Genomic DNA, 72,089 nt, shown 5'->3' on the forward strand with positions numbered 1-72,089 from the left:
CTCTCGAGGCTTGGAGGTCCAAGATCAGGGTGCCAACATATGTGGTGTCTAACGGGACACCACTTCCTGGTTCACAGACAACAATTTTCACTGTGTCCTCTCATGGTGGGAGGAACGAGGAAGCCCTCTAGGGTCTCTCTTTATAAGGACACTAATTTCATTCATGAGGGTTCCACTCTCATGACCTAATCACCTCCCCAAAGCCCCACTTCCAAATAATACCTCATCGGGAATTAGGTTTCAACAAATGTTGAAATGGGGAAACAAAAACATAAAGCCTATGGTAACTTCGAAGTGACATAATAAATTGGGATAGTGTGCATCCTGTTAAATTTGTAGCTCAGTACTCCCCCCAAAAAGGAGACAAGGAGGGAGAAAATTATGCAGAACAGTGATTAAGAATTTTGAAGTCAAACTGATCTGACTTTGATCTCCTTGAAAACCAGCAACTTTGGACAAGATATTTAAACTGTCTAAACTGGATTTTCCTCTAGAAAAGAGAAATAATAACAATACCTACTTCATAGCATTATTCCAAGTATCAAATGTGATAATATATTATATGTCTTTCATCATAGTGCCAAGACATAGCTCTATTACTATTTTAAATGATCTGCAGGAATTTTTATCTCGCTTTTATGGAACTTGATGAATGGGTAGAAATAACTGAACTATGTAGTTTTATTGAGTAAAGCCCATCAGACACTGCTATACCTGTAAGCTACAGTATCTGAACAAAGAGCAAATAGGTCAGAAATGTTTTCAGATACTACCTTACAACTTCTACTTGAGTTTTAAACTTATTATTCATTTAAAACGCTTTCTAAGGTAATGAAAAGCCCTTAGTACAACAAACACCATGATCTTTTTATTGTGATTGTATCAGAATTTCTGGCTCCTTTATGAAGAAAGTGAACCAATTTCCAAACGGATGTTTTGTGTGAGTGTGTATTATGTTTACAAATATATTAGTTATAAAGTAACAAAGCCAGGAAGTCTCTGTGAATAAGCAGGATGGCAGGGTTTATACAGCTAATATAGTCATTAGAGCCACACTAAGAATTGAGAGAGGAACTGGTTGTAGTTAATGTACTGTAAGTGATTTTCATCACACTTCAGTCTCTTTATGCCAGATTCACTCACCTTTTTACTATTTCTATACCAGATGATTTTTACAAATATTTAAACAGAGGAGCCACCTACATCAAGTGCATACCTCAGGATATTTGCAGGACAGCTTTTCTCCCCTTTATCCTTGTTCCCAGCTCCCATATGCTTGGCTCCCTGTACTTCCTTCTCCTGAGTTTCTCTCAACATTTGGACTCTAACTCTTCTAACTGGTTGTTGATTTAATTTAAACTCAAGGTCTCAGGCCCTGGAACCCCTACCTTCACTCAAAATCACACTGACCCAGCTCTCCTCTTCCTTCATAGGAGCATACATAACAGTAAATTCAAGATGACATTATTAAATGTCATATGATAGACATGGACAGGAAGAATGTTGTAAATAATTCCTATGCTGTCATTATCCTCATACAAGCAACTTTTAAAATTTACAGCAAAATACACAGTGTTACAAGGGACATGCCCAAATTTAATCTTAATCCCCTGTCCTACAGGAGTCCACTGTCTTGTTGGGGAGATTAGATGTAAGCACAGACAAGTTGGAAAAAATCCATACAGCATTTAAATAAGGGTTCGAGACAACTGAGAAATTTCTGCTTCTGGCCAGATGTAGACTCCAGCCTGAAACAACAAAAAATGACAAAATATTTTTAGAATTGTTTTCATGATATGGGGTATCACGCAATGAAGGACAATGATCACTGAAAGCCAAAAAAAAAAAAAAATTAAGGTGATACCTATAGTTGCTCCAGCTTATTTCCTTAAGAAAGTTTTAAACCATGGTGCAGGTAGAGGGAATCTAGGCAGAGCACAGTGTACCCTGTAACTTGATGAAACAGAGGTACAAGTCTGAAGAAATTTCTTGGGACAGTGAACCAGGGAAAAGAAAGATGCACAGAGAAAGAATTCCCAAGCTTGCAAAGGGAACACTCAGTGTTCAGCTGAGTAATAACTGGCATATGTATATGAAGAACCTATGTGAAGCTGAGGAAAGAGTTACCCAAAAGGATTAGACGTGACAGTCCCAAACACTCACACAAGGCCAGGAAGAGAGCTTGTTCCCACCAGCCAGAATGAAAACCCTTATGATTCACTGAACTTTGGGCAGACTACACAGAAGGTCTTGTCTTACTAATGGGGAATAATTCTCCTTAGACTGAGAAGTGCTACAGTTACACCCAACCAACCATAAATGCAGGATCTGAAGAAATCAAACTTTTATAAATAACTCAGATATATTTCAGAACAAAATACAGGAATATTTATAGAAATAAAAAATATTTTTCTAAATTAAAAAAAAATTTTTATTTCTATAACTACCAAAGAAGCTAACATTTACAACATATGGAATACAATAACAAATTACTAGACCAGAAAAATGAGATGGAAAATACAATTTAAAATACATTTTAAATGTTATCAATCAAAAATGACTCAGAATTGGTACATATGTTGAAATTAGAAAACAAGGACATTAAAACAGCTATATATCATACATTCAGAAATGTAAGTAGAGAGGAGAAAGAAAGAGAAAAAGAGCAAAATCAAGCCTTTAAATGTGAAAATACAACGTGTGAGATGAAAACAGACTGGATAAGATTAAGAGCAGGTTTGACACTGAAGAAAAAAAGATTAATGAAATTGAATACACAGCAATAAAACTGTCCAAAATGAAATAAAGAGAAGTTTTTTAAATGAACAGTGCATCAATGAAATGTAGGACAAAGTCAAGCAGCCTAATATATGTATAACTAGAGTCTGTGGGTTTGGAGGTGGAAAAATTTTTCAAAAAAAATAATGGTTATATTTGAAAAAAAAAAAACTGGTGAAAACTGTAAATCCATCAGTCTAAGAGGTTAAGAGACTGTAAGCACAAGAAACTAAAAAAAAATATGCCAAGGTATATGATAATCAAACTACTTAAAAATCAGAGATAAAGAAAACATATTAAAAAGTAGCCAGAGAGGGGAAGGGGAGGAGGGTGGGAAGGGATAGACTGGAAATTCAACATTTGTAGATACTAACAGGCATATGAAGAACAGATAAACAAGATTATACTGTATAGCACAGGGAAGTATATACAACATCTTGTGGTAGCTCACAGTGAAAAAAAAATGTGACAATGAATATATGTATGTATATTCATGTATAATTGAAAAATTGTGTTCTACACTGGAATTTGATGCAACACTGTAAAATAACTATAACTCAATAAAAAAATGTAAAAAGAAAAAAAAAAAGTAGCCAGAGAGGGTAAAAGTTGTATTATACACAAAGGGATAAAAAATAAGAATGACAGCTGATTTCTTATCTAGAAACAATGCAAACAAAAACTCAGTGAAACAGAATCTGTCAATCTAAAATTCAATACTTAGGGAAACTTTCCTTCAAAAAAGATAAAACAAAGACTTTGGCAGAAAACTGAAAGAATTCATCACCAGCATCACATTATTACAATAAATGTTAAGGAAAGTCCTTCAGACAGAAAGAAAATGATGGAAATAAAGATTTGCACAAGAAATAAAGAGCACCAAAGACTGGTAATAAAATAGGGAAATATACTGTTCTTATTATTTTCAATCTCTTTTAAAAGATAATTAAATATTTAAATAAAAATAAGAAGATTGAGCAAGGTTTATAACAATTATAAATTAAAATGCATGACAACAAAACCACAAAAGTTAGGAGGGGAGAAAAAGACATATACTGTCGAAAAGTTCATGTAATATTCAAGAAGTAGTAAAATTTTACCTGAAGGTAGAACATGATAAAGTAAAGATGTATAATATAAAACCTAAAGCAACTACTATAATTAATAAAAAGCTATAGCCAATAAGTCAACAATATAGATAAAGTAGAATCATTAAAAAATTAAATTAATCCAACAAAAGGAAGATAATAAGGGAAATAAGGAATAAAAAAAATGAATAAGACAAATAGAAAGAAAATAACAAGATGATCAGTTTAAACCAAGCCATATCTATAAATACAGACTTTTTTTGAAGGCACAACTATATACTGCAACAAGAATGTATGTATTAAAAATAAACAAATTAAATGCATTAAATATAAAGAAACAAGTAGATTAAAAGTAAAAATATGAACATATACCACATTAATATCAATCAAAAGAAAGCAGGAATCTTTGCATTAATATCAAAGTATATTTCAGAGCAAAGGTAACTAGTAGGGATAAAGAGGATCATTTCACAATTATAAGTGAGTATTAATCAACAGGCATGACATTCCTAAAAATGTATGCACCCAATAACAGAGCTTCAAAATATGCAAAGCAAAAATTGATTGAGCTTCCAAGAGAAATAGAAAACCCCACAATTACAGCTGGATAGTTCAACCTCACTCCCAATAATTTATAGAATATACACAAAATAAGTTAGGATTTAGAAGATTTGAATAACACTATGAGCCAGCTTGACCTAACTGACTTTTATAGAACACTTCACCAAACAACAGCAGAATATACATTCAACAGCACACAGAATATTTACCTATATTGACCATATTCTAGAGCACAAAATAAGTCACAATAACGTATAGGATCCAATTCATACAAAGTATGTTGTTTAATCACGATATTAAATTAGAAATCAGTAACAGATTAATAAAGATCAATAAAGAGCTCTAGAAAATCCCAATGTATTTGAGAACTAAAAAACATACTTCCAAATACCCTAGGGATCAAAAAAGCAATCAAAGACTCTATTAGAACGTATTTTAAATGGGATGAAAATGAAAACACAACATATCAACATCTCAAAATTTGTGGTACATTCCTTAGTAGGAAATTCATGGCACTAAATATTTATTTTAGAAAAGATGAATGGAATCAAATTATTGACTTCAAGTTCCACCTTAAGCATCTAGAAAAACAAGAACTAATTAAACCCAAAGTAATTACAAAGAAAGCACTAATAAATATCAAAGTGAAAATTAGTAAAAATAGAAAAATGAAATTGAACCAAATTCTGGTTCTTTGAGAAGATCAATTCAATTGGTAAACCTCTACTCAAACATATTGGGGGGGGAAAAAGACAAATTAGTAGCATCTGGAATGAAAGAACTGACATTACTATAAATTCTACAGATACTAAAGAACAATAAGGAAATATGAAAAACTTTATGCCATGAAATACACAAACTACTAAATCTCACACAAGAAGAAACAAGTAACCCTAGTATCCACATACCTACTAAAGAAACTGCATTTGTAGTTAAAACCTTTCAATAAAATAAACTTCAAGCTCAGACGATTCAATGGTTATATCTACCAGGTTTTTAAGAAAGAAACAATATCAATTCTATAAACACTCTTCCATAAAACTGAAGAAGAGGGGATACAGTCCAACTCATTCTATGAGGCCACTGTCAGTCTGATACCAAGAAATAACAAAGTCGTAACAATAAAAGAAAACTAATGACTAATATCCTTCATGAATATTGGTGCAAATATTCTAAATAAAAATTTAACTAATAGAATATATAGAATATACAGAAAGGATAATATATCATGGCCAAATGGGGTTTACCCCAAGGATGAAAGGTTAGTTTGACAATCAAAAAATGAATCAATATAAAAAACATTTCTAAGAATCAATAAAATTCATTATTTTAATAAACTATATATATATATATATATAAAATTTTTATAGATGTAGAAAAAGCATTTCCTAAAATTCAACACTCATTCCTGATTTGAAAAAAACTCTCAGCCAAAATGCAATAGGAGTTGACTTCCTGAATCCAAATAAAGGAATCTAGCAAAAACTTAAAGCTAATATAATTAATGGTGATAAAATATACTCCTTTTCAAAGATTAAGAAAAATACAAAGATGACCACTCTCAGCACTTCTATTATACATTGTACTGAAGGTTCTATTTACTATCATAAGGCAAGAAAAAGAAGCAAAAGGAATGCATATTGGAAAGGAAGAAGTAAAACCCAGTACCTGTGACTGTGACCTCTTTTGGAAATAGGGCCTTTGCAGATGTAAATCAAGCCTGGATGAGGTCAAACTGGATTAGGGTGGGCCCTCATTCAATGACTGTCACCCTTATAATAGGAGGGAAGTTAGGACACAGACACACAGGGAAGGAGGATATGTGAAATGCAGGCAGAAATCAGAGTAATGCAACTACAAGCTAAAGAACACCAACGATTGCCAGCAACTTCTACCTGTGTGGGGCACAATTTCTGTAGTTATTGAAGGGCAAATCCAAAATATAAAAAGCAGAAAATCAATAGGGATTTATTGATATTCACTATATGCCAGGCACTTTACACACTATTACCATTTAATTTTCTTAATGATCCAATAAAGTGATATAATCATCTCCATTTTACAGATGAGGAAACTAAACTTCAAAGGAATTAAATTATTTACATAAATGAGAAGCATAATTTAGATCCAAACCCACCTGTTTGACTCTAGACTATCCTTTTTTACTCAGCAAAACACTATACTGAATTTTCTGACTCGTGCATATCCATTTAAATATACCTGTCCACTTTGAGAGACTAGGAGAAGTGGCAAAGGATAAGCTGCTCAATTAAATGTTCACTGGTTCTTAACTTCATTTATGACAGAAGTTTGATCGGACAACTATTTATAAACCCCAGGCAAAGTGCCTGGCACTTTGCAATACGTATTTTTCTTAGAAATACATGTTTATTATAAAGCTAAAGACATAGAGTTTTTGAGTTGTGAGGAACTATATCCATCTTTAGTACAATGATTTATTTTATACCTAAGGGGTAGAAAGCCCCCAGACAGATAAAATGACCTGCCCAAACTCAGAGACAGTAGCTCAACCCTCTTTACTCTTGCTCTACAGTGAATTCATAAATGGACAGTTGGCAGAACTCTGGAAAAGAAAGAGTCCAAAGGTATGCAAAACATTTTCATCATTCTACAACCCCCATATACATAAAAGGAAAATAAATAAATAATAAAAATATTACAAGGTAGAAAATTAAGAATAAAAATCTTCAAGAAGGATAAAAAATTAGAATTACTAGCTTCCAGGAGGATGTATGAAGTCTTTCGTAGTCCTGTTTTGTATTCATTTTTGCATTCAGCAAGTACACAGCATGATATATGCAAAGCAGGGGTTCTTAGTGTATTCATTCAACATAGACATAGTTATGCTATAGATACTGCTTTTCCACTGATACCTCTACTAAAAACCACCACAAAATAGATTAAAGACTTAAACATAAGACTTGAAACCATAAAACTTCTGAAAGAAAACAGAAAAAATACTTTTTGACATTGAACTTGGCAATGAATTCTTAGATATAACACCAAAAGCACAAGCAACAAAAGTAAAAATAGGTAAGTAGAATTACATCAAAGTGAAAAGCTTCTCAACCACAAAGGAAACAATCAACAAAATAAATAGATAACCTATGGAATGGGAGAAAATATTCACAAGCCAGGTATCTGATAAAAGATTATTATCCAAAATTTGCAAGGAACCCCCGCAACTCAACAGCAAAAAACTTTAAAAAATTTTAAAATAAACCAATCTAAAAAAGGGCAAAGCACCTGAAAAGATATGCCTCCGAAGAAGATATACAGATAGCCAACAGGTATATGAAAAGGTATTCATCATCACTATCATCAGGGAAATGCAAATCAAACCCATAATGAGAAATCACCTCACACTTGTTAAAAGTGTATTGTCCACAAAACAAAATAAAAGATAAATGTTAGTGAAGTTATGGAGAAAAGGAAACTCTCATATACTATTGAGAAGAATGTAAATTGGTACAGTCACTGTGGAAAAGAGTATGGAGGGTCCTCAAAAAATTCAAGAGACCTTACTATGTGATCCAGAGATCTCACTTCTAGGAACATGTTCAAAGATCTTGAAATCAAGATCTTGAAAAGATATCTGCATTCCCACGTTAGTTTGCAGCATTATTCAGAATAGCCAAGACTTGGAAGCAAACTGAATGTACATTGATAGATAACAGGGTAAAGAAAATGTGCTACACATACAGTGGAATATTAGCCTTTAAAAAGATGGCTAATAATAAAAGAAATCATGCTGTTTGCAAAAACATGAATGAACCTGGAGGACATTACACTAAGTGAAATAAGCCAGACACAGAAGGACAAATACTACAGGATCCCACTTACATGAGAAATCTAAAATAGCCAAACTCATAGAAACACAGAGTAGAGTGGTGGTTGCCAGAAGCTAGGGGGAAGGGCAAGCCAGGAGTTCAAGGGTTACAAAGCTTCAGTTATGCAAGATGAGTCAATCTTAGAGATCTACGATACAGACTACAGTTAATAACATCTATAGTTAACAATACTGTATTGTGTACTTAAAATTTTGCAAAAGAGGTAGATCTTAAGTTAAGCATTCGTATAAAAAATGATGGTAACAATAAAGGTGGGGAGGGAACTTCTGAAGGTGATGTATATATTTACGGCATAGATTGTGATGATGGTTTTACAGCTATAGTTTTATCTCCAAACTCATTATGTAAAGCTTTCTAGAAGCTAATTATACTTCAGCAAAGTGTTTTTTAATAATAGTAAGTATAAACTAGTATGCTAAATAGTAACAGAAAAAAAATGAACCTTTCTGTCTTACTCTTTCTCCTGCCTCAAAGTATTTCTCTTTCAAAAAATAATACAAAAATAAATTTTCTCTTGTTACAAAAGTAGTCATTATGAAAGGAAAAACCACTTGGCTGGGGTCAGAATACCCAGATGGTCGACCTGGATGCATCGATACATCTTTTGCTTTGGGAAAATCTCTCAAACTGTTCTGCATCTCTTTCCTGAGGAACTAACATAAATGTTATGGGTCAATTATACTTCGAAACAAACAAATTCATAGAGAGATTAGATTTGTATCTACCAGAGGCAGGGGAGGAGGGAGAAGGGAAATTGGGTGAAAGCAGTCAAAAGGTACAAACTTTCAGTTATAAGATAAATAAGTAATAGGGATATAGTATACAACATGATAAATACAATTAACACTGCTATATGTTATATATGAAAGTTGTTAAAGGGTAAATTCTAAGCGTTCTCATAACAAGAAAAACATTTTTTCTATTTCTTTAATTTGGCATCTATATGAGATGACAGATGTTCACTAAATTTATTGTGGTAATCACTTCATGATGTATACAAGTCAAACCACTGTGTCGTACACTTTAAACTTGTAGACTGCTATATGTCAATTATATCTCAATGAAACTGAAAGAAAAAAATCATGGTGGTCAATCCATAGATTAATGGGTCTCTGTGGTGTTTTCTGGCTCTAAAATTCTATTATTCTATGAAATACTCTATGTTCCCCTCTGGCAAAAACAAAGAAGCTAACATTACGTTGCAATAGTTCATTAATCGTACACATGTACGTATGCATGCACACATGCACATGCACACGCGCACACATGCACATGCACACGCGCACACATGCACATGCACACGCACACACACACCATGGGAATACACTGGCACTCCTCTTCTGAGCAACAGTAAAGAAATAACCCTGTATCCCAGGCCCAGGGATAGAGAGGTGCTGTTTGAGATGAAGACAATTGCTTCTTATATGAAATTTCAGCCCCAAAACACTACCTGAGCACCTGAGTATATTCCCCTGTCCACTGATGACAATAACTGGAGGGAAAACAGTTAACCCCTACCTAAGCTCCATCAGTACCTCTTCAATCACTAATACTAGAAGTGTTCAGGTTGCTAACAGAGAAAGGGCAGCTCTCCACCCAAGTTCTGCAAAAGGAATTAAGCAGAGCCATACAAAGGCATCCAAAGCAAGGACTGGACCCATGAGGTCATCTCACCAAAAGCCCTGTCTCTAATTCCCCTTTTTGGTATCACATCAATTTTCTGAACTCGTAAGACTGTGTAGCCATGAAAGAAATGGAGTATATGCAGAGTTCCACATAGGCAGCCTAGCAGCTGAGCCCTTACCTGCACGTAACACTCACAGCCCCATTGCCATCACAAGTGTCTTTTGGTTAAAATTAACAAAACTCCTTTTATCTAAAAGGATCTCACATTCTGCAAGATTTTCCTTCCAAATCTATGTGGATGAGGCTGCCAGGATGCATAAAAGAAAACCACTGTACCATTCCTAATTGGCACAACAGAAAAAATGAATGTGGATAAAAGCTTGCTGGAAAAGAGCAGGATTCTAATAATCTCCTATTATTCAGGGATGCCTTGCCAGCTGGCAGAAAATCCAGGCATATTCTCAGCTAGTTCTCATCTTTGGGATGCAGTGAGGTGAAAACAAAGGGATCAACCAGGATTTCAGATTCATTCAAACGTGCAGTTCATGTTCAGTGCCTCCAGCCCTGCCATGGGCCCCACTGGTTCACAGACCTAGTCTAGTGTCTGCAAACCGAAAGGGAAGCTGGGCTGAGGTAGGAGACTAACGTGCTGCCAGAATTAAAATACTCAAAATCAGAGTAGAAATGTTTGAAGATCTGACCTATAAAAAATGTACACATATGAAAAATATTATGCAAAAGATATTTAGTGCAACATTAATATTTAAAAATTATGAACATTAATGTCTCAAAATGATGGTTAATTAACTATGTAATATCTGTCTAACAGAATACTATGAAGCCCTTCAAACTATTTACATTGAGTTTATAACAATATACAAAATTTGTGACTGAAAAAGAGCTATTAAATTGTAAATATATAACAGTATGCCAAGTAAATAAAAGAATAAATATATTGCAAAGTTAAAAACAAAGTCTAGAAAGAAAAAAATATCAAATGCTAGCATTAACAGTGGATTTCTTTGGTTAGTAGGACTCTGACTTTTTTCCTTTGTTTCACTTTCCTTTATTTTCTAAGTGTTTAATAACATATCTGTTGTCTCTATAATGGGAAAGAAATAAAAAGACAATTAAATTTCCAACCAAGTTCTAAGGTAAAAACTAATGAGGCTTTATATTTTTGTATGTATTTGGAGCTGGCCTACAAATTACCAAGATGCCTGACACTGGGATGATTTCTAGGACTACAGCTCCACCCTCAGCCACCTTCACCCTACCCTCAACAACTCTGGAGAAGTTAAACAAGTTTAGGTCACTCGTCAAGGAACCAAGAGAACACTCAATTGCCTGAGGATACTTTAACCTTGCTGGTAACCCTTGGATTACAGACTGTGAGCGCTACAGAAGTAACCCTATTGGTGAGATGTGCTTTTTGATCAAACTGTTTTTAAGAAGATCAGCCAATGTGTGGGCTACAAGCATAGATAACCACAGCAGAACTGGAGGGAAAGATCAGCAAGCTGTGTGAATCCAGATGTACCTGACTGCAGCTCATGGGGCTGACTTAATGAGCAACTGCAAATCCAAGTGAATAAACCTCTCAGTTGCTTTTAATTTTGCACTATTGTATTACATTGACCAGCCAGTAAGTGCCTGATACTTAAACCAGATCTATCTGGTAATTGAGCTAGCTAATAAAAGTCTATTTGAATTCATATGGTGACTCTACAGTTGAAAAAAATCCCACAGGACATGAAAGAGTAATCTAATCCAATTTTTCTGAATTCTTTTTTTACCTGGGTGGACTTGTAATCTGTGATTGCATACAAGGTATGAGACGGCTTATTACAGTTGCAAATAAAAGAAACCTATTTCAGTAAATTAGGTGAATTTATTATAAGGTTATAAAGATACCTCATGGAAATGAGAGGCAACCAGTTCTCAGGAACAAACTGGAAGAATAAACTAGAATCTATAAGGAAGCTAGAAGGTCTTTCTCCTCATTTAGCTCTGCATCTCTCTATTCTTCTGCCCCCATTTAATTTTTTTTATCTCTGCTTTTCCCATTTACTGGCTACAAACCTGGGCATCAACAGCCTTATACAGGTCCAGCCACCCAGAGAAAGCTTGCACGCGCTCCCTCTCTTTCTCTCTCTCTCACTCTCTTTCTCGCCCTGTCCCTCTATCATCTCCCCCACCACACAAACCAAATGTCTATAGATGAGTCTCTGATTGACTGAACTTGGGTCTGGTGCCTACTCTGAACCATTCATCTGTGCTCAAGGGATGTATACTCACTTTGCAGAAACAAGGCTTCTAAAAACCCTACCCCCATAACCAGGCAGACAGCAAGAGGCAGGAAGTGGTACAAAAACAAGAAGAAAAAGTACCCACCCAATTCATCATTCATGTTTTCTCAGTTGTATTTCAACACAAGTCTGTGTTCAAAAAGGTAAATATCAAGTGTGATAATACATTAATAACAGCAAGAACATGAAGAATATTGTTCCCATGAGGTCTTCTGAATGAATTTCCTAGAGACCCACAAAAGGATGACAGGCAAGAAAGTGGCAAAAGGAGTATCAGTGAGCATTACATCTATGTAACTGTAGGACTAAGACTAAAACAACTGTGGAGTTCTGACAGAAAAGGATATTACAACTCTTAACAGTGTATAAGCAAAATGTCAGGAAGGAAGGTGAAATAAGGTTGGCAAATAATGTAAAGATGCTGAGTTAACAATTGGGGGTCAGTTAAAACTGAAAAATCAGTAATACAGGAAGAAGCTTATTTGATAAAAACAAAAGTACTAAGAAACATCACAGAGTTTACTAAAATGAGGTGGAGGAGAGGCAGGAAACAAAAAATAAAAAATCATTAATCTCATCATTAATCATAATAAAAAATTAATACTGTATTTAGAAAGAATTAAGCCTATCATATAAATTATAGTTTTATAGGAAACAACCAAAACAAAAATTAAACTATTCTAATTACCAGAAGGAACACAAACATAAAACAGAGAAAGCAGAGCAAGCCATGAAATATTTTAAAAGCTATAAAAATATAAAGCATAAAATAAAATATGTCAAAACTAAGACTAAATATATTTGCCATTTCAGTAAGAATAAAAAAAACTAACCTCATTTACTAAAAGAAGAAATCTTCCATATTTGACCACAAAGCAAAAGCAAGTAAGTGCTGTAAATTTAAGTCAAAACTAAAACAGTAACTTAGAAAATTTAAAAATGAATTATTTTCCTACAACAAAAACAAGTCAAAAACCATAATCTGAGTAGCACACTGACTGAATAAATGCAAAAAAGCATAACATAAAAAAGAAAGTGTTAACGGTAAAGGGTACAATTCTCAATAAAACTATAATAGTGGAAATATCTACAAATTATAAAAGACAGTATCAATATTCATAAATAAAAACTAGTGAATATTCAAGAAGGAAGGAGAAACATACTGAAAGCAGAAAATAACTAAAGATACAGATATTATGCTTTCTTTCACATATCCATAAAAAATTCACAAAGTTACTAGGCTACAAAAGAATTCAACGAATTCTGCAGAAATAGTCCAAATTCTCTGGCCATAATAAAATAAAATTAGAAATAGAAATAAAATAAAAACAGAAAGTTTGTACTATCTGAAAATGAAAGGAAAAAAAACCCTCTCTTTGAACAACTGTGTCAAAGAGAAAATCAAAACAAATTGCAGAATATCTGCATAGACTGCTTATAAAAATACCCAATGTCTGTAAACTACATCTAAATCCATTCTTAGAGAAATATTAATAGGCTTATGTCTATATATCAATTTCCTATAAAATAAATATATATCAAATTACCGTAAATAAACATGCAAGTACATAACAAGATATACAGAAACTCTACACAAAAAAACCAAAATATCAAATTAAAGACCCAAATAAATGGACAATGTTCATGAATTGAGAGACTAAATGTTATAACCATGTCAATTCTCCCCACGTTTATTATACAGTTTCAATGTGTTCCCCAAAACATCTGAAAAAGTTTCTTACTTTCACTCTGTGTATAATTTGACAAGTTGACTTAAAAATTCATATGGAAAAAAGTCAAAAATAACCAAAACAATTTTAAAGCAAAATAACACAACTGGAAGATTTACTTTACCAAAAATCAAGCTATAATAATTAAGACAGAGTGGTCTTAGTTTAAGAATAGACAAAGTAATGGAACAGAAACAGAGTCCAGAAATATATCCTCAAATATATGCTCAACTACATAATTTATGACAAAAGGTAATACACTGTAGTGTGATGGAAAAATAAAAATCTCTTTAATAATGATACCTGGTATGTGATATCCATATGGGAAAAAAAAATATCCTTCCCTACCTTACACTATACACCCCTTCAAAAAAATCAATTCTAGATGAATTGCAGACCTAAATGTGAAAGGTATAATTTTAAAGCTTCTGGAAGACAACACACAAAAATTATCTTCATGACTTTGGGTAAGGATTCTATGAACAGCTCTTAAAAAACAATAAAAATAAAGAAAAACATCAATTAATTGTACACAAAAAATTAAGAACATCTGTATATCAAAAGGCCTCATTATAACTCTAACGGCAGACCACGGAGTGTGTAAAGATATTTGCTTTGATATGGGACTACTGTGCAGAATTGTAAACAATTCCTGGGACAGAGTGTGTAAAGATATTTGCTATGATAAAGGACTACTGTGCAGAATTGTAAACAATTCCTGTTTAATAAAAGAAAATAATAGAAAATGGATGTAAAATCTTGCTGCAATTCTCAAAGAAGGATATCCAAATGGACAGTAAGTATATGAAAAGATATATCACTAATCATCAGGAATATGCAAATCAAAACCACAATGAGGTATGACACCTGTCAAAATGGCTATCATCAAAAAGAAGACAAATAACAAATGTTCGTGAGAATGTGGAGAGAAGGGAACCTTCATACACTGTTGGTAGGAATGTAAATTGGTACAGCCACTGTAGAAAACAGTATGGAGGTTTCTTAAAAAACTAAAAATAGAACTATCATATGACCCTGCAATTCAACTCCTGGGTATATATATCCAAAAATACACAAATTTTGAATAAAGCATTAATTCAAAAAGATATATGCACCTCAATGTTTACAGCAGCATTATTTGCATTTACCAAGATATAGAAGCAACTTCAATGTCCATCAACAAATGAATGGATAAAGATGTAAATAAATGTGTGTGTGTGTGTGTGTGTATGATGGGAGTATGTACACACACACACACACACACACACACACACACACACACACACACACAGGACTACTATGCAGCCATAAAAAAGAATGGTGAACTTAAAGGACATACGCTAAGTACAGTAAGTCAGGCAGAGACAGACAAATACTGCATGATATCCCCTATATGTAGTAGCTAAAAAATAAAACAAGCTAGTAAGTATAACAATAAAGAAGCAGACTCACAGAAATAGAGAACAAACTAGTAGTTACCAGTGGGGAAAGGGGAAGGGGAGGGGCAGTATAGGAGTATGGGATTAAGAATTACAAACTGTTAGGTATAAAATAAGCTACAAGGATATATTGTACAACATGGGGGATATAGCCAATATTTTATAATAACTATACGTGGAGAATAAACCTAAAAATTGTGAATCACTATATTGCACACATGTAATTTACATAATATTGTACAGCAACTATACTTCAGTTAAAAATGTGATAAAATTACATTACGTAGAAAGAGACACTAAACATCATTAGTCATCAGGGGAAGTAAATTAAGACCACAATGAAGTACACTTTATATGTAACTGATGGGAGTGTAAATTGGTACAGTTATTTTGTAATACTCTTCGACAATGTCATATGTATACCTAAGACTCAGCAATTCCATTCCTGGATATATACCTAAAAGAAATGCATACACATATACACCAAAAGACCTATGAAAGAATAAACTCAAAATGGATTAAAGACCTAAATATAAAGACAAAAAATTATAAAACTTCTAGAAGAGGACACAGGCAGAACTCTGACAAAAAGCATAGGAATATTTTTGGCCCTATCTCCTAAGGCAGAAGAAATAAAATTAAAAATAAACAAATGGGACCAAATTAAACTTAAAAGCTTTTGCACAGGAAACCACTGACAAAACAAAGAGACAACTTACAGAATGGGAGAAAATATTTTCAAATGATGCAGTGAACAAGGAGTTAATATCCAAAATATATAAATCACTCTTACAACTCAATATCAAAAAACACCCAATCAAAAGATGGGCAGAAGACCTGAATAGACATGTTTCCAAAGAAGACATACATATGGCTAATACGCACATTAAAAGATGCACAACATTACTAATTATTAAAGAAATGCTAATCAAAACCACAATGAGATATCACCTCACACCTGTTAGAATGGCTATCATCAAAAAGTACAGGTAACAAATGTTGGTGTGGATATGGAGAAAAGGGAACCCTCATACACTGTTGATGGGAATGTAAATTGGTGCAGCCACTGTGGAAAACAGTGTGGAGGTTCCTCAAAAAACTAAAAGTAGAATTACCATATGATCTGCAATTCCACTCCTCAGTATATATCTGAAGAAAACAAAAAGACTATTTTGAAAAGATATATGCATGCCAGTGTCCATAGCAGTAGGTAACCTAAGTGTCCATTAACAAATGAATATACAAAGAAGACGTAGTAATAGAATGGAATATTACTCAGCCATAAAAATAATGAAATTCTGCCTTTTGCAACAATGTGGATGGACTTAGACACTATTATGCTTAATGAAACAAGTCTGACAGAGAAAGACAAATACTCTGTTATTACTTATATGTGAAGTCTAAAAAATAAAACAAATGAATGCATATAACAAAACAGAAACAAACTCAGATACAGAGAACAAACCATTGGTTACAAGTGGGGAGAGGGAAGGCAAGAAGGGCAAGATAGGGGTACAGGATTAAGAGATATAAACTCCTATGTATAAAGTAGATAAGCAACAAGGATATATTGTAGCACACAGGGAAATATAACCATTATTTTGTAATAGCTTCATTATTCTGTAATAACTTTAAATGGATTATAATCTGTAAGCATACTGAATCACTATGCAATACACAGGAAACTAATATTGTTAATCAACTGTACTTCAATAAAATTTTTTTGAACAACTTTGATAACACTCAGTGTTTGTTAGGAAATGCAGGAACAATCTCACATATTGTTGGTGCAAGTGCAAATCCCATGCAGCCTTCGTGGAGGGTAATCAGGCAGTACCTATTTTTTAAAATGCAACAATTCCACATCTAAGAATTTATTTCACACTTACACTTGCGCAGATTATTCACTGTAGCACTGCTAACGACAGCAAAAGATTGGAAACAATCTTAGCATCAATTAAAATGTATTGGTTAAATAAACTTCAGTACAGCCCTACAATGGAATAAGATGTATGCATAAAAAAAGAAAGACAAAGCTTTAAATTCTGGTATGAGAAAAAGCTTTGAGATGCATTAAGTGAGAAAAGGCAAGACATCAAACCATATGTACAGCATTCTACCATTTGTGTAAAAAAGGGGGAAATAATATTTATATGTAAAACTATCAACAATAAAATAGTCTCCTTGCTTTTCTCAGTCATTACTTCAGAAGTTGGGTAAAGTCAGAGCCCCTCCTGAAGGCCTTCCGAAGCATTCATCCATATGGAATTTCATCTGTGGCTCTTACGTCATTCCAATACTACCTAAAATTTAATTAAATGTGTAGAAGCATGTTTCTGAAAGGGCTCAACTCAATAGGATGAATCTAGAAAATGCTCTGGGTACCCATCACTGATTGCAAACACTCTCTTCTGGCTCTCCCTTCTTGGACCTCATGGAACATCTTGGGCAAATCATATTGCTTTCCAGGTCACCTTCAAATATTAGAAAAGTTTCTTCTTTTTTTTCTCCCTGCCCTACATCTTCCCCCCACCATTCTGCAGCTAGTCAGCCATCCAGACATAAGGACAGGAGAAAGATGATTCAATCATTATCTTCATTGATGACTGTTGTACCTTAACGGTCCTCTGCGGTGCAGGTGCACAATGCTGGTTCTTGTGGGGGAGAGCACATTTATGGCTTCTTTGGAGTCACTTCCGCTAGGAATCTTGACATGTCTTATGCCCTCTCTGCCTAATGTCTTTTGGCAGCCATCCAACTGCAACGTTCAACTATATTCTCTACACACCTTCTTCTACTCAAGTCCCCTCCCTGCAGGCAGCACTTTGGGTAGGGTCCCACACCGCTTCTATCCTAAGCGTTCACCCCACCCATGGAAATTCACCCCCTCTTATCCACTAAATCTTGTGAATATGGCCTGCTGACTCAGGAGGCATACCTCCCCTCTTGCCTTACAGAAAGATGTTCCAGCCAGTTCCTAACTTCAGATGTCTTCAGGCCAGACTCCAGTGCCAGCTGCTCTCCCCACAAAACTAAAAAGGACAATGTCAGGTTCTCCCAGGAAATGCATTATATTCCCTTCTCCCTACAGTATCCTAAATTTCATGGCTTTTCCATGTGTTATTTTTCCATTTGTCCTTGCTTTAAACTGTCCACTTCAGTAGAGCATAAATCCATTCAGTTCCACCACACAAAATACTTTTATTATAGTTTGGCAAACATCTAGGAGGTTTTGTATGCCACATTTCACTCCTGGAAAACAATCCCTAAACTCTCAGACAGATTCTCTTGCTTCCCACTGACATTTATTATTGATTCTTTCCCCCAGCTAGATTCTGTCCCCTAGATGAGGTGATTGGGTCACAAACCTCCTCAATTCCATGGAATTTCGGCAAAGAATCTCCTGTCAGGGGAATCTCTAGACTTCTGTTATAGCTCTGAGTAAAAGATGAGAGCTGAAAGTTGACTGTCCTGTTTGGCTGAATATTTTAAAATCTTATGAAAGCTTGGCAAGTACCTGTCTTTTAGAACTTTAGCATACTTGTCACATGATACCCTCAGCTGTGAGAATATCCAACAAAAAGGTATGCCCCATTCTTCACCCTGTTACATTGCTTATGTTGTCTCCTATAGTTCCATGTATGTTAGCTCTGCCCGCCCCTTACTGAATGTAAGCTATTTCATTCCAGAGAACAGGCCTTATAATTCTTCTGCATCCCCAATACACTCAGAGCAACTATCAGAGACCTGAGTAAAAATCACTTGATTAATGAATATGTAATCATCGTATTATGGATTCACAGCTTGTAGGGTTTATAGATTACTTAATTAATAAATTACTTGACTAACAAATTATTTGAGTAATAAACATGTAATTATTTATCATATTGTAGATTCACAGCTGAAGGTTGATGAAAGCTGACTGAATTCATCCCTATAGTGCCCCATCTGTATTCCTAGATACCAATCCTTTCCTAACTTAGGTTTCGAGAAGGACCAGATATGCTCTGGTATAACTCTGGACTATTCTACCATCTGAGGTCCTGTTTTTGCTTCAGCGGTACTTCTGAGAGACAAGTGGCCCTTTAATACCTCAAGAAGGTCTCTGTGGACATCTATACTCTCAACTGCACCTGCTACTAGCAGTTAGAAACGATTCCTTGAGTCAAGTTCAGTTGATAGGCAGGTATTGAAGACTTTCTATATGCCTGTCTCTGAATCCATAAGATTAAGAAGATGCGGAATCTGAACAAAGGAGCTTGAATTACAGGAAATAGAGATATGTGAGGAAATCAGTGCTCTGTATTTTAGTGGAAACAGAATATTGCACAGATGGAGATATAATCAATTGGTGGGTGGGTGGTTGGAGAGGCTTCACAGGGAAAGTAATATCCAAAGTGGACCTCCAATTAGCCCAAAAGATAAAAGGGATCCTCCCAAATAAGACGAAGGAATGTGCAAAATCCCAAAGACAGGACTCACCACTCTAATTTATGGCCCCCAATTTTCTCTCAAACTAATAAAGTTAAACCCGAGGCTCCCAATACAGAAGCTACCCATGTGAAAAGATGACATAAAATCTGTTTTCTCTGTGTGTGTGTGTGTGTATGTAAGTATGTATGTATGTGTGTGTGTGTGTGTGTGTGTGTGTGTATGTATATATACACATATATATATATAGTCTTTCTGCCTATGTTTTAATCAGGTCCAGCTTTTCTTTTAAAATAACACCCAAATGTTAACAAGGAAGCATAGATTTAGGTTTTGCCAATTCTATAAATTTGGGAGGAAACATACAGCATTTCTCTAAGAACTATGTATTTTAGAATTGAAAAATTGCCAAATTCTTTTACTCATAGTAAATAAAAAATCAAGACATTTACCAAAATAAATGTGAAGTATATTATATTTTAGTGTCTCTGAAAACATCTTAGTCTGCCTTTTTCAGAAGCAATCCGAGTTGACAGTGTTTTCAATTACTTAAAACAGCAAGATGCCGGGAATATTTCGCAGTTAAGCGCGAAGTTAAAACATGTCAAGATTCTTCCCAAATCCAGAAAATCACTTTGGGATTTGCACAGACAAATCCATTTAATCCTCTTGATTTTTAATCTACCAAAATCGGTAGTTGACCAAGAAGTGCCTTTGCTTCTGTATCTTTCAGCAATAGCTAAGTCTTCTGACCAGTAATTCTTAACCACTGTCACTGAGGAACCCCAGGCTGCAGAAATGAATGGATGCACACTTTCAGGCTCCAGAGCTATAGTCTAAACCCTCACCCTACACTCTCAGGGCAGCATATTTCTTTGAATATCTCTCTATGTAAAGAATTCAGAAGAATGTTTTTATACTCCATATAAAAATAATAAAATGTAATAAATGTCAACAAAATAAACACTTCAGGATGACATCTTACATGTATTTTGTGACTCCTAGTACCCTCTGGCACACCTCTACCTACTCTCAGTTGTATCAATTTGAGAAACTGAACTTAAGATTATAAAGAGATTTAAAAGCTCTCATAATAATGACTAACTGGAATCAGTGTTTCCTACGTCAAAATGAGCACCTCATTTAATTCTCACAACTACCCTATGAAAGAGGTACTATCATTTACTATTATTAATATACTCCTATGACAGGTAAGGAAGCAGAGGCTCAAACACACACAAATATTTTCCCAAGTTAACCACTAGTAGTAAAGCTATCAAGACTTTTTCCAAAGTGTATGACATTCACCATGTTTAATGTCCTACAACCTTTCTCATAGGCCTGGTTTATATATTTTCAATTTAACATATAAATTTAAATTTTTGAGGCTCTTTTTTAGCTAGTAATATATACATAATGTTATACAAATAAACATCTATCATAAATTTTGTTCCCCCCATACCTGCTCCCCTCAATAAATACTTTGGTATTCATTAGTCATCATGATAAATAAAATGGGTATGGTATTTCCACATGAGTTTATACTGATACTAAAAATAAAATTTTAAGTATCACTTTTCTTCTTCAGAGGACGCTATGGAATCAATTCACTATTTGAAAAACTGATAGCTAATGAGATGGAGTCATGCAATTTTTCTGCCTTGATTTTATGAACTGTATTCAGGGTAGCCAAATATTTGATGGAAAGAAGGAATGAAAGAAATAGAGATCTAGGTAAAGATCTTCAATGGCTGCTAACATTACACAAACAAAAAAGAAACAATTAGGCACATTCTGTACATTCTTATGAAAGTAAACAATAACATCTTTTAAGTAGTCTGACTGAAAATATCAAACAAATTTGATCGAGTCTCTAGGTCTAACCAACAATTTACATAAGATATAGGAATTAGAGCAACACGTAAACAACACCTCAGGGATGTAAATCAACAAAATCTACCCTGTATACAAACAGCCCAGGTCCTACAACAATCAAAAACCAAAGAAAAATGCAAGAAAGTGAAGCAGAAAGGAATCCTATATATTAAAAGGGACCTGAGAGACACAGTCATCAATTGCAATATACAGACATTACTTCAAGTCCATTAGAGTCATATAAACCATTAAAAAAGTAAGATAAATAAAAATTTGACCACCACACATTTTATTATATTAAGAAATTATTAGCTATTTATGGTATGACAAATATGATATAGCACTTTTTAGTATGACAATGGGGTTGTAGATATATTTTAAAAGACTATTATTTAAAGATGTATATTGAAATATAACAAATGATATGATATAATGCCTGTATTTGCTGTAAAATAATCTGGGGGATGAGAGGGGCCAGGAGTTCGTAGGGAAATTAATTTTTGAGGCTGAACAGATAGTTCATTATACTAGTCTCTCCGCTACTATATATGTATATGAGATAAATTTTCCAATATTTAAAGTTAAAGAGAATAGACCAAGAAGCCCTAGAGACGTAATTCATTTTATCTGACAAGTTTGTGAAATGAATATAAGGAATTTTTAGCTTCCTATGTGTGATTAAATAATCTTTTCTCTGAAATCTCCACTCTAATTGCCCTGTCCTTATAAGAAACTAATTGGGCTTGTACAACACTTAGCAAAGCAGCATTCTCAAACAAGAGAAGCCAAAACAATTCTAGGAATTAAAGCCTGGCACAGTCACAGATCTGTGTTTTATATTAACCACTTCAACACTTTCTCTCTTTCACTCATTTCCCTACTTAGGTGACCTAGGTTTTCCATCAACACCCCATTAAAGCAAACACCTGCAGTGGCATTTTCTCTGCTCATTTCAGTGTGCTCATTAACCATCTCTAACTCAGACCTCTCTCCAAAGATAATCAATGTGAAAACCTTAAGCCAGAGTCATATAACCACATCCTCAATATTTAAACTTCTATGTGGTATCAAAATATTTTATTTATGCATTTTCTAATAGAAAACTGTCAATGCATCCCTTTTCTTCTGCAGAAATATCAGTGGAGCTTCAAGGAATAAAAGAAGTAAAATCAAGATGACCAGCTTCACCTTTTCTCAAAGGGCAGAGAAATAAAGTTTATACTTTAAATGACAATATAATTCATGTAAGAGCATCACATATTTTGGTGATTCAGATCCCAAAGAGGGTTAGTCGCCTCTTTGAAGTGCTTCTTCAGCTGTAACGTGCAGGGGAGCACTGGATGTAGTCACTTGATTGCAACACTGGGGATGCACTCTCTGAAGTTTAATGGGGCAGCTGTTCAAAGGTCAGTCCAAGTTAACCACTCATTCTGGTCCTCCTATCTTTTGCTTGGGACACAAGTATGTAAGAACAAAGGAGAGAGAGGTATTTTCTTTTTAAATGTGCTCTAACAAATTTAAAACAAGATTTTAAACTTCTTTAATCACTTTGCTTAATGTTGTCCTTTAAGCTATTTAGGTATTTGGCCTCATCTTTTTGTCCCAGAGCTTGCTTTTGTCAAGGCTGCATTTTTTTTCAGTCGATGCATTTTTCTTCCTAGTTACATAGATCATATTTCTCTTACTGAGGGAAAAATTCTGAGAAAAAAGAGAAAGGTACAAGGTGTCCATCTCTCTCGTATTTTCTGCACTTAAAAGGCCTCCCCAATCTTTATCATCCTATACTATGCCAAAGAAGCATAAACTCTTGTGCTTTTATTTATGGAAATTTTTTATACTGAACTCTCTAGGAAGGGAGGGAAAAAATCTATCCTTATGTTTATTAAACTAAGAATTGCTAGATTGCCCTGATTACAGTTTTTATGGGATTACATGGCTGAGAACCAATAGTATTTTTTTGTCTTCCTTAAAGGAATCAGATAACACTCATTTTAAACCAATGGTTCCTAGGCATTTGGATTTTGCCATGGGTTCTATTGAAAATACTTACCAGCCGTCAGAAAGTATCCTGATGAACCCAGCTGTGATAAGCATTAACTCTTTGGATATTTACTTTCAAGTATCTTGGGTCTGGGGTCCCAGGAAAGGAAACTGAGTGGCCAGAGTTGAGGGGGGAGGCAAGCACTCAGGGCAATAATAGTTATAAACTTACTTCAGTATTTTCACAGCCAATACAGCTGTATGATGCTAAATATAAACCAGTCCTAAAATTTACTAATTAGGGAATTTTACAAAATGAGGACCAACATATGGTATCAAATGTTCTTTTGCCAAAAAAGAAAGTTAAAAAGATAAAAACCTAAGTCCTATCATCACTATCATTTCCTAAAAGGGAAATTTAAAACCACATAGTAAATAAGAAATAATCCCAGAATAAAGAGGCAGTTTTTTGATAGACTGTTCACCTTTATGAAATATAACATTAATTTTATTTTTTGTAATTTATTTACTGACTCAAGAAAATTTAATCACTGACCTAATCCAGTCCACAGAGAAAATTTTATCTGATACTTTTTTAAGTGGTCAGTTTAAAAGTGAATAAGGATCTTCCTCTAGAGGACGATACATGGACAGCAAATTTGAACAGGTCAATAACCAGAAGATGAATTTGTTTCATCACAAACTTATTAAACATTTACCACTGTTTGCTAAAGAAATGCCACATATGGCCCAACTGTTACTTTTTGCTCACAAATCTAGTGTCAAATTAAGGATTTATACTCCCTTTCACTTCAACCAAAACATGTTTATACATTTGTTTTTATTGCTGATTCTTTGTAGTGTTTAATCAATGTTTTTCATGGTACAAGTACAAAACTATCAGCTCTTCCAGAAATGCCACTTCAGCACATACACGAATCCATGATAGTACAAGATTAATAGTTTTACTCTGGAAAGTTATATACAACATAAACCGATGTGCTCAGAACAAAATTTAGTAGATGGTAGGTGTATGCTTTCTGTCTAGCCAGATAAATTATTTGATTTCAAAATATAAGCATTTCCAAAAACAGAAAAATCTAAAAGATCTCACATGTTTAATTTAAAAGCAGTTTCTTGACATTCAAACTCAGGTTAAGACTTTCTCAGTATTTTGAAACCCTACTAGAAGACCATTTTTACATTAAATAATTTGAAAGTATAAATACATTTGTGTGGAGAAGCTTAGCATCCTCATTCTTAAATAGAAGTGAATACACATAATTAAAGAAAGTGAATTTCATATGATACCCACAATTATACGCATGATGGCTAATCTCATATTGCATTATCAGAAGCACATGCTCCTCCTTCTCACTGAATTAATAAGACTCAGACTTTTCCTATTCTGTAACTGAATCTGTTCTCAACCAGAAAAACTTAAAACTATTTCCCCCAAGTTAATATTCTATTGTAGAGTGTCTAAAATATATTTTGGTATTCCCTAAATCTTAACTCAAAAATAGCTTTTACTTGACCATCACCCATTACCATTTCTATTTCTCCCGAAAACTTGATCTTTCTCTTCCTTCTCCTTTGGATAGAAGTGTTTCAAAGAGAACTGTGGCAGTTCTCTTAATGTTTAGTGCAATTAGCAAAGATTCAAGAAAATGTCTCCCAATAGAATAACTGTATAATTCAAGAGTATAATTCTTGGCTAGCTTAGTCATCCTACAACTATTTCCACAGCTTTGGTATTTAATCCACATAAATGTGCAGAAGCTGCCTCTACTATTCTCTTTTATCTGTAAGAACTGGATCAAAGTTCTGGATTGGGCATATACCATATGCCTTTTCTAAAAGTTCATAGCAACCACACAGTGAAGGCATGTTGCTATGTACCCATGAACTAAATCAAAAGTTGGGGGCAGTGATTAGGTCATAGTCTCTTTCTCCAATCTCTGTCTTGATTGGTATCTTCCGATGATATTTTCCAGAACTATACCTTCCCAATAGAGTTGTCTGTTTCACTTGGAGGAGAGGGTGGTGGATAATCAGTATCTTTCCTATTAACTGTGCCCAGAATCAGACTCACTGTTATTTTGCTCCACTTCCATAGCCAAACCATCCCCAAAAGTGAATGTTTCTAATAAATGTTTTTTCCCCTATAGTCATCAATTTCTCTCATTGGACTTCTTAATTTTATAACTGTCATTCTGATTATCATTGTCAACAATTCCTCTACTGCAAATGAGAAAGCCTGAATCTTTCACTTATTTGGCAATATTTCTTTAAATTAATTTAAACAAATAAATGTCCTATTGCTTAAAATAGTTGAATTGAATTAGCCCTCATTACTACTGTGATCTTATAACTAGTAGCATGTCCAGACATACAGTCCTGGCTGAAATAACGTTCTACACAAGTTGCTGATATCCTGGTGCGCCCTTTCCAGTCTCCAGAATACTGACTACAATGATCTGGTAACATCCTCACAGCCTAGATATCTAACCATAGTGATATTCTGAAAGCTTCTTTAATTAGATACTCTATAAAAAGCACTAAAAGTTTTATTTTTGTTGTTGTTGTTTTGGAAAAGACTGACTCCACATGTGGAATAAGAGCAATGTAAGGTTTATTATGAGGTTCATGTGGGCAAGAGGTATATACAACAAATTTTAAACAATATTCAAACAGATTCTCTTTTAGAAGAGTCTTCTCTGTGATCCGTATTGTACTAAATTCAACAGTGAACAGTTATTAATGTCCAGTTTCTCTTCTGATTTTAATCTTCTTTCTTCCTTTAATTAACAACTAAAAGAAATCTGCAGTTAATCATTATTTTTTTCTTTTTCTTGCCTTGACTCTTGCATCTTACTGATGACTTTCTATTGGTTTTCCTTTCTCATTCCAGTCCACTCTGAGATTTCCCTTCTTTGTATTTAAGTATCTTATTTCTCTTTAAATAAAATGTTATCTCTAAATCTCTAAAAGCGTATTTTGGAGAATGTATCTTCCTGAAGCGATTGTCTTACACATCACAATTTTCAATCATCTCAACATTCCTACAAGGTAGGTATTATGATTCTCACTTTAGAGATAAGAAAAGTAAGACGTATAGACATAGCATTGTACGTCTAATGAGTGGCACAGTCAGAATTCACATGCTGTTTGACTTCAAAGCCACCACTCTGCTTCACTCCTCCCACTGTAGGTTAGTACCTACATTTCATCAACAATATCCCCAAAGAAGTTTGCTTCTTCCAATAAGGACTTGTTATTAATTACCCTAGGGCTGGGATAGTTATGTGGTTTTACTCGGACTATTTCTATGCTTTAATTAATTTTAAAAGTTAATATCCATCCCTTTTCTTTTACAGTCAGTGTTCTAAGACTGTGTGTGTGTGAAGATCCAAATTTAATAAATTGTATAAGGTTCACTAGATCAAACATCGAGAGGAGAATTCATGTGCAGGCAATTTATGAAGGAAATGCTCCCAAGAGTAACCAGTAATGGAATGAGGAAAGCAGGACGAAGAAGTCATGCAAGGGTCTGATTCCATGTGAAGTCCTAGCCCCACTTTCACCATCAGTCTCAGCCTCAGCCTGTTGGAGCTAAAAGCTCTACAGTATAAATTACACATCACAGTTTATCCAGACTGGAGGCAAAGAAGCTAGGCTTTAATCAGTCATTTGCCAAGGGCCACTCCAGAAGGATGTGAATTTGCAGGTACTTCCAGTTCTGTGTAAACTGTTAATGCAGATTTAGTAGCCAGAGACAATTCTCCAAGAGAATCCTTATATAAACCACTGGAAGAAAGTCCACACAACTTGGGAGGATAAGTTGAAGGATCTGAGGCAATGTGGACAGAGCACAAATAATTAGTGAAAGGGTAAAGGGAATTACAGTTAGAAAGCTAAAAAGCCCAAAGAATAGATAGATAGATATAAGGTATGAGGTATATAATAGAAATGGAAACTTTCAAGCCTATAGTTACTGGGAAATGCAAATTAATATCTACCTAGGCTCCTGCAGTTATTGTATTTTTATAATTAAATTTGTATTTGAGTTTCCTGATAGTCATGGCAAAATAATCAAAGAAGGAAAAGGTAGAAAAGGAGGAGAGAGGAAGAGCAAAAAGCCACTGTCAAATTTTTAGGATAGAGAAATATTTATAAATCTAAACTTTAAAATCCCTGTTTTCACCTGGATACTTACACAGGGAAAGGTGAGCAATCAAATAACCATCAAATTCAGCAGTCACCTTTGTAAGAAACAGAAGTGCTCATCACATGACCAGTCCTCCTATGGATCCTCTATATCATTAAAAGGAATCCATGAACAGGTATTTCTTTGGCAAGAGTAGAGTAACAGTTCAGAAATACAGTTTTCTATTATCAGCCTTACTGAGGACAAGGGCACTAAGACTTATTCCATTATACGAAGACAGGTTTTTTTGTCTGTTCTTTTTTTGACATACAAAACGCTATCCATAGTGTATGCAACTTAATGAGTCTAAAGGTAAATATACACCCATGAAACCATCAGCACAATTTATGCCCAAAACCTATCCATCACCTCCAAAAGTTTCCTTCCTTCTTATTTATATTATTTTGTTATAAGAACACTTAATATAAGATCTATCCTCTTAGCAAATTTGTTAACATACAATACAGTATTGACTATATGCACTATGGTATATAGATTTCTAGGACTCAGTCATCTTGTATAACTGAAATTTTATTTTCTTTGACTAATACCTCCCCATTTCCCTCTCTCCCCATCACCTGGAAACAACCATTCCTTTCAACGCTTCTATGAGTCTGACTAGATTCCTCAGGTAAGTGGGATCCTGGAGTATTTGTCCTTCTGTGTTTGGCTTTTTTCACTTTGTATAATGCCCTCTAGGTTTATCCATGCTGTTGCAAATGGCAAGATTTCCTTTAAGACTAAATAATATTCCCTTGTATGTATACCATATTTTTTACCCATTCTTTCATTGATGGACACTTACATTGCTTCTTTGTCTTGGTGTTTGTCAATAATGCTGCATGAATATGGAGCAGATGATCATTATAATGAATATGGGGGTACAGGTATTTCTTCAAGATACTAACTTCAATTCCTTTGAATATATACCTAAGTGTAGGACTGCTGAGTCACATAGCAGTTCTATTTTTAGTTTTCTGAGGAACTTCCATGTTTTTCACAGTGGCTGTACCAATTTACATTCCCACCAACAGGATACAATGAAACCAAGTTCTCCACATTTATTATTATTTTTTTTAATCCATTCTAACAGGTGTGAGGTGATTGATACCTCTTTGTGATTATGATTTGAATTTCCTTAATGATCAATGATATTAAGCATCTTTTTATATACCTGTTGGCCATTTGTATGTTACCACTGTGGGAAAAAAAATCTATTCAAATCCTTTGCCCATCTTTTAATCAGATTATTTGGCTTTCCCATTGAGTTGTAGGAATTCATTGTATATTTTGGAGATTAACCCCTTATCAGACATGTGGTTTGTCAATAGTTTCTTCACAGGTTTCACTCCATAGGTTACCTTTTTGCTCTGTATTCTCCGCTGTACAGAGGCTTCTTAGATTAATGTAGTCCACTTATCTCTTTTTACTTTTGTTGCCTGTGTTTTGGTGTCATATCCAAGAAGTCATTGCCAAGACCAGTATCATGAAGCTTTTCCCCTATATTTTCTTCTAGGAGTTTTAGGTCTTATGTTCAAGTCTTTAAACCATTTTGAGTTGATTTTTGTGTATGGTATAAGATAAGGACCTAATTTCATTTTTTTGCAAGGGAGCATTGAGTTTTCCCATTAAAGAGATAATCCTTTCCCCATTGTGTATGCTTGGCACCTTTGTCGAAGATCATTTGACCATACATGTAAAGGTTTATTTCTGGGCTCTCTATTCTGTTCCATTGGTTTATATGTCTATTTTTATGTCAGTACTATACTCTTTAAATTACTGTAGCTTTGTAATATATTATGAAATCAGGAGGGGTGATGCCTCCAGCTTCATTCTTTCACAAAGTTGTTTTGGCTATTTGGGGCCCTTGGCAGTTCCATATGAATTATAGAATTTTTTTCTATGTCTATAAAAATGTCATTGGGATTTTGACAGGGATTGCATTGAATCTGTTGATCACCCTTTGAATAATGTGGACATTTTAACAGTATTAAATCTTACCGCCCAGGAACACAAGATGTCTTTCCATTCATTTGTGTCTGTTTTGATTTCTTTCATCAGTATTTTATAGTTTTCAGTACACACATCTCTCATGTTCTTGGTTAAATTTATTTTCTCAGTATCTTATTCTTTGTAATGCCACAGTAAATGAGATTGTTTTCTTAATTCCTCACTTTGATTGTTCATTGTTAGTGTATAGAAATGCAACTGACTTTTGCATGTTGATTTTGTATCCCTCAACTCTGATGAATTTATGTTTTAACAGCTTTTTTGGTGGAGTCTTTAGGGATTTCTAAATATAAGTCATGTCATCTGCAAACAGAGATAATTTTACTTCTTTTCCAATCTGGATGTCTTTTATTTCTTTTTTCTTGCCCGACTGTTCTGTCTAGGATTTCCAGTACTACATGCGATAGAAGTGGTGACAGTCACCATCACTGTCATGTTCACATCTTAGAGGAAAAGACAGAGAGGTGAAATTTAAATCAGAGTTGTGGTTTTGCCAAGTGAGACCATGTAGGTAAAGCATTCAGTAAAAGGTCAGTGTTAACATAGCCTTACGAGGCCCTATGCAGTCTGCATCTGCCAGCCTCTCAAATCTCATCTGGCTCTTCTCTCCCAACAGATCCTTTGCTCCAGCCCCTCTGCTGATCTTCTCTGTCTTGAAACTAAAGCTCTCCCACTCTAACACCTTGGTACTTATTTCCCTTATTTCAATATGCCGTTTTGGGACTGGCTCTTTCTTCACACTGAATTCTAGCACTAAAGTTCCATTCTCCGAAAGGCTTTCTTGGATGACCCTCATTCCTTGTTACCTGCTTCATTTACTATTCAGCACTTGTGAGTATCTGAAGTATATTCAGTCCTTCATTTGCTTATTATCTGTCTCTCCCCCAACACTAGAATATAAACTCCTTGAAAGCAAGAACCACGATTATATACCTAGAACAATGCCTGAAATCTAGCAGATTTGAGATAAATGTTTGTTTAATGGATACATTATTATTCTCTCTAGTCTCAAAGATATTATGATCTGAAGGGAGAACAGAGATTAATACAACTGAAGTAAGATTTCTAAAGCTTCATGGCCCACCAGGGGATTCTTATATGGTGCTGAAAAGCAGGGTCTGATTGGGAAATGCATTTTTTTCACCAATCCTTGGGATCCAAGACAATGTGTCCCAAATCTGTTTTATGCAATTTTCTACAAGAGAATTCTAATATCTATATACCTACAGCACCTGCATCTAGATATGCTAACTTCTGCCCTGTTACCATGGTGCCCCTGTCCATATAGATAAAAAATAAATGTTAGGGCAGCTATATTCAATATGCAGAATTCAGATTCTTCCTGCTCCAAGGCAAGTTAAATGCAATATATTATTTTTAATTTTTAAAAACTTATTTCATTTCAGAATATTATTCCTATCGATTATTTTTAATGCCTTTACTTAGCCATTTTCCTGTTCTCAGCTTTCCTGCTCAAAATCCCGTTATTTCCCTGATGTGCTAATTTTAGCTGCAAACGCCTAATCAGAATTTTAAGCATAATTAGTAGGTTGGCTAACGTTCAGGAAGAAATATTATTGGTGTTTTCAACAGGCCAGCAGGATATCTCTAATTATAAAGATAGAGGAAATAAAATCAACAGGATGGTAAAATCCATTGAGGGACAGATTGCATTTTATAGGAAAAGATGTAACTTCATTTAGTTTTGGTCTTTATGTCTTGCAAGTGTGCTTAGCACTCCTACATCCCATGGGTCTCAGTGTCAATATTTATGTGCTGGAATATTTCACTGCCTCATAAACCAAGAAGTAACCAAGTGTTTTTACTCTGGGAAAAAAATATGTTATACCAAGTAGTTTCAGGCAGCTCCACTTCTCACTTACACTTTTATGCATCGACTCACAGGAAGATACAAAACTAGACAAACAAGAAGGTTTGATCTTTTTCCTCTTGCTCCATGTATTATATATCAACCATGTCTAATTTTTAGATAAATGTGATTCAATTCCAACCAAAATTTCAATCATGGAAACCCAAGGATAAGGATTTGATGTTTTACTTGTTTCAAAAATCTTTACGCGAGGGAAATGCTAGTACTTTAAATACCAACTTCAGATTGAAAGCTGACATTCCTCCAAAAAGGAATAAAAGGACTTCTAAAAAAAACAAAAGAGGCTCAAAAATAAATAAATAAATAACCCCCCACACATTATGAACATGCATTACTTTCAATATTCAGAAACAGTATTTCTCCGGGGAGAGGATGTTTACTGTATGACCATTCTCACATGGAGTTTCAGATTACAAACCTCCTTCCCCAATTCCACAGAAGGTTCCGAGTCCTTAAATATTTTCTATTCCAGTTTCCTGAACGTCCACCTTTGGTTTCTACTCTAAAGCCCTTCAATCAATATCTTCTATCTGTATTATGTGGAGAGCGGAATCTAGGCCCTGGCCAGGGTGAACTCAGTTATCTGATAGACGATCATGTATTCTACCAACTAAGCCCCAGATCTCACAACAAATGAGCTGTTTCCCAAATTGTATTCTATGGGATTCTCTCTCTCCCTCTTTCACACACACACACAAGGAATATGTAGTGAAATAAGTTTGAAAGATGAAGTTTTAAAACAAAATCTACCTATTAGAAAATATGTCAAAGCATTTACTATGTTATTATGCATTATGAATCTCAAAAAATGACAGAAGATGTGCTTTCCAAATATAATTGACTACAAATCATTTTTTAATGAACATCCTTTATTGCCACAATTATTTATCTCCTACTGTATGCCTTGTGTTGGTTTTAATGAATGCAGAGAAAGATGAATAATCAGATTTCCTGTCTTAAAGAAGCTTATAATTCAGGGAACAGATCATATTCTCTATAACTGCTCTCCAATAAGGCAGCCAATGGCCACATATGGCTATTTAAGTTTGGTTAAATAAACTTAAATAACATTCAAAATTTTCAATTCCTTAGTCTCACTAATCATATTTCAATCTTTTAGCAGACACACACTGGCTAATGTCTGACGTATTGGTGGTGCAGGTACAGAATATTTCTATCATTGCAGAATAGTTTATTGGCCAGAACTGCTCTAGAACATTACACTATTTTTATTAATTATATTCTAATAATTATCATCTTTCACTTTTTATGTAACTTTTCTTCTAAAGACTACAAATGTTATCAGATCTAATCAACCACAAGGAATTCTCTTATTGGAGTTAAGAAATTTCACTCACACTTGGTAGAAATTATTCCTACTCCTGTTATTACTTTACTTTCTTAATGAATTGCTTCTCAATCCATTGACTTACCTAAACTCAAGAGCACTGACAGATTAACAATCAGGTCATATTAGACCAACCACACAGTGACCCTAGAATCAGATTTTCAAATCTGGAAAATCTGCTAATGATGATTTATTCCAATTTCCTCAGTTTTAAAACTTACAAATTGGAGCTCAGGGGCATAGGAACTTGGCACTGGTCACACAGATTTTAAATGTCAAAGTTGCTTAAACCTACCTAAGTCCATCATGGTGTTTGTACACAACTCCCTGGGTCTTAAATAATGTCCTTCAGAAAGGAAAGTCATAGCATAGCACACTACTGGCTAATAAGTGCAGCTACACAAAGCAGGGATTTTCCTATTGATATTCTTATGCTAACAGTGTAAAACAGAGCTCTTCTCCATGAAATTATCATCAGTGACATTAAATTTAACTTTTACTGAAAGTCAGCATGCATTGTAAACAGCAAGCACTGTAAAGAAATAGTGACACTATCTAAATGTATATGTCCATGTGTCTGCATACATATGTACAGAGCCAGGAAAGACAAGGTAGATGTTTGTTTCTTGATATTCAATTACATCATAATAAATACTTCACACTTTCATAGCACGTGACAGTTCCAGTGGACTTTACACACATTATCTTATTAATCTCATAGCATCCTGTGAAGTAGATATTTTTTTAAGCATGAGAAAACTGAGATTCAGAGAGATTACAAATCATTCAGTCCTGAGTCACATGACTATGCAGGGACTAGACCTCATATTCAGTTTTGGGGGATTTTTTGCCTCTAAAGCTGATGCACTTACTATCACATCATAGCTGCCTCCCTTAAAAAATACAGTAAAAATCCCTGTGCACTGTTGGTAGAAATGTAAAATGGTATAGCTTCTATGGGGAACAGTATGACAGTTCCTCAAAAAAGTATAAATGGAATTATCATATGATTCTGCAATTCTACTCTTGGGTACATACCCAAAAGAACTGAAAGCAAGATCTTGAAGAGATATTTGTAAACACATGTTCACAGCAGCATTAATCACAACAGCTAAAACAGGGAAGCAACCCAAGTATCTATCAACAGATGAATCAACAGCAAAATGTGATGTGTGGGTGTGTGTACATACACAAACATATATATTACATATTGTGTGTGTGTATATATAATATATATACAATGGAATATTATTCAGCCTTAAAAAAGAAGGAAAGTCACGCATATGTTACAACATGGATAAAACTTGAGGACATTATGAAAAGTGAAAGAAGTCAATCAAAAAAACTGCAAAAAGACAAATAACTGTATGAATTCACTTATATGAAGTATCTAAAGTAGTCAAATTCACAGAGACAGAAAGTGGAATGGTGGCTGCCAGGGGGTGAGGGAAGAGGGGAATGGGGAGTTATTGTTAAATAGATACAAAATTTCAGTTTTATAAGATGAAAAGAGCTATGGAGATTTATGGAGGTGACAGCTGCACAACATTATGAATGTGTTTAACATGACTGAACTATACACTTAAAAAAGGTTAAGATGGTAAATTTTATGTTGTATATATTTTACTACAACAAAAAAAATAGCAAAACCACTCTCATTGAGTACATCATTTATACTCCCCCAAAACTATTTTTATAGTAAAATAAAGCATGCAATTACCAGGTACCTAAACCATGTTCAGTATGTCATTGGTACATTAGTAATTCTGGAAGCATCTCATAATGGTCAGACCTTATCATGAAATGTGGGTTATTTCCTTTTCTCTGTGAGTCCACAAACTTCCTATCTGCAATTGATTTTGTCTTCAGTGAACACAAATATCATAGAAAAATCCCATCTTGCATTAAAGAGTAAGACCACTGGAGTTGCAATCATTATATCCCAGGATAACTCTGAATTAAAGAACTGAGGGAAAGCTTTTTTCTACCTGTAAAACTCACGAAAATTGCAGTTCTCTTGGATAAGTATGTTTTTAAAAGAATCCAAACATCAGCAGTCTTGCCTCAAATTGGGGGAAGAAAGTGTCTGGACATTTTTTGGATAGAGAGCATCTTTCATTTTAGCTATACCATGTAAATGTAATATATTCTCTGGATAGCTCAAAGTATATGTTCTGTTCATAAGGATTATAAAATGGCTGTCCAGAAAAACAGCAAAAGTCAAAAGAGCCTCAAGGGGCACATCTGAAAACTGAGTTGCATGCATTGAAAAAGACAGACATATCTCTGGGGACTTGAAAATGGAACATTAACAATTACTTTGACTATATTTTTTAAGTCAAAGCAGATATATATGCAGTTTTTTACACAAAACTAGAAGTTGTGGGCTAACAAATACAATGATAAACAAACATAACTTTTCAGCTTCTTTGATCCAGAAGAAAGGAGTGAAAGACCCCTCCCACATAACAGGGCTATAGATTACATTAGAGAGTTTTAAAAACCACCTTCCTTTAAAAATACAAACATTGCAGCTCCAAGATAAAAACAGCTGCTGATTTTGGACTGTGTGCCTATCTGTGTTCCTTGAATCTCCCAGGGCAAGAATAGATCTCCAAGTCATCTAAAGAGGAAGCTCTGCTCTCACATTTCAAAAGAGGAAGCTCTGCTCTCACATTTCAGTTTAAAGCCGGATAAAAAAAGAGATGAGGACATTTGGGGGGAAAATCTGGAAAATCATAGGAAACATTCAAATAAAAATTTCATTGCTATCAGCAGTTTCATACAACATTGCATTTGAATAGTAGTTTATTTGGTAGAATTCTAGAGTTAGACAATGCTATTAAATGACTAAATGTTTGTGTCTCTCCCAAAATTTGTATGTTGTAACTTAATCCTCAATGTGATGATATCTGGAGGTGGGGTCTTTAGGGGTGATGAGATCATGACAGTTGAGCCCTCATGAATGGGAGTAGTGCCCTCACAGACAAGACTCAAGAAAGTCCCCTTGCCCCTTCTCCCATGTGAGAACACAGCAAAAAGAAAAACCACAAACCAGGAAGCAGGCTTTCACCAGACATCAAATCTGCTGGTACCCTGATCTTAAGACTCCCAGCCTCCAGAACTGTGAGAAATAAATTTTCATTGTTCATAAGCCACCCAGTCTATAATATTCTGGCACAGCAGCCTAAATAGACTAACGCAAGTAATTTCAAGATCAGAAGAGATAATGAAAAAAAGTGGTTATTAAGAGCATGGGCTCAGGAGTCAGACAGTTTGTTCTCTATTTCCTGATTCTGAGATTGCTCTATCTCTCTTTCATGTAAATGAAGCCCATGGAATTGAAGAAGAATGGCCCACAGAGAAATCTCTTATGAACTTCTTCATGCTCTTTGCCCACTTCTGAGTGGAATGGATATGACTGCAGCAGCCATGGGCATGGTATGCTGTGTTGACGGAATCCCTATCTGCCTACAACCCCAAAAGACAGCGAAGCCTCCATCAACATGTGCTCCTAAATGACCACAAAAAGGAGAGCAGCACTGCTCACATGTACATCTGCCAGGAGCTACTACATGTGCAAGAGACAAACTCCTAGAGTTGCAAGCCACTTTATATGTGGGTCTATTTCTAGTCACCAATTACCCTAACAAATACAGAAATTTACACATGTCATTAAGTCAGGGAGAATACTTTCCAAGCTTTCTAAGACTGTGACCTTCTTATTCTTGAAGGTATTCTCCAATTCCTCATTTAAGTTTCACAATGCCTGAAAAAGTAAAGTATTCTTTTACCTGTAATGTGTTATGGGGAACAATAAAGAGTGTAGGATCAGAGCATGACTAGAATTTTATTGGTGACTCAAGGCAAAATAAAATTCAGCCTGCTCTTTTGCAGCAATATTAGATCTGCTGCTCTTTCAGCAGTAAAATCCTGTTTTGTCAGCAGCTACTGAGAGCAGATATGACCCAGAGGACACATAAAAGCATACATGTAAGGTAACTAGCTATTATATTTAGAAAACCATTTTTTGCAACTTAAGTGCACTCTAACATTTCATATTTTAAATAATCTAAATTACGTTTAGAATGCAGAATCTCAACGGCACTCTGCTCTTCTATTTCTGCCCTAATTGGATGAGACAGAAAAAAGGTACAAAAGGTATACAAAGACATGCAGAGAATCACAAATTTTAGATAACAAAGGGAACTTGAACATCACTAAGCATGACAGAGGAGGAAAGCAAGGCCTGAAGACTGAACTGTGCAATATAATTCCAACAGAGTTAGGAGTAAAATTCACTTCTCAGTGTTTTGCTTTTTAGAAAACATTCATTTTTCAGGTAGAGCAATTCTCATGTCTTAGAATTGTAGAATCTTGTTTGTTTTTGTGACATTACTGTTCAACTTTTTTTCAAAGAGCGGTTTTATATAATGATGTATTTTATAATATTTCCATTTGTAAGAGTAACAATTCTGAGACCTTCCAGCATCTGATACACAGGTGCACTCAATAAATATTGATTGGTTGAGGTTATACCCATCAAGACTTACGGCCTAAGACAAAGTTTGGGGTTTTTTTTAATTTCTTCTGCTTATTTATTTATTTACTGTAGGGGTAGTTAACTAGGTTTTATTTATTTTTGTTTTATTTTATTTTATTTTATTTTATTTTATTTTATTTTAATGGAAGTACTGGGGATTGAACCCAGGACCTTGTGCTTGCTAGGCATGTGCTCTGCCACTGAGCTATACCTACCCCTCCTGCCCTAAGATTTTTTTTTTTTTTTTTTTTGCTATGGCCTCATAGTCCAACTGTCTAGGATTCCTCTTAAAAAAGAAAAGTTTAGAAAAGACAGTGAGAAAGAGCTTAATTACAAAGCATAATATTTACTCTTAAATATTAAACATTTCTCTGAACCCAAACATGACTTTTTATAATTATAACATGTACTAATCACTACTTATGTTTTGAACATATACAAAAGTCTTCTGGCTTGGCCATGACAGAATAACAGGAATAGGACTTACTCTCACTGTAAAAAAAAGAAATATACAACTAAAGAAAATATACAAAGCAACTGTTTTTAGGCATTAGACAACTACATAGACTGTATTCCCGAGAGAAGAGAAATTCATGAGGTGAGCTGTGCATTTGCTTCAGTATTCTCCCTTTCAAAGTTGCAGCTATGGACCAAAGACTTAATTTTCAGGCAGAGGGAATAGAGCACAGAGATGCAACTAACCTGAAAACAACAGAATAATATCTTTAAGGAATTACAAAACAAAACTGTTAGCCTAGAATTCTGTGTCCCATGAAAATACTGTTCAAAAATGAAGGATAAATAAGTAGATTTTCAAACAAACAAAAATGAAATTTGTCATTAGTAAACCTGCACCACAAGAAATGTTATAAGATGGCCTTCAGGTTGAGGCTTAATGATTCTAGATGTCAACATGGATCTATAGCAGGGGTTGGCAAATTACAGACAAGCCAAATCAAGCCAGCTACCTGGTTTTGGATGGTCTCTGAACTAAGATGATTTGCACATCTCTAAGTGGTTGGAAAAAAACAGAAGAATAATATGTTGAAAGATACATGAAATTCAAATGTTAGTATTAATAAATAAAGTTTCCTGGAACACAGCCATAATCATTAGCTTACAAATTGTCCATGGCTGCTTTCACTCTACACTGGCAGAGTTAAGTAGTTGTGACAGAGAATGTACTGCCCACAAAGCCTTAAATATTTACTCTCTGGCCCTTTACAGAAAAAGTATGCAGACCTCAGATCAATCGAAAAGAATGAAGATCTGAAAATAGTAAATATGTGGGCAAATATAAAAATCACCTTTCCTCTTTTTGTACTTTATTTTAGAAACCACTTAGAGCAAAAGTAATAGATACACATCATAAGCTTTAAACATATGCAGTAGTACAAGTCATGGTAGCAATAGGAGAAATAATATGAGAGGAGTAAAGAGAAGTATAGCAGTGTAAGGTTCTTACATTATACATAAAGGGGTATGCTTTAGTCAGATCAGGACGCTAAATACATCAGACCGGGTGGCTTAAACAACCAGTTTTTCTCACAGTTCTGGAGGCTGAGAAGTCCAAGATCAAGGTGCTGCCAGTTCTGTTTCTGATGAGAGCCCTATTCCTGGTTTGCAGATGACAATCTCTTGCTGTAACGCCACATGGTGGAGAGACAAATTCTCTCTCTCTCATGTCACATCTTATAAGGTCACTAATCCCATCATGATGGTTCCACCCTCATGATCTAATTACTTCTCAAAAGCCTCACCTCCAAATACCAACATATGGAGGATTAGGGTTCAGCATATGAATTTTGGGGGGACACAAACATTACTCCATAGCATGGTATAATATTAATTCAAGTTAGTTTGTGATAAGTTAAAATGCACATGTTAATTTCTAAAGCAACATCTAAAATAACAAAATAGGAGATACAAAGAAAAATAAAATAGAATACTAAAAATATTCAATTAATCAAAAAGAAAAAAGAAAAGGAGGGAATAAACAAAGAACAGGGTGAAGAACTAGAAAACCAAAAGATGATATGATAGCCTTAAACCTAACCATATCACAATTATATTATATGTAAATGGACTAAACGTTCCTATTAAAAGGCAAAGACTGTTAGGCTGGGAAAACAAAATTAAATTCAAATATATGCTCTCCATAAGAGATGCATTTAAGTATAAATGCACAGAAAGATTAGAAATAAAATGATGATAAAATGTGTAACATATAAATTAAACACATAAACATGAACTGACTGTATTAAAATCAAAGAATGCTTCAAGAAAAGGAATAATAATAATAAAGATAATGAAGGACATGTCTTAATGATACAAAAATCAAAGAATATTGAAGATTTGAAACACATTATCAAATAATTTAAAAACACTAGTTGAAATCAGTTAACTGGGATTTGCAGAACACTACACAAAGCAACTGCAGAATTCACATTCATTTATAGTACACATGGAACATTCACAAGATAGACCATGTGCTGAGCCAAAAAACAGGCCTTAATTTCAAAGGATTGAAAACATACAAAATACATTTTCAAACTGATTTAGAATTATATTAAAAATCAAAAGAAAAAGATACCTGAAATGTCCCCAAATATTTGGAAATTAAGAATTATAATTCTGAATAAAACATGAATCAAAGAAAAAAATCACAAAAGAAAGAAAATATTTTGACCTCCATGATAATGGAAACACAACATATTAAACTTCATAGGTTGTGATTAAGGCAGTCTTTAAAAGGAAATTTCTATGTTTAGATGCTTATATTGGAGAAGAAACATTTAAAATCAATGACCTAAGATTCACTATAAAGAGCAAAAATAAAAAGATCAAAATAAACTCAGAGTAAGTAAAGAGAAGGAAGAATAATGTAAATGTGGAAATCATTGGTATATAAAGTGAACAAATAATAGAGAAAAACAACAAAACAGAAACTCACTGGCAATTATCACCAAACATTTCAGAAAAGAGTAACCACAAGCCTCCAATCTTAAATCAATGTTTTCCTAAGATATAAATGGCCTAAAACTTCCAATAAAAAGGCAGACATTATCAGAGTGGATGAAAATGTAAGACCCAATTAAATACTACCTTTAAAAAAAAAGCTTCAAATATAGAGATATAGATATGTTTAAAGAAAAGCCATGGAAAAAAAACATGCTCTGCTAATATTAATCATAAAGCTAGTGTCTCAGTGTGTTCAGGCTGCTATAACAGATACTATAGACTGGGTGACTTATAAACAACAGAAATTTATCTCGCAGTCTTAAGACTATAAAGTCCAAGATTAAGGTGCCAGCAGATTTCATGTCTGGTAAGGGCCTACTTCCTTTGTTACAGAAGGCTGCTTCTCACTATGTCCTCCCATGGCAGAAGGGGCAAGGAAGCTCTCTTGGATCTCTGCATTAAGGGCACTAATATAGTAATCTTTTATAAGAGTGGAGCCCCATGACCTAATCACCTCTCACAGGTCCCCACCTCCAAACACTGTCACATTAGATGTTATGTTTCAGCCTATCAATTTGGGGGACACAAATATTCAGTACCTAGCACCTAAAATAGCTGTATTAACATTAAACAAAGTAAACTTTAAAATAAGAAACATAACCTAAGATAAAAGAGTCCTAATGATAAAAATATCAGTTCATCAAGAAGGCAAAACAACCCTAAATGTGTATGTACCCAAGATTAGAACTGAAATGAAGCAACAATTGACAATTTAAAAAGAAATAAATAAATAGTTGAATATTTCAAAACTCCTTTCTCAGTAATTGATAAAACAATTGGACAGAAAATCAGTAAGGACACAGAAGACTGAATAACTATATATTGATATTCATAAAATATTCCAATGACAGAAAAATATACATTCTACACAAGGCATATTCACCAAGATAGACTATATACTAATTGAGAAGTCATGTTGTAATAATTTTAAAGGATTCAATATATAAAGCTTATATTGATTTTCCTGCTTTTCTAAGAAGAAAACATTTTTGAAAAAAGTCTCTTAATATGCTTAAAGAAGCCTATCTCACACCACTTGATGACAAAATCCAACTAAAAATGATGTTGTAAGTTGGGTTTTAAGAATTAGTATTCTACTTTCTCTTCCAGGTTATCTTACAGAGCAAGGAATGTCCCACAATGTACAAAAGAAAGGCTCTCAAGGAAGAAAATGTTTTAAACCAATAAATCAAAAGATAAATAATCAAAACTCAAATATTCTGTAAATCAATTGCAAGCACTGTGTTCATGGTATATCAAAAGCAATAAATAATGAAATATCCTAGAATATTCTTTCAAATAATTGAAAAATTTTAAGGAAATTTTGTGAGCTATCTCAGAGAAGAGTATTGATAAGCCAAATTCTAATTCAAACAGGATATGAATATAACTCAAGATCATCATGTTGATCACAGAGTTCTACAAAAAGTATTTCTATTTAAGGTAGATAATTCGTTAAAATAAAACTGGCCAAGCTATGGCATGCATACATATAAGGCCATATAGGTATACAGCCTGATTTTTTTCCACTAACCCAGCAGTGGAATAGTGCTATATATGTTTTTCTATATGTATATATGGTTCGGTTAGTTTTAATATAGAAGGCTTCTGGTGTTGACATCTAGTCTTGGATTGAGATAAGAAAGAATAAAGGGAGTCTTGGATGTCCATGATCAAAGTCAGAAGTACTGAAGAGGTACTGATATATAGTTATTAAGAAGCCTGGAGAACCAGAAAAAAAAAAAATGCTGGAGAAGTAAAGGAATCAAGACACTGGCAGAGAGGTTAGGGAATGATTTGGGAGCAATGATTAAAGAAAGGCTGAATCAAAGCCCAGAGAACCTAAAAGAATGGATGAGAGAGGTTTTTCAATCACTATAGAAGTCAAAGAAAGTAAAAAGCAAGTCAAGAAAACTAATTGTGCAGACCAAGCTCCATGCCCACAATTTGCACAGAATCAGAGATCAAAAATAGAAAGTAGGTTCCAGATATTCAGGGAAGAACCTACAGTAACAGGTGAGAAACTAGATTCAGAATTAAATAAGCATCAAAGTCAAAAATCCATCTAAATAAACTATATTTTGGCAAGCAAAACTAAAGCAAAATAGTTTAGCCAGGACCCTAAAGAATGAAATTATTAAGATCCAACCTTGGAAATGTAAATATAACCATTAAGCAACTAAGTATACACAGTTGCTATGTATGAAACACTTCACCTGGATCTACATACGGTCAGCCTAGTTAACAGGAGAAAGAGCAACGAGTTAGGCTTGAAGCTGGCCCAAGATCCTCTGAAATATGCAACCTGCCCAGAAGCAGAACTGAGACCTGGAAAAAACACAGTAATCGGTGGAGTGGAGAGCCTCACTTACTAGGAGCAAAAGCGGGTCAAGAAAGTAACAGAGCATTTCCACCACAGAGACTGGGTTTTTCAATGAGATTTAAAGGGACGTTAAATTTTAGATAACTTTTTTTATGATTCAGCTCTTTATAAATATCAATAGTGCTAAAATTCCAATGTCATAAAACGCTGAAACTATACCAAAGATAAAAACCCTCGGCTGAAAGTCTGATACTCCTGTAAGTGCAACCTTAAATACATCAAAGGCCATGTCAACTGCTATAACAGTACCGTATTAGTAAAAGGTATTTATTTAATGGAATGTTATTGTCTATTTTCCTCTGCAACAAAAGCAGTTAAAAGAATATTGACTATATCCAGATTTTATAAAGAATTTGTTTTCACAGAAATCTCCAAATTGAAAATCTCTGAAGAATGAGCGAGCACTGTCATACCCAACAGACCATGTGAAGGCAGTCAGGGATCAAGCACAACTGTTAAATATGGACTACACTGGAGTGACAGGGGTGGGCTGGGTCATTGCCCTTAACCCTGCTTTTGTTATCTCTATAAAGTTAACTTCACTGAGGATTCACACATCCTGAGCCCAAACAGAGGAAGTACATGCTTTAAACTGCTTAACTGCTTTCTCTCTCCTTTCACATTGCCTATCTTTTACCCCCAAGACTTCTGGGCTCCTCTCTAGCTTTCTCTTCCTGAGTTCTTAAAAAACACTTATTCTTAGTCATCTAGACCTTCTCCTGAGGATATAGGTGTCTCTTGCTAGAGCTTCTCCCAAGAGTTGAATACAGGCCTCAAACTCAGGGTTTAGTTTTGCAGTTTGGTATAGATTTCTATTTGCTGCCTGCTTAAAGACAAATACTAAACGTTGTCTAGAGTGCCTCAGCATTTCCTCACGAAACAGAAACACTGGTATTGACTATTGCTTCCTATACACATGCATCTCCACCTCATCACTAGTATTAGCCACATAATCAACTACTCCGTGGTCTACCTTAGTATCTACAGAACAGCCACCCAGCCTTTTTTTTTTAAACAGAGGAGGCCCCTCTAGAATAATTTTGCTTCCATTCTTTCTGAGGTGAGTGTACACACCCCTAACTTAATCTCTTAATAAGGGTAACAATATAACATGGAGCAGCTCCTAGTACGGAGGTCCAAAGCTGAAGCCTACATGAAAAGAAAGTTACTAAGACAACTGACTGATTCCCTGATCTCCCCAGATATGTTTGTTAGGAAAACAGAGACTATAAAAGAGAGGCTGGGAATAATTTTGTCCCCTCTACAAACCACTGAGCAAGCATTTCTGAGTGTACAAAGGAGAGCTGAGCTCATTACAGAGTGAAACAGAAACTACCTACAGCTAACGGTAAAACTAATCAATTATGAAGTCACTTCCTCATCATTTCCTTCAGGTATAAAGTGAGGAAGTTGGGCTATGTCATCTCTGAGGCCTCCTTAAGCTTTAAAAATCTATGATCTGTAAAGAGTGCCTCCATTTAAACTGACATTTAATGTTAAACATACAAAAACTTATTGACAATAGAATGTACTTTCTTTGAGTACCAATATAGAATCAGTATGGCTAAAACATGAGATTTTAAAGAAAGGTAGAAAGCAGATGCTTAAGAATTGAGAAGCTATAACTTAAACTTAATAATGTGTGAAGTACCCATAAGTTCTGAATAATAAGGCACTTGAATTCACAAAGGATTCCACAAATTCACATTTATAACCATTGGTCTATCAGTCTATTACCAGAGCCCCAAGTGTGGTAAAGGTTGTAAATGCAGTATTATATAGGAATGTACTATTTATTATCATTTAGGAAATGATACCATGAATAAAAAATTTTAAGAAATGTATTTCATCATTTAAAAATCTACAGTCATAAAGGCAAGTAGGCAATGCCAGCAGGATGGGAGGAACACAATGCTCCATCTCTCCAGTCACAACTGAATGGCCCCAATTTCCAGTCATTCATGTTTTCAGGAACATAGGATCTCCATTTCAAAATGTCTTAATAGTTATGAATGACTTGTTTTCAATATAAATACTAATGTGTTTTTCTATCAGATTAGTTCATTATGGAATAATTTCATGCATAATTTGCACTTTTATAGCTAAAACATGAAGAAGTAACATTATCATTGAATGCTGATTCATGAAGTAAAAAAAAAATCACTTTTAATTCAAGCTCAGGCCCATGTTTATCACGCCAGCAAGAACTGAGGATTCTGCAGAGATAACACACTGCTTCCCCAAGAGGGTCTTATCTTCCCAATATCACTCTACTCCTGTCTGTTGGCTGCAGAATTTCTAGGCTTAGAAGGCTGTTCCTTTCCTTGTAAGAACAGAACTTTCACTCTAAAACAGAGGTCAGAAAACCATGACTAGTGGGCCATATGCACCTCCTGACTCTTCTGGTACAGCTGTAGAACTAAGAATGATTATTCTGTTTTTAAATGGTTGTAAAAAGAAAGTAGAAAAATATTTCAGGAAATATGAAAATTATATGAAATACAAATTTCAGCATCCAATAGAAGAAATTTAAAAGTACAACCTATGGCTGTTTTCCTACTATAATGTAAAGTCAAAATGTTGCATCAGAAACCATATAGCCCACAAGCCATACTTACTATCTGGCCCTTTAGAGAAAAAGTTTGCTGACCCCTGCCCTGGAATACCTAGGAAACTGCCTTATTGTCCCATAGACAAAGCATATTCCACCCAGCAAATGCAGATGTGTTCTATTTCCCACACCTAATGCAAAGCGAAATATCAAAGTCATCACTTTGCTTTAACACAGAAGCCCTCTACAAAAATACCTCCGTTTTTCTTTCTAAAACTTCTGACACAGTTCTTCAGAGTCAGTCACTTGCTTAAGAACAATGTCTCTATTTTTCTCCCTGTTTCCTTCTTTGCATGGAACCCACCACCATGATTATCCTATTTAATCTACTCTATTCATCTCTGTCCTCAAACCCAAAGATTTCCTAACAACAGTTACTGCAGTGAGGATTTAGTTTCTACTTTTCTGTCTCTCCCACTAGAGAGTACACTCAACAAGGCTGGAGGCAATACATATTGTTCACCTTCACTATCATAGTACCCTTTTTACAAGTATTTGATATTACTATATGTAACATAAATAAACAACAAGGACCTACTGTATAATGCAGAGAATTAAATTCAATTTCTTGTAATGAGTTATAATTGAAAAGAGTGAAAATATATGCATAACTGAATCACTTAGCCATACACTTGAAATTAATACTGTAAATCGACTAATTTCAGTCAAAAATAAGAATTAAAAAATAAATAATAAAATAAAAAGGTATTTAGTGATTGGTAATAGCATCAAGGCAGCATCAGATGGTTCCTTTGTCTCTTCCTTTCAATCTACAAGTAGTAAAATATCCATAACTCAACAAAGGATCCTCTGCCTAACACACCAAAATGCCAGAGGGATCCACACATCCACATACCTGAAGATGGGTGATTTGGAACACATGAAGGAAGCAGAACCAGAGGAACAGTGAAGGCAGTAGCTGTGATCCCAATCCCTAAGCCCCAGTAGCTGAGCCCACAGCCCCAGAGGACCCAGCAGCTGCAGGCAGGCAGTGTACACAACTCCAGATTCCCAGCTACAGAGGTGCCAGTGGCCACAGCACACTTGGAAGCAGCAGTTGCAGGGTGACAACGTGATCCCTCCAGCCACAGAGGTGCCCATGACTCCAACCCCACTGCCTGTAGCAGTGACACCCATGAACCCTACAATGCTAGACATGGCAGAGTCACCCAGCTCCCCACACACACTTCCCCTCCCTTGCCATGGCAGCAGTAACCACAACCCAGTCAACCCTGGATATGGTGGGGGCCCTCACCACACTAGTGATCCTGGAAGCAATATCAGTGACACCAGCAACACAGGTAGCAGCAAGGCACCAGCCATCCCAGAGGCACAGTGATGATGATCAGGGCACCAGCATAATGGCAGGCAGAGGTGGTAAAGGATAGAAAATATAGCCAGAGGTAGCTCTGGTAAAAGAAACCAAAAACTTGAGCTATGACACCACCCACTGAAAAACAAAAGAAAAGCCTGTAATTACCAATCTTTAAATTGTTAGAATCAAAGTTCTAAAAGCTTTACCTAAATTAGTGTTAGCTACTTCAAATGTGCCATCAGAGGAACAACTCATCAAGCACCAGGAAAAACCACAATAACACAGTATCACAAAAAGAAAATGACAGTTGTCCAAATCCAAGCTTAAAGTCATGGAAGTTTGTGATCTAACTGACAGAGAATTCAAAACAGCTGTCATGAAGAAACCCAAAGAGCTACAAGAAAACTCAAAAAGGCACTTCAAGGAGTCTAGGAATAAAATTAATGAACAGAGGAGTACTTTACCAAAGAGACTGAAACTCTAAAAAAGAACTAAACAGGAATTCTAGAACTAAAGAATTCAATAAATGAGATGAATTATGCAATAAGAAAGCACTAGCAATAGGGTAGACCACATGGAAGAATTAGTGAGCATGAAGACAGAAATAAAGAAATGATTCAGGTAAAAGAGGAGAGAGAACTAAGAGGTTTTTTTTTTTTAATGAAGAAAACTATAATAATTAACCAACTCTATCAGGAAAGACAACATAAGGATAATGAGTATCCCAAAAGGAGACGAAAAGAAGGAAGCAAAGAGTTTATTTAAAAATAGTAACAGCTGAGAGCTTCCCAAACCTGGAGAAGGAATTGGGTATATACAAGTCCACAAAGCTAAGAGAACACCTAATTATCTCAACGCAAAAAGACCTTCTTCAAGACAAGTTATATTCAAACTGTCAAAAGTCAATGATAAAGAAAGTATTATAAAGGGTAAAAAAGATAGTAACCTACAATGGAACCCCCATTAGACTGTCAAAAGATTTCTCAGCATAAACATTACAGCCCAGGAGAGGCTCAAAATATTCAAAGATTAAAAACTATCAGCCAAGAATATCTATCCAGCAAAGTTATCCTTCAGATAGGAAGGAGAAAGACTTTCGCAGACTGAAGGAGCTGGTCACCACTAGCCGGGCCTTACAAGAAATGCTGAAAGGAGATCTTCTACCTGAAATGAAAAGGCAAAAGTACACAAAACTCTGAGTAAGGTGATAGACGGTATCAGAAATTTTCAACTCTATATCAGAATATGTTGCTGAGCACTGATTATATAGTAAAAAGTTTAACAAGGAGGGAAAGGTAGCAAAAATAATGACAGCTACTTCAATTAGGTAACAAACTCACAACATAAAGAAGGATCACTTGAGATAATAACATAAAAGAGGAGAAGGACAAAACTCAAATATGCAAATGAAGATAAGATGCTATCATCAGAAAAAGGATTATATTATCTTTGAGACATTTTATGCAAACCTCATGGTAACCACAAAAACAAATCTAGAGCAAAGACACAAAACATTTAGCGGAAAAAGAAACTGAATAAAATATTATAGAAAAAAACATCAAACTAAAATGGCAAACAGAAACACAAGTGAAAATGACTGAACTATAGAGCAACCAGAAAACAAGATAAAGTGGCAGTATTAAGTCCTCACCTATCAATGAACACCATAAACATAAATGAATTGAATTCACCAATCAAAAGACTGAATGGATTTAAAAAAAATCCATTGGCTAATTTGATTTAAAAAAAAAACAAACAAGACTTATATACTGCTTCCAGGAGACTCAGCTCTGAAGACAAACATAGGCTCAAAGTGAAGGGGTGAAAGATGATACTCCAAGCCAATGGCAGCCAAAGAAAGTAGAGATAGTCATACGCATATCAGACAAAACTAACTTCAAGCCAAAAAAGGTAACAAAAGACAAAGACAGACATTATAATGAAAAGAGAACAATTCACTTATTAATACATATGTACTTATCACAGAAATACCAAAATACATAAAGCAATTATTAACAGCCCTTAAAGGAGAAACTGACAACAATACAATGATAGGGGACTTTAACCCTCCACATAAATCAGTGGGTAGATTATTCAAACACAAGAAATAGACCTTAAATGTAACGTGAGACCAGATGGCCTTAATAGATTTACAGAAAACATTCTGTCCAAATGGAGCAGAATACGCATTCTTTTGAAGTCCACATGGAGCATTCTCAAGGATAAACCATATGGGGGAACACAAAACAAGTCTCAATAAATTTTAAAAGACTGGAGTCATATCAAGCATCTTTTCTAACCACAGTGATATGAAACTAGAAATTAATTACAAAAAAACTGGAAAAAAATCACAAATATGTGGAGACTAAACAACATGCTACTGAACAACCATTTAGTCAAGAAATAAATCAAAGAGGAAATTAAAAAATACATGAAGACAAATGGAATATGACATACCAAAATCTATGGGATACAGCAAAAGTGGGATAAAAAGAGAAGTTTATAGCAGTGTAGACCTACCTCAAGAAACTAGAGAACTCTCAAATAAACAATCTAACCTTATACCTTAAGGAACTAGAAAAAGAACAAATAAAGTCCAAAGACATCAGAAGGAAGAAAATAATAAAAATCAGAGTAAAGATAAATGAAAAAGAAACTAAGAAGACAACAGAACGTATCAAAAAAACTAACAGCTGTTCTTTGAAAATAGAAACAAAAATGACACTTTTAATTATACTCGCTAAGAAAAGAGTGAGAATTCTCAGATAAATAAAATCAGAAACAAAATGGGAAATTACAATGGATACAACAGAGATACAAGGGGTTTTAAGAGAATACTATGAACACCTATATGCCAAGGAATTGGACAACCTAGAGGAAATGCATAAAAGACAAATACATATGGTTTCATTCATATGTGCAATATAAAAAAATGATCAAACAAAACCAAACCAAACACACAGATACAGAGAAGAGACTGGTGGTTACCAGAGGGGAAGGGGATGGGGGGAGGGCAAAATTGGGAAAGGGGGTTAACCATACAGTGATGGATGAAAGCTAGACTTTTGGTGGTGAGCACACTGTAATGTATTCAGAATTTGAATTACAACGTACATATAAAACTTATATAATGTTATAAATTAATGTCACCTCAATTAAAAAAAATTTAGTACACTTAGCACTAAATATCCTAACACAGAGAGGTTGCTTAATAAATATCAAATGACTGAATGAATGAATGAATGAATTGCAAGCAAGTAAATTAAGGTCATAAGAATCAGGGAGGAAGAGTAAAGAAAGGATTTTTGCAAGCACATTTTTTTCTCCTAAAAAAGGTCTCCTTTATTTGAAAACACCGACCATATATGGAACACTGACCATGTACCAGACACTATGCTTGTTTACTTCCTGTGACTGCTGTAACAAATTACCACAAAAAGAGTGGCTTAAAAACAAGAGAAATGTATCCTCTCACAGTTCTGGAGGCCAGAGGTCTGAAATCAAGGTGTCAATAGGGCCACACTCCTTCCAAATCCTCTATAGGAGATTCTGTTCCTGTCTCTTTCAGTTTCTAGTGGCTGCTGGCATTCCTTAGCTTGTGTCTGCATCCCTTCAAACTCTGCTTCTGTCTCCCTGGTCTCCTCTTCTGTGTGTCTGTCTTTTCCTCTTCTCTCGTATAAGGATACTTGTCTTCGGATTTAGGACCCATTGGGTTAATCTAGGATGGTCTCACCTCAAGACCTTAACCTAGTTACATCTACAAAGACCCTTTTTGCAAATGAGGTCCTAGTCAAAGGTTCTACGGATTAGGAAACAGACATATCTTTTGGAGGCTACTATTCAACCATCACATTTAGCATCTGGATACTAGTGCATGTATGATTTCACTAAGCCCTGACAGTTACTGTCATTTCTCAGATAAAAAACTTTAATAATAAACATAAAATGCTAGCATTTGAAACTCTGTCAGGATTTAAAACTATGCCCTCAACATGGGCTTTCATAGTCCACAAGGCAGACAGGGCCACTTTCTAAATTGCCCAACCTTGCAAGCTGAATATACCAGAGTTCTGAGACACCACAAAATCCCTGGTTTCCCTTTGCCTGCTTACATAGCCATATGGTCCACCTCGAGTACAAAAACAGAGGCTATTTCACAATAGCCCCAATTATCCTCTGGGCTACCTGACACTATTAGCTACCTTCTCTAATTAAGTTCCTATTTCTCTTAGTAAGTTTTGCTTGATGCTTCACAGTGTTCATGGCAAATTAAATTAACTACATATCCACGAAAAGCAGCATATAAGAAATTCTAAAAACTGTTTTATCTTTACTGTAGCAATCTTACAAAAGTAAAGATTATTTTTTTCTTACTCGAATGTAAACGACATTGGAGTATCTCAAATGGAGACAAGGAAGTAGGACATAATGAAGGAATTCTCTGACCACTTAAACAGGCCAGTGAACTTCTAGTGAATATAAACTGTCAATTTCTTTACCCCACTTCAAACTGCATGGCTAAAAATTTATATAGTCAGTTCCTTTGAAAATCCCCCTCCTAGTGGCATGAGAGAATTAATGTACTTCCATAAGTAAATAATTTGCTCTTTTCTGCAGCTGGATCAGAACTATTATACATCATGACAACCAAAAGGAAAAATATGGTCAAGGAAATGGAGAGGTCAAAAGCCAACCACCTGGAAATAGATGTCAGTTTTTATGCTTAGGCTCCTTCACCACAAACAAATATCACACTTTAATACTGCTGCACAACAAAGGAAAACCTTTGACTTGTGGGCTGTGGAAAAGGCAGAATGAAAAAGCAGCATTCATGTCAAAACCTATCCTGTACTTTGGTGAGGAATAAAAAAGCTTTTGTGCTATGCCTTTTACCTCTGCTGGAGCTGGGGCTTATGCTGACTCAATGGACAAGGAATAGACAATGATTGGGCAACTTCTGCTTACCTGATTGTTTCATAGTTTTTTTTTTTATAATTTAATCCTCACAATCAACCTTGAAAGTAGGCAAAATGCCCTCATTTTAGAGATGAGGAAACTAAGGCTAAAAAACCTGATGACTTACCAAAGGTCATGCAGTTAATTAGCAGTGTTGTAGGGTAAGCCAGAGATTTCACAAAAGTCAAGCTTACCTGTATCAACCTTTTTTCCCCTGTTCCTGCCAGCACATCTAAATATATGCTTACAAAATAATGACATGCTAAATTTTGCAATCAAGTTCTTATAGCATTCTGGTAAGAATGCAAGTGACATGCTGTTTTCCCTCAAGATGGAAGGATCTGACATTGCTTCCTCCTATTATACCCAGCCAGCAGACTGCAAATACCAACCACTGTGATCTGTTTACAAAGTTCAGCTGCTTGAATGCTACGAATAATTGGATGCCATTAATAATGGTCAGCTCCAGAATATAGGAAGGTGGTCAAGCGTGGAAACTGTATTTTGATTTCCAGCAGATTATTTCCTAGGGAGCAGGAAGACAACCACCATGTGGGATACAGTTTCTGTAAGTACAACAGATATAATCACTTCCCTAGAGGTGAAGGGAACAAGCCAAGGGCTCCCTTAATAACACATGTGTCCAACACTATAAAGAAACATGAAGGTCAAGGTTTTGCAAGATATGCCAGGTAACAGAAGGCCTGATCATTACTAAACGTCTTCAGTAGTTAACTTTCTCATTCTCTTGTTCAGATTAACACTAGAGCTTTATGGGGGTGGGGGATCACTAAATTTGAAAGCATCAGTGAAGTCAGATCAATGACTAAATAGGAAACTTAACCCAGTTGCTATTCATCTGAAAAGGTCAAGCATAAATCTTTTGTTTGCTTAATGTGTATTACATGTCCACAATATATTAAGGGCTGTAAATAGTGCAGAATAATTATACAGAACAACATTATTATCTTTTTTTAAAAGCCTTGTCAAAGAATGAGGGCTTTTAAAATATCGTCTAGAACATAATAAACATGAGAAACTAATGAGATTGGGAAAAGGCACATTTAATAACCATGGAAAAGGAGAAACTGAAAATAACAGTTCCAGACCTGAATGTTAACTATTTCTTAAATTGGCCAGCAATGTGATACAATAAATTAAACTTAAAACTTATCACAGCCAAGAAATAAGTAAAGGAAACACACATGGAATCATGATACAACTGCTTAAAACAATATTCAGCATGTACTACAATTCTTATCAACTTTTCCACTATTTGGAGCTACTAGGAATTGGGTCATTTTGACCATTTTTTTCCCAAAGGATATTATTTAGTGTTTAGATCAACTCTGAGATGAAAGGACAAACAAATGGATCATAGACATATTATAAAAGCTAAAACTCTAACACTGTCATAAGAAAACATAAAGAGTAAGTCCTCATGACCTTGAGTTATGCAACGGATTTTTAGAAATGACACCAAAAGATGGATAACAAAAGAAAAAATTTGTAAATTGACTACAACAAAAATAAAAACTTTCTGCTGTAAATGATACCAAGAAAGTGAAAAGACAACTCACAGAATGGGAGAAAATATTTGCAAATCATACATGTGATAAAGGATTTGTATCTCAATACAAACAGTCAAAGAGAAACAACTCAAATGAGTCAAACAACTCAACTGATGAATGGATAAAATGTGACATAACCATACAAAGGAATATTAATTCAGCCGTAAAAAGAAATGAAGTTCTAACACATACTACAATGTTTAACACTTGAAAACATTATGCTATGTGAAAGAAACCAGTCACAAAAGGCCACATATTGTACAAATCCATTTACAAAAACTGTCCAGAAAAAGAAAATGTATAAACAGTAGATTACTGCTGCTTAGAGCTAGGGGAAGAAGACAGGAGGGAAACGTGGATTTAATGCTACTAGGTACAGGATTTCTTTCAGGGGGGATGGAAGTGTTTTAAAATTAGTTTATGGTGACGGTTGCAAAGCCCTCTGAATATAATAAAGTATATTTAAAGTTTAAGCATAAATAATATAAATATATAAGTATATTTAAACTACACTTTAAATACATGAATTATAGGCATGTGAATTATATCACAAATTCAAAGCTGTTTTTAAAAATAATCAAAAGGGGCTGTACAAAGCAGACTAGATAATGCAGAGGAACGAACAAGTGACCTAGAAGACAGGATAACAGAAAGCACCCAATCAGAACAGCTGAGAGAAAAACAAATAAAAACAAATGAAAACAACATAAGGAATCTATGGGATAATATAAAGCATAATAGGGGTTCCAGAAGGGGAAGAAAGATTAAAGGGGATTAAAAAGGTACTGGAAGAAATCATGACTGAAAACTTCCCAAACTTAAAGACATCAGATATCCAAGTACAGGAATCTCAGAGGGTCCCAAACAGGAAGAACACAAACAGACCCAAACCAAGACATATCATAATCAAGATGGCCAGAGTGAAGGATAAAGAAATGATCCTAAAGGCAGCAAGAGAAAAACAAAGAGTAAGTTACAAGGGAACCCCCATAAGGCTCTCAGCTGATTTCTCTACACAAACACTACAGGCCAGAAGAGAGTGGCAAGATATATTCAAAGTCCTGAATGAAAAAAAGATGCAGCCTAGGATATTTATACAGCAAGGCTATCTTTTAGGATAGAAGAAGAGATAAAGAAATTCACAGACAGCCAAAAACTAAAAGAGTTTAGCAACACTAAACCCATGCTAAAAGAAATACTGAAAGGTCTACTCTAAATAGAAAAGAAGCAGGATTCTACAGAAATGAGAAACTCATAACTGATAAGGTGATAACTCATGAATTACAAAAAGACTAAACACAAAATTGTAAAAGAAGACATCTAAATCATTAAGAGTGGGAAAGGGAAGGAAGAAAATATAGAGTATTTTTTTCTTTCATTTTAAATTTTTTTCTCGGTAGGGTGGGTTTGAGATTATATTACTATCAGTTTAATAAAAACAGTTATAGTAATGGGCTAATAAATTTACAAAAAAAAGGTAACCACAAGTCAAAAATTTACAAGGGAGTCACAAAAATTAAATAAAATCCATGATAATACAAAGGAAAATTACCAAATCACAAAAGGAAGAAGAAAAGAACAAAGAGGATATACCAATTCCACTGCAAAGATACGTTCAAAATGGCAATAAACACACATCTATCATTAATTACTGTAAAGGTTAATGGTCTAAATGCTCCAGTCAAAAGACATGGGGTGGCAGACTGGATAATAAAGCAAGAACCTTCAATATGCTGCATACAAGAGACCCACTTTAGGGAGAAGGACACATATAGATTGAGAGTGAAAGGATGGAAAAGGATATTCCATGCAAATGGAAAAGCCAAAAAAGCAGGTGTTGCAGTACTGATTTCAGACAAAATAGACTTTAAAACAAAGGCCATAAAGAAAGATAAAGAAGGACATTTTATAATGATTAAAGAAGTGATACATGATGAGGATATTACACTCGTTAAAATATATGCACCCAATATAGGAGCACCTAAGTACATACAAGAATTACTAACAGAGATAAAGGGGGATATTGATGGGAATACAATCATAGTTGGAGATTTTAACACTGCATTAACATCACTAGACAGATCTTCCAGACAGAAAATAAACAAGGCAACAGGGAAATTAAATAATACAATAGAAAAACTAGATTTGGTGGATATTTTCAGAGCATTACACCCCCCAAAAATAGGATATACATTCTTTTCAAGTGCACATGGAACATTTTCCAGGATTGATCATGTACTTGGACACAAAAGAAACCTCAACAAATTTAAGAAGATAGAAATTATCTCAAGCATCTTTACTGACCACAATGCCATGAAACTGGAAATCAACAACAGAGAAACAAAGGAGGAAAAAAAGAAAAGCATGGAGATTAAACAATATGTTATTGAAAAAACAATGGGTCAATGAGGAAATCAAAGCTGAAATTAAAAAATACATTGAGACAAATGATAATGAAAGCACAACCACTCAAAACCTATGGGACACAGCAAAGGCAGTGCTAAGAGGGAAGTTTATAGCGATACAGGCCTTCCTCCAAAAAGAAGAACAATCTCAGATAAACAAGTTAACCCACCACCTGAATCAATTAGAAAAAGAACAACAAAAAGCCCCAAAAAGCAGCAGAAGAAAGGAAATAATGAAGATCAGAGAGGAATTAAATACAATAGAGATTAACAATACCACAGAAAAAATCAACCGAACCAAAAGCTGGTTTTTTGAAAAAGTAAATAAAATCGACAAACCTCTGGCCAAACTCACAAAGAAGAAAAAAGAGAGAGCACAAATTAGCAAAATAAGAAAGGAAAACGGAGAAATTACAACAAATAAAATAGAAATACAGAATATCATACGAGAATATTATGAAAAACTATATGGAACCAAACTGGATAACCTAGAGGAGATGGACAAGTTTCTGGAAACATACTGTTCACCAAGACTGAATCAAGAAGAATCTGAACATGTGAACAATCCGATCACTAGAAAGGAAATAGAAGTAGCAATTAAAAACCTCCCTACAAAGAAAAGTCCAGGACCGGACGGCTTCACCAGGGAATTCTACCAAACATACAAAGAAGAATTCATACCAGTCCTTCTCAAACTCTTCCAGACGACTGAAAAGGAGGGAATACTCCCAAACTCATTCTATGAAGCCACCATCACCCTGATACCAAAACCAGGCAAAGACACTACAAAAAAAGAGAATTATAGGCCAATATCACTGATGAACATAGACGCCAAAATCCTCACCAAAATTTTAGCAAATAGAATCCAACAACACATAAAAAAGATTATACATCATGACCAAGTGGGGTTCATCCCAGGGACACAAGGCTGGTTCAACATACGCAGGTCAATCAATGTAATACATCACATCAACAAGAGAAAGGACAAAAACCACATGATCATCTCAATAGATGTAGAAAAAGCATTTGATAAAATTCAACACCCATTTATGATAAAAACTCTCACCAAAGTGGGTATAGAGGGAACATATCTCAACATAATAAAAGCTATATATGACAAACCTACAGCCAGCATAGTACTCAACAGTGAAAAACTCAAAAGCTTCCCACTAAAATCTGGGACAAGACAAGGATGCCCACTATCACCACTCCTATTCAACATAGTCCTGGAAGTCCTAGCCACAGCAATCAGGCAAGAGAAAGAAATAAAAGGGATCCAAATTGGAAAAGAAGAGGTAAAAGTGTCACTATATGCTGACGACATGTTATTATATATAAAAATCCCTAAAAAGTCCACACAAAAGCTACTAGAGCTGATTGAAGAATTCAGCAAGGTAGCAGGTTACAAAATTAACATTCAAAAATCAGTTGCATTTCTTTACACTAACGAGGAATCAACAGAAAAAGAAAGTAAAGAAACAATCCCCTATAAAATAGCACCCAAAGTAATAAAATATCTGGGAATAAATCTAACCAAGGAGCTGAAAGAATTATACACAGAAAACTATAAACCACTGATGAAGGAACTTAAAGAAGACTTTAAAAAATGGAAAGATACCCCATGCTCTTGGACTGGAAGAATCAATGTTGTTAAAATGGTCACACTGCCCAAGGCCATCTACAGATTTCATGCAATCCCTATCCAATTACCCAGGACATATTTCACAGAACTAGAACAAATCATAATAAAATTTATATGGAACCATCAAAGACCTAGAATTGCCAAAGCATTACTGAAGAGAAAGAAAGAGGCTGGAGGAATAACTCTCCCAGACTTCAGACAATACTATAGAGCTACAGTCATCAAGACAGCATGGTATTGGTACCAAAACAGACATATAGACCAATGGAACAGAATAGAGAGCCCAGAAATGAACCCACAAACTTTTGGTCAGCTCATCTTCGACAAAGGAGGCAAGAATATACAATGGAATAAAGACAGTCTCTTCAGCAAATGGTGTTGGGAAAACTGGACAGCAGCATGTAAAACAATGAAGCTAGAACACTCCCTTACACCATATACAAAAATACACTCAAAATGGATCAAAGACTTAAACATAAGACAAGATACAGTAAACCTCCTAGAGGAAAACATAGGCAAAACATCTGACATATATTTCAGAAATTTTCTCCTAGAAGAAATAAAAGCAAGAATAAACAAATGGGACCTAATGAAACTTACAAGCTTCTGCACAGCAAAGGAAACCAGAAGTAAAACAAAACGACAACCTACAGAATGGGAGAAAATTTTTGCAAATGAAACCGACAAAGGCTTGATCTCCAGAATATATAAGCAGCTCATACGAATCAATAAGAAAAAAACCAACAACCCAATCCAAAAATGGGCAAAAGACCTAAACAAGCAATTCTCCAAGGAAGAAATACAAATGATCAACAGGCACATGAAAAAATGCTCAATATCATGAATTATCAGAGAAATGCAAATCAAAACTACAGTGAGGTATCACCTCATACCAGTCAGAATGGCTATCATTCAGAAATCCACAAATGACAAATGCTGGAGAGGCTGTGGAGAAAAGGGAATCCTCCTACACTGTTGGTGGGAATGCAGGTTGGTGCAGCCACTGTGGAAAACACCAGTATGGAGATTCCTCAAAAGACTAGGAATAGACTTACCATATGACCCAGGAATCCCGCTCCTGGGCATATATCCAAAAGGAACGTTACTTCAGAAAGACACCTGCACCCCAATGTTCATACCAGTACTATTTACAATAGCCAAGACATGGAAACAGCCTAAATGTCCATCAAAAGATGACTGGATAAACAAGATGTGGTGTATTTATACAATGGAACACTACTCATCCACAAAAACAAACAACATAGCACCATTTGCAGCAACATGGATGTTCCTGGAGAATGTCATTCTAAGTGAAATAAGCCAGAAAGAGAAAAATACCGTATGAGATCGCTCATATGTGGAATCTAAAAAACAAAACAGAAATACAAAACAGAAACAGACTAACAAACATAGAATACAAACTCGTGGTTGCCAAGGGGGCAGTGGGTAGGAAGGGACAGAGTGGGATTTCAAAATGTAGAATAAACAAGATTGTACTGTGTAGCACAGGGAAATATACACAGGATCTTGTGGTGGCTCACAGTGAAAGAGAATGTGACTATGAATGTATGTATGTTCATGTATAACTGAAAAATTGTGCTCTACACTGGAATTTGACACTACATTATAAAATGATTATAAATCAATAAAAAACGTTAAAAAAAATAAACAGACCTTGTCCTTAGTGACAAAGTCATTTTATTTTTAGGCAAATATCATTTATATGTGGAACCTAAAAAATTGGTATAAATGAACTTATTTACAAAACATAGACTCACAGACATAGAAAACAAACCTATGGTTACCAAAGGGAAATGTAGGGGATAAATTGGGAGTTTGAAATTGAGATTAGCAGATACAAACTTCTATATACAGAACAGATGTACAACAAGGACCTACTGTATAACTCAGGCAACTATATTCAATATCTTGTAATAACTTATAATGCAAAGAATCTGAAAAAGAATAGATATAGATATGGATATATATACAATGAATCACTGCTATACACCTGAAACTAACACATTATAAATCAACTATTCTTAAATTAAAAAAGAAAAAAAGAAAAGAAAATTCAGGGTTTTTTTTTTCTGTTTCTATGCTAGTTCTTTTATTTGTAATAAATTTGCAATCTTCAAGTTTCTATTCCACTTGTTTTCTTTTACTTCTACTTGAATTATTTTTATTTTCAGGAAATAAAAATGTATCTCGTCTGAGGTCTGACTGACCATGAAAAAAATGTATTTTGAAAAGAGCATTGGTTAAGTCTTAAGACAGAGTAGGTTAACCAGTAACACTTCCCTGCCAACTTTTCAACCATGACAAACTTGCCTGCACATGGAGGAGAAAAGACGAGAAAGGAGGCTGATAGTATATAAAGCTCCAGGTTGTATTCATCTCTCCAGAAAACTGTGGATATTAACTAACTACCCTACACTATGCATCTATAGAATAAAGAAGAATGACCCAGCTTTAATAAAACTAAATGTGATTTATAAAAATCAAAATTTATCAAAAGTATAAATAATGAAATTAATCAGAAAACATATTCATAGAAGGATTTCAGATAAGGTAACAGTTTTTAAAAGCATGCTCTTGTAGTGCATTTAAAATATGACTTCATTTATAAAACATGAATTACTCTTTTACCAAAACCTATTATTTAAAAATCCAGATTTATAAAGGCAAGTGGATTAGTGAGTTAGTTGCTAAATTCATAGAAAGGTTTCTTTAAAAATCATGCCACCTCCACATCCTACCTCCATGTACTAAAAATATGATTTAATTTGCCAGCAACAGATAAAACGCAAATTCAGGGAAACACAGCCATTGTTAGAGCTAAATATGTCTGTATTTGGCTGTTTCTGTGGGCAAACAGGAAAACTGAAGATCTGAGTAATTAAGTAGTCACTCTCGGATTAAAGCTTATAATTAGGTTCTTTTAGTTTCTTATCTATATAGTATTTATCTCTCTGTCTACAATACTAATACACAAATAGATATAAATTACTCATGACAATGAAAGAAGCAGAGCAACGTAACACCAAATAGTGGATAGGTCTAAAATTATTTCATCTTAGTTTTTGGCCCTATTTTACTTGCTTTAACAATACACAGATAGGCATTATAAATCTAAATTCTTATGCACATAAACAAAAGTTCAGTAATATTAAGCAGAATGTCTATGAGAAGTAGATCCAGGAACAGAACCCCAACACATGCTAAAATCTCAGAGGAAGTCTTGAAAAAATATCATGGAACTAAGTCCTCTGATTTTAACTGATCAAAGCAAAATGAAATAAAAGATTTTAGAAGTAGAGTACTATATACTGATGCTTTTCAAACAAATTTCATTAAAAAAAACTTTTATTTATTGAAGTAATACTGGTTTACAATAGTATGTAAATCTCATGTGTACAACATTATATTTCAACTTCTGTGTACACTACACCATGCTCACCACCAAAAGTAGTTTCTATCCATCACCATACAGTAGATTCCCTTTACCCATTTCACCTCCCCCAACTTCCCATCTGGTAACCACTAATCTGTTCTCTGTATCAAACAAATTTCATTTTTAAGTAGAACTTCAAAACGTATTTATACTTTCAGAATCCTCTGATTAGCCTGGGACTGACTTTTATAAGAAATATACAAAGATAAGTTCATTGGACAGCTTGTATTTCTGCTTTTTGAGGCAAAACATGATAATAGACTTCCTCTGTCTAATCTACAGGTCCCAACTACCATGTAGCCCCCTAGGAGATCACTGCCAGGATGCAAGCATCATTATCATCAACTCCCAAAACAAACTGTAAAATACCACTCAAGAAGAGAAATGCGTAATATGAATTCTGTTAAGATAGATCATTAGAAGTCCAGGGAACCTGAGCCTTGTGGCAATAAGGAAGGCTAAATGTTTACCAACAAGAGAGCACTATAACCAATTTAAAACTGAGTATATGGCCATATTCCAGATAATTCCAAGGCAGACAAAACACTGAGCTTCATATAAGATTCTAATCTTGACTAAGGACTTTATCTTATTAATGTACTCCCTGTCTAATAATCAAGTCTGACAAGGCCAGGTAAAAGGTAATATACTTGACAAAATAGGGAGCATGGGACTAAATAACACAAGGGAATAAAATTGCTTCTAACAATCTATTTAAAGATTCCAATAAGTAATTCTGGTTCATTCTGAATCTTGATAATGGAGCTACATATGAGTTCCACATAAATATGGAATGATTAAAAACAATGTTCTCAGACAATGAGTATTAAAGCTGGTTATATTTGTGGAAAACAGATAAGTGACCTTTGCTGAAACCAGAACACTGAAACTGAACATACATATTGGATGTTCTATGAGAGGGAGGCTGTGGTTGAATGGAGACTGAAAAAAACAAAACAGTGCTATGAATAGAGACAGCCAGGCATGTAATTTCTGTCAAGACAAATTGGTTGATTAAAGCTGTTAGATACTGTGATATTACAAAAGAGGAGCTGGTGAGAAAATTTACTAAGCTCAAAAGAATAATAAAACTGAAAATGAACAAAGATTATAACATCACTTCAAAAAAATGAAGCTAATAATCATGCTCTTTGTGTCGAGGTAACATTTTATCTTAGCAGTTCAGAGAATTTCACAGAATCACTGAATCATGACTTTTTACGATTAAAAGTGACCAAAAAGATAATCTAGTCCACAGATCTAGGCTTCTGTCTCTTCTACATCTCCCATACACAATCATATTACCTATTTGAATCCTCCAGTAATCTCAGTTCCTCCTAAGTACACCATCTGAGATCCATACAATGAAAACCTAGACTATTCCTATTTTGTCATTTTCTTTGCATTGAAGCACACAGCAATTTTTCTCATTAGGCCGAGCTGTAAGTTGATAGGACAAGAGGACAGGAAAACAAGAGAGAGATACAAAATTTTGTAAGATAGAAAATAGGTTAAGTGGTAACTGACTGCAGATCTTAGAATGTTTGGGAAAAGTCTGCTAGATTTTAGAAGATTGAGAGCCAGAAAAAAGGAAGGCCATTCTCACCTCGGGAGCCTGGGAAGACTTAGAAATTACAATACCTCTGAAAGTGGGGTACAGACTGTGATTATAAACCTGGTGGGGGTAGTTAAAACTCTGCGTAAGAAACCAAACCTCCAGAACCATCCCACCCCCAATCCTGTACAGCTAAACAATAGTCCCACATGGTAGAAAATGCACATATTCAAAATTGAATTGAATGCTCACTATATGCTAGGTATTGTTCTAAGAACTGTGGCTATGGCAGTAAACAAAAACAGAAAAATCTCTTGCCCTCATAGAGCTTATATTCTGGAGATAGACAGCATAATTAAATTATTTCAGGCAGAAATAAATGACAGGAGAAAAAAAAATCAAGCAGGGACAGAAGATATAAGGGCAAAGAGGAAGGAGGCCATTTTAAATAGGGGATGAGGGCATGAAAGGTTTTCCTGTGGGTGACAGCTGACCACAGAGCCAAGGAAGGTGAGGGACAGTTTTAGGCAACAGGAAGAGCAAACACAAGGGTTTGAAAAGGGAGTGTCCACATGGATGGAGTAGGGAGACATTCCCCATAAGGAGGCTAAGTTGACTTAAGCAGGATGAGTGGAGTAGGGAATGAAAGGAAACCGGGTCTGGAGTGAATGAAGGGGAGGGAAGAAGGAGAACAGGCCGAGCAGAAGGACAGCAAGAGCTAAGACCCTGACAGCAAATTTAGTTGGAAAACAATCAACAAGGGACAGAGAAGACAAGGATGAGGTCTGAAAACTGGCCAAAGCCAGAGCACAGAAGGCCCCCTCCATCTGAAATAAGGTTGATTTTACTCTGCTTGCCATGAAAAACTACGCAGACTGTAACAGAATCTGCTCTAGATTCCCTTCTGTAACCCCTCAGAGTAGGTTCTATAGTTAAATGCTCTCTTTAAGCTCTAGGACCCATAATACTGACCAATCTTGGCCCGGACTCTGTCTCTTCGACTCGAATCCCCATGTCTGCAGCCCCTCTGTGAGGCTATCATTTCTCTGTGCTCTGAGACAGTAGGAGGGTGACCTGATATCCTAGGCAAGAAACAGATCACTCATTCTGCCAGTACCTCTGTACTTTTCATGTGACATCGCTAAACATCTCCCAAAATGAGTATCTATTGCTTAATGTCTAATATTATGTGGGTTACAATGGCCTGATGCTTACAAAGTAAAAACTGGCCCAGAGCAAGAATCATCCCAACAGATAGAAATTTTCTTTCTCTTTAGTTACCTTGATATGTGAATAAACATTCTTCCGGTTTGGGATGCTACCATCGGAGCCACACTGGTGCCATTATAATGTACATGTGGGAATTACTTCAGCTCATAGTCATCCTGCAGACAGTCTCTTCTAAGTCTAGGACTAGGGGGTCAATGGAGAAGCAGGTCAGTTTCAGGAGACTCTTTGGAGGCTGAGCTTTAACATAGGTGATTCTGATAATGTCCAGTTCTGTACTGATTACCCCAGCATACCCTCAGAATACTTAAAAACTTCAAGCTTCATTAAAATTATTCAGTTTCTTCAGGGATGCTTTAAACTCTATGGAAAGAACCCAGAACCAGAGTACATCCTACCAATTTGGGGATAGGTAGGCTGGCCACTTAATCTCTCTACCTCAGGGACCGCCATCAGAGAGATTCTTAACTCTTAACCCAAGGTCAATGAATAGAAAATAAGGGGTCTGTGACCTGAATGGTTAAAAAAAATTCAATCTTTATTTTCACTAGCATTTAACTGAAATCTAGCATGTTTTAAAGTATGACTAAGCAAAAAACCACAGTGAAACCAATGATATATGACTCTGTCACCATCAGAAATCAGAAATATTTTCATATCATATAATTGGTCCAGATATCTCAAAATATGTTCATACCACTTCAATAAAGTGGAAGTTATTAGACTCATCACTAGATCTCATTATTCCATCTATTAAGAAAGCACATATATTGCCATACCACTTCTGTTATTTAAAATGTGGATAGCATATTTCATTATTATTGGACTCCATAATAGCCCTATGGATTTCTATTTATAATTCACCTGCCCTATAATGTGATCTGGGACACAAGGGCACATGGTACCAAAAGAAGAGGAAGGAGAAAGAGGAGGTAAAAAAAAGACAGGCTCCAAGGCTATCTTCAGGGTTGACAGATTTGGGGGCGTATGTTGCTCAAGATTAGTATTTGCTCCTGCAGGAGGAAGGACACTCAGATGTTTACAATGATTATGCTCATAAAATAACACTTTATTAACGCTGTGCTGCTGCCAAGAACCAGAGATCCCGGCTAGAAGTCTGTGCTAGCACAATGCAACATACTTTCAGAGAATAAGTGGGCTCTCAGCATCATGGACACATCCGTGAATAAGCACAAATGAGCATATCCTGTCACTCTCCCCAACCCCTGCCATCATGCATTCCAGTGTTCGTTTGCCATTTCATCACATTAAATTAGTTATCTCGTCTATGCCCTCAAAACCTGCTACCATCTACAATACTGGTTGACTGTCTCTCACTTTCCTCTTTCATCCTGTCCCCATTACTCGTTTGATTTCCCAGGTTTCCTGTCTTGTACCTCTGCCTTCTCGTTCTCCCTGCCTCACCCATGGGTAATGCTTATAGCCATAAGCTGCTCTTTGGGGGCATGCTACATTAACAGCTATAGATGAAATGTCCCCAAACCACACCAGCTGTCCCACAACAGATGTCATCAGAGGACAGAGATGAGTGCTAGCAAGTGAAGGCAACATAGCCCCTTCTCTGGGAATCCTCTGGTGGGTGAATGTGGCTCACAGCAACTACCGGGGCAAGCAGCAAATAATCTGCCAGGTTCAGATTTCCTTCCCATTGTTGCTTTTAAATTGTGGTAACTGGAGGAGCTCATAAGCAGATAATGAAATCAGTGCCCAGAAAACAGAACGGGAACAGGCTGAATTTGCATGGAGAACACAGCTAATGACAGAAAACACAGAATGCCTTTTTCATTAGAAGGAAAAAAGAAGGGTGGACAGAAAGAGGGAAGGAAAAGAGTTAAGTAAGAAACGAAGCTGTAAATCACTTCTCATTAGAACATCATCCAGATTACCTTAACAATGGAGAAAAAAAAGGGGCAATGATAAACAGGTGGCCAAGCTTTCTGACATACCAGACATGAGTTAACTACAAGCAAAGTATAAATACATCTGTATTAATAGTCTAATTTTGTGGTTCAGCAGCAGTTCTTCAAAAACTATTTTAAATAGACCAGTCTGCAGACTATGTTGCCCCCTTTTGTCTCACAGGAAGATGCTCGTGGTGAGAAGAGACACAAGATTATAATCATTGAAAGTGGTACATGTACAGTACAGAATTATTATTCGCAAATACCAACCAGACTATGTCACTCTCCTATACAATGCTTGCCTAGATAGTCACAAAGCATTTTGAATAAATGCCAGCTTCCTTTCCACGTTGTACCAGACTTTCTGCAATTGGCCACTGCTGACGTTTCTCATCTCATTTTGGCCCAAGACCTGTCTTGTTCACTCCCTGTAGCCATACTGGCCTTTCTGTTCCTTAAACAAATCCCATTTTCCCACCTACAGCCTTTGCTTTTACTTCCTTTGCTTGGACTATTAAGCTCTCAAATTTTCCATGACTCATACTTTCTGTGATGGTTCATTTTGTGTCAACTTGGCTGGGCTAAGAGATGCCCAGATAGCTGGTAAAACATTATTTTGGGGTATGTCTGTGGGGATGTTTCTGGAAGAGGCTAGAATCTGAACTGATGGACTAAGTAAATATCACCACCTGCAAGTGGGCATCATCCAATCTCTTAAGGGCCTAAACAAAACAAAAAGGCAGAGGAAGGGTGAATTTACTCTCTTTCTTCAGCCAGGACATTCATCTTCTCCTGCCTTTGGACATTAGCATTCCTGGTTCCTAGGCCCCCAGACTCAGTCTTGGACTTATAACACTGGCTCCCTTGCTTGTCAGGGCCTCGGGTTTGTACTGGAATTATACCACTGGCTTTCCTAAGACTCCAGCTTGCTGATGACAGATTCTGAACCTCCATAATCACATGAGCCAATCCTTCATAATAAATCTCTATCTATCTTGCCTCACTATTGGTTCTGTTTCTCTGGAAAACCCTAATACACCTTTATCATATAGCTCACATGTCATCATAGTAAGGAAGACCTCCCTGTGCACCAAACTAATGATACCTCACCGCCAGTACCCTCTATCCTGTTACCTTACTTCATTTTCTTTACAGCATCAACCCTGTATGACATTTCTTTGCTTACCTTCCCCTGTCTTCTCCATTAGAGCAAGGGCCTTATCAGTCTTTTCCATTGTCATGTCCCCAGCCATCAGAAGAACACTCAGCACATAGTAAATATTCAATACATGTTTGTGTGAATAGAATTAATATTGAATGACCATACTTGCTTAGAATGAGTCAATGGTGTCACTTGTTTTCCAAGTTCTGATAACTGTACCTTGAACCTTACATGACAAATGAACATACAAGTGCTCAGAGATCCAGAAGGAATTTCTTTTCTGAAACTAAAGTATATCGGTGACAGTCAAAATATTTTACTTTCTATCTTTTAGTTAGGCTCACCAGCCATTCCCACCTACCATCGCAGCAGCAGTGGGGAGGGACACAATAGAGTTAAACTCTGAAATTTGGTACAAACACATTAACTCGATAGGAAAAAAATACTACTGTTGCCATTTTATACAGTAATTTCATACACTAAGACTCAACAGGTATTATAGAATAAACCCGACTTTCAAAGACAGGCAGATTCCAATTCATAGCCCAACGCTTCCATTTCTGTCCTGGACTGAATTTTGTCTCCCCAAAATTCGTATGTTGAAGACCTAACCCCAAATGTGACTGTATTTGGTGATAGAACCTTTAAGGAGCTAATCAGGTTAAATGACTGGGGCCCTAATCTGGTAGAATTAGTGTCCTTATAAGAAAAGAAAAACTAGAGATACCTCTATGCACACACAGAGGAAAGGACATATGAGGACAAGTGAGAAGGCAACCATTTGCAAGCTAAGAAGAAAGGTCTCACCAGAAAATCAACACTGCTGGCTCCTTGACCTTGGACTTAACATCCTCCAGAATTGTGAGAAAACAAATTTCTGTTGTTATCTAGTCTATGGTATTTCATTATGGCAGCCCAAGCAGATTACTAATAGAATCTCTAAAGATGTGATCATACACAAGTTATTAAACTTTCTAAGCCTCAAAGTCTATAAACCAGGGGGGAAACTCAGTTTGCAGGATTTTTGTGAGGACTAGAGATAGTCTTACGCACTTTCATAGTAGGTACTCAAAGGTATTATGGAGATCACTGTGGTCTACCCTTTAAGATCCTACTGATCACTGAAGATATTTGTCTCTACAAAGCCAACTGAATTATCAGTTAAGAAACCAACATGGTTCATCAACACCTTATAAAGCATATAATTTAGTGGTAAGACTAAATTCACTACCAAACAAATAAATAGAAAGGAGACTTTTAAATTCCAATTTATGTATAGACAAAGATTTATATGTCTTTATAGATATAAAATTATCAATTTGAAATACTCAAGAAATAACATTGTAACAAATATTCAGTAATTGTCAGAAAATCAAAGAATGTGATTTATTTTATCAGGAATGTTATCTTCTCAGGTAAACACATATCTGGGCATCAGTTTCCTCACATGTAACAAGGGGGATTTGGTGTATATTATTGTAAAGGCCTGTCTAGCTCTTAGTCTGAGGTTCTATGGGCTGCTCTTCTCTGAAAAATAAGGCTACTGACACACAGTCTGTCATTATACGCTCTGGGGATATTTCTAGAAGACATAGATCTGGAAAAGTTCATCCATCCCTTCTCTAACGTACTCCCACCATCCCCTCGTTCTGATGAGGTGCACAGGATAGCCACCCAGAGTTGGCAGTAAGGTCTGGAGAAATGAAATCAGACAAAGTAAGTCTATGTCTTCACACATCCCCAGTAGTTTAGTCTCTCAGTAATACACCCTGTTCTACAACTACAGATTGGAGGGAGGTATTAGCATATAACTCCTGGGCTTCTGTTTATTCTATGGTGAGGAAAGTAAATTGTCATTGCTGATAACATGTCTTTCATGGCTCAGATCACCATCATTGCACCAGAAAACCTGTTTTGATTTAATTTAGCCCACCCCTATGTGAGCTAAATGCCAAGTGCAATTCAAGATTTATGTGGTGTCGGGCCCCAGCAGAGCATGCAGAGAGACTTAGGGTCTGGGAAAGGCTTACAGAGAGAGGGGATATGGGTGTTTATATCTCAATCCTGAGTGCATGACAATAGAGAAGGGCTGGATTTGCTTCGTGTTCACTAAAATGCACTGAAGGCTATGCTCTTCTTTTTTATTTTTTAAAATTTTTAAGCATTTTTTATTGAGTTAGTCATTTTACAATGTTGTTTCAAATTCCAGTGTAGAACACAATTTTTCAGTTATACACGAACATACCTATATTCATTGTCACATTTTTTATTGCTGTGAGCTACAAGATCTTGTATATATTTCCCTGTGCTAAATAATATAATATTGTTTACATATTCTACATATGCCTTTTTTTTTTAAAGAGGGTGTTAACTGAGTATTTTACTTTTTCCTGAAAGGTTTGAACTTGCATATGAAGCATCTGGTCAGACAACCAAATGGATCTGTGTCCCTTCTGATAAAACACAGAACCGTGTTTTATGTCCTGTGGAAGTCTCCACAGTCTTCTCTTGATGTGATCTCAAGTCAAGAATGTGACAACATGAAAAATCACACTTGATCCCTAACACTTTCGTATTGCTGAAGCTTTCAACGGCATATCTAAAATAGTTTCTGATATTTATTCTGTAAATCACTTCAATAGAATGTTTTCCCACTCATCTTATGACAATAAAACCCATTTTACAGCACAATTATTAAACAACATTTAACTTAAATACTGCAATCTTTGTCTATTTGTCATGTTATCTGTATAGTTCAGAGGTTGTTTAATAAAAACACATAAATTTTATTTCTTCATTTACAAAATGATATTTACTAGATTCTTCTTCTTGAATAACTCTAAAGCAAGGAAAAAGATTTACTGGCATGAAAACCATATAAATATATACATATAAACTATATATATATATATATATATATATATATCTCCATCCATATCCAGATATATCAAAGTGAGTTTTACTATACAAAGTAATACTGTTCATGGCACATAATTTTAAACAGAATAAAATAAAAACTAAAACTTTCTTCATTCTCTTTCCCATTCTCTATCTCAACTCTCCAGTAATAACTAGTATAAACAGTTTTTTCTGTGTCCTTCCAGAATTTTTTCTAAGCAAGCACAAGTGTATGTGTATATATATATATGCATGTACATATACAATTATATATGTATAAGCATGCATATATATATATATACACATCTATGTATTTATTATACACATTCCTCATCTTTCTTTCTTAACTAATGTTAATAACTACCCTAGAAGTCAATCATATAAACTGATTTTTTGGAAATCCAGAAATAAGGCCCTGCCATTTTTAGATCGTGGTAGGATTTCCTCATAGGAAAAAAAATCAGATTTAACAGTGGAAACTATAATAATATAACAACTACTCACTATTTAGTATTTACTATTACCAGTCCAGTGCCTAGCCTAGCACTAACCACACGTATTACATTTATTATCTTACTGAAACCTCACAATACTCTATAACATGTGTTATCCAGAATTTATAGACAAAAATATATGTCCCTGGGAAGACATGAAAAGATCAGAAAATAAACTATTTGCTAGTATAAAGGCAGAAGGAAACAGTTTTTTGCCTACATAGACATTTCTTAAATAGATTTAAAAATGAATTTTCTAAGTTACACGATGCAGTTCACCAGCATTCCCCCTCAAGTGACAGCAGGTGGTAACTGAAAAGCTTTGAAGAGAGTAGGCAATGACTGTCAACTTTGGTGATGCCCTCTTTTGTAATTGCCCTCTTCACCCCAACTCACATTTTCCTTTCCTCATTCCCTAATGCATTTCCTCATTTCTTGAGTTGAGAAAAGCCAGCAACCCTTGCTGACTTTCTTTCCTCATGCTGCCATCTTGTCCAATTCTTTTTTGCAGGCTATCAAGTTATGGATCCTTCTCTCTCTCTACCCCATCACCAGCCTCCCCCATGCCCACTCTCCACCCTACCCCATTGTGAAGCCATTCCAGATCCTTTTCCAAAACAAAAGTCTACTTTCCAAGGAGAAAGATTTCACTAGTAGCCAACACTGAGATCTTATTTTTCCTGGGAAAAGAAAATTCCTCCCCACACCAGCCTTCCTATCTCACCTAAAGGAGGGAAAGAAAATCCAGTCTATAGGAGACAAGGCTTCAAGGAAATCAGTTTAAAATGCCACAAACAGGGAAAGAAGTAGGGGGCAGGGAGGAGGGGGTAAATGCTATAACCTTGGACAAGGGATATAAATACCAGACTGGTAATGTCAGAAGAGACATGGAAACTCTAACAAAGAATCAAAAGGAAATGCTAGAAATCAAGAACACAGTAACAGCAATGGATAATGACTTTGATGAGCTTTTCACCATACTCAACACAGCTGAAATTAAAAAAGAAAATAGAGGAAAAAAGAACAGAAGAGCTGATATAATATCAAAGAAATAACATACATATAATTAGAATACCAGAGGAGAAGAGTGAATAGAACAGAAGAAACAGGTGAAGTAATAATGACCAAAAATTTTCCAAAATTAATAACAGACACTAAACCTCTCCGTAGAGAAGCTCTATGCTACAGGGTGATGGCCCTACTTCTGTGTCCTTAACTTTCCCACACAAATCTCTTGGTCCCTGGCAGTGATGCTGGTTTTAAAGCGAAAAGGAAAAGGTGCCTGTAGTAGTTTCTCATGACTGCTGTAACAAATTAGTGCACATTTGCTGGCATAAAATAACATAGTTTATTATAGTTCTGGAAGCCAGAAGTCTAAAATCAGGCAGGGCTGATTCCTTCTGTAGACTCACAGGGAGAAACTATTTCCTTTGTTTCATGTCCCTTTCCTCAAATCACTCCAACCTCTTGCTTCCGTCATCACATCTCCTACTTCTCTTCTGTTGTCAAATCTCTCTCTCCCTGCATCACTTCCCCACTTCCTATTCTATTATAAGGACATGTGTGATTACATTTAGGGCCCACCTAGATAACCCAGGATAATTTCCCAATCTCAAACTCCTTAATTTAATTATATCTGCAAAGCCCCTCTTACCATGTAAGGAATTATTCACAGGTTCCAGAAATTAGCACCTGGATATCTTTGGAGACTATTATTCAGCCTACCAAGGTACCCTTTTGGGATCTGGACAAAACAGAGAAAACAAAATGACCACAATATAT

The 72,089-nt window shown here is 35.3% G+C and overlaps 1 long non-coding RNA gene across 1 annotated transcript; it reads left to right on the forward strand.

Moving 5' to 3' along the window:
- Positions 1–26,682: 26,682 nt before the first annotated feature.
- LOC140685891 (uncharacterized) lies at positions 26,683–36,984 on the forward strand. Its single transcript, XR_012059342.1, has 3 exons — positions 26,683–26,761; positions 27,913–28,035; positions 36,481–36,984. It is a non-coding gene; the product is annotated as an uncharacterized lncRNA (long non-coding RNA).
- The last annotated feature ends 35,105 nt before the right edge of the window (positions 36,985–72,089 follow it).

Source organism: Vicugna pacos, chromosome 15, assembly GCF_048564905.1.
Source record: "Vicugna pacos chromosome 15, VicPac4, whole genome shotgun sequence".
Lineage (NCBI taxonomy): Eukaryota > Metazoa > Chordata > Mammalia > Artiodactyla > Camelidae > Vicugna > Vicugna pacos.